Source organism: Xenopus tropicalis, chromosome 7, assembly GCF_000004195.4.
Source record: "Xenopus tropicalis strain Nigerian chromosome 7, UCB_Xtro_10.0, whole genome shotgun sequence".
NCBI lineage: Eukaryota > Metazoa > Chordata > Amphibia > Anura > Pipidae > Xenopus > Xenopus tropicalis.
Genome location: NC_030683.2, coordinates 97,014,584 through 97,086,672, shown reverse-complemented (window position 1 = coordinate 97,086,672; position 72,089 = coordinate 97,014,584).

The following is a 72,089-nucleotide window of genomic DNA, read 5'->3' as shown; positions in this document are numbered from 1 at the left end:
GACATTTCATGACAATTCTATAGCAGGTTTACTAATACATAAATTAATAAATAAAGGCCACCCAGAGGCAGTAACAGTAGAGTCTGCTCAGGAAGGACCATGCCACCCAAAATGCCTTTGTCCCCAAGAGTCACTTTCTTTTTCCATCTGCTTGTCCAACAGCATGCTTCTACTGCTGTAGGCAGAATTTGTACCATTTAGTATAACAACAATTTGCTATCCTATTTTCAAGGTGATCCCTTTAAGAGTACATAATGTTCCCTGCTCTGTGATGCTAGAATATGTTGTACTCGGCAGGCAAATCAGTTGCAGAGCGGGTGATTTTAATGCAAAAGCCGGCACAGCGAAGGTGTCTTGGCCTCTGTATTTCTCTTAAATACCTCTTAAAAAGTGACACAGGGCTCATTGCATCGCAGTTTAGAGGTCTTGGTTATGACTTTGTTCAAGTGCAGTGCAAAACTATTTGGTACATTAAAGGTGTAGTTCATTTTTCATCTTTAGTACAATGCAGATTCGGATATTCTGAAAGAATTTGCATTATTCATTTCATGTTTTTTTTTAATTGCTTTTGGTTTTCCAGGTTGGAATATTAGCAGCTACCTGGCTGCTAGGGAATAGTTTACCCTAGCAACCAGGCAGCAGTTTGAACAAGAGATTATGGAATATGAAAAGAAGAGGCGGGGCTGAATATAATAAAATAAAATTGTAGCCTCACAGAACCACAAAGTTTGGCTGACAGAACCAGTGACCCTATTTCTTTCCAATCCTACCTGTGAAACAGGATGATGTCGGATTCTAAATGCCCAAAAAATGGAAAAAATTACCTTTTGTTTTAAAAAACAAATGTATCAGAAACATATTTTATTATATAAAACTGATTTGAAAAGTCCCAAGTTTACCAAGAGCACAAGCACCAAATAGTTTTATAGAGATTCCGGACTGATCAAAAGCCCAAATTTTCAAAGCTCTGCTCCAGAAATGAACACACTTGAGATTGCAAGACAATAACTGATACTTACAGTTTGTTGACCCTTTGAAAACCATGCATTTTTTTAAATTATTTAACTACACATTCTGACAAATTAATTATAAGTAAATACCTTGAACTTTGGTATAGGATACAGCAACAGTGTTGACTCTGGACAATTAACACAGTGGCTAATCTAAATACATTATTTTGTTGTTTTTCTTTCTTTTCTTAAATGGAAGTTCTGTGCTTATATATAACAGAACAGAATTGATGACATGAAAGTTACAGATGTATGGCAGTACATGGATTGTGCATCTATATTTTTTTTAATATAGTTACAAAATGGATAAATACCAAACAGCAAAGCTTTGATGAAATTAGTGGTGGTTATGAGTATGTCTAAAAAAAAAATCTGCAAAATAAATCAATTATACTGCATCTAATGTCCTACTGTCCTTAGGTGCAAAGATAAAACATCCTAAATATTAGTGCCAGGGATCTTCTTAGGGTCCCCAACTTTTCCCGCCCCGAAACATGGTGGGGGCAGTGATGTTACTGGGTGCGGCAATGATGTAATAGGGGTGAATTAGGTGGCATGTGGAGACCCCAAAATAAAAACATATTATATTTCATGGTTGACACTTTGGATATAGCAGTACATGCACACTTTCTACATTGCCTACAGCAATACATGCACATTGACTCAAATTCACTTAAATCTAGTACAACTAATCAAAGCAATAAAAAAATATATTCTATGATGGGATCAGTGATCAAAAAGTCTGTTCCACTATGGAATGAATATCTTACTGGCGTAAACAAATAATCAACAGGAAAGCAATGTGGAAGAGAAAATGCAATGAAATATGAAAGCAATTATGCATTGTGATTCGCACTTATCATACTGGTAATAAAACACTTTTTAGGCCAAAAAAGTAAAAATTATTGCCTGTGCGTGGTCAGCCCCCCACCTCTACTCATTGCTATGAGAGAGAAATAAAAGAACAGCTTTAAAAGCCACACCTCTGCCCCCCAACCGAAAACCCAGTTTTAATGTAATGATTGTATATGGTGTAGAACCAATGATTTAACACTGTTTACTCATAAAACTTAAAATGCAATTTAATTGAAAAATAAGAAGTATACAGCAATATCCAGGGATGATTGCTGTGTATTTGCACCTACTGTAACCCATGTCCTATTGTGATCAGCTGGGAAAATGCAAGGAACAAACAGACGGTAATTCGGTAATTCAGAGAGTGTTTTTTATTAATTTCTACTACCACAATGCTGTCTCTTCCACTTTGTGTATTGCACCTTGGTATTTACTGACTATTTATAGGAAAGCAGCATGTTCTCCGATATTGTAGCCGGTGCAGACAGTCTGTTGGTACAAGTATGATTACATACACCTTGCCTGACTATATTTAGAATGACAACCATATTTTAACGGCAGACAGCATTTTGTGTACAGAGTGTGACTTTGGCACAGGCTTTAGAGAGCAAATAAATCCAAGCAAGGATAGAAAATAAAAGCTGGAGAAAACAAAAATCCAGTGTAATAAAGCATTCAATTCTACTTGCAGTGCAAGCCCTCAGCCAACCCAGAGGCAAATGAGCCACGGTGATTATGAGAGCACATTTTATTGCTAGTGCTGTGTGGGATTATTCTAAGCCATATTTTTTACTCCCTCTTCTTTGAAATTCTCCAACGAAAAGAATATGAACAATTTTCTTTTGCAGAATGTATTTAGTTTTAAGTGCTGTTACCTATGCCATAGAGATTTAGAACGGATGCAACTTAGCCCAGCGTTTGAAGGAGAAAGCATCCTTCTCAACACATATCCTATGCTTTCTATTCTTATCAGTCCATAATAGAAATGTGAAATATCCCAGCATGCATCACTGGGCGTATATCCCCTAGTTATTTGGATGCCTTTTGTCAAGTAAAGCACATATGCATATACACAGAGCACATCATTTTTTTCAGCGCAGCAATATGACATGAAATAGACTAGATAAAAACACAAAAGCATTTTTCTCTACAGAGACACTTTTGGATTTTTGAAGAACAAGTACTTTCACTATGCAAGGCTATATTAAATGTGCACGAAATGCTGCTGACACATCTGTAGGAAGAGTTTAACTTAAAAAAGCATCCATTGTCAGAGTATATTTGTGTTTCCATGTATATAAATGTGTGCCTTGTGGCACTCAGTCTCCATGCAAGGAACACCTATAATGAAATGTGTACAAGCTAATGTGGTTAACTTGTAGCACCAATTATTAACTTCTTCAGGCTTTTCCCACATGAGTATGATGTTCCTGACTCCAAATGAATTAACCAGTATATAGAAGAAGTGTGGGAAAAGAACCATAGCAGTAAACTTGATTGCAAGTGTTTTATTGAGGAGGTGAATAATGCCTCCTGTATTGTCCACCTCCTCAGTGAAACACTTACAGTCAAGTTTACTGCTATGGTTCTTTTCCCAAGCTTCTTCTGTATACTGTATATTGGAATGTTAAGCCTATAATCTTCACATGGATAGCTACCTTGTCATGGTTAAGGGGCTTGCATGTCTCTATGACCCAGAGATCTATTGTATGCTAGCTTGAGTCCATGCTCCTGGTAGGGCCACCCTTGACATACAGGCCAAAGGGTAGAGACCAGACTAAAGGTGATCCACCAGTCCTCCAGGTTTAGTGGTTAAGCTCAGGGCTAACAACCCTGACTTATAAAACATGCTTTTTGCTACCGAAACAAGGAATTATTACTATAATTATAACTATAGTGTGCCAGGCATTCCAAATTACCTTTAGAGATTTGCATGAATAACAGAAGTGAAATCTGTTACAACTGTTACGATTAAAGAAGCCCTAAACACTGATTAGACCAAGACCAGAACTGGGTTCTGGAATGTACGTACTATGTATGAATCAGGCATGCTGGCACAAGTTACAGATGAAGCCACTTTGGTTCATGTGTTTAACAATTTGCATCACAGAGTCCCATTTAATTAAGGAGTTGCCTTATGTAAACAATGGTGCTCTTTGAAAGGTTAAATGTGCTACACGAGTTTACATGACTTAAGATAACACAGTTTCTTCAGTTTATCATGAATCATGGCGCATTTAACCCTGAGATGCAGAGATACAGCCAGCAGATCTTAGGAGTCAGCAAGAGCAGATGGACTGGATCAGGCAGAATGAGGGCTACATCAGGGAAAACGGTTTTCTTTTCAAGAAAAGGCAATGACCAAAGGCTGGAATAAGTAAAATCTACTGTATTATGATAAAGCCATGGGGGAAACATGGATATGGTACCATGAATGCAAACAGAGAGAGGCCAGCTTCATTCTGCAAAATGAACAGTTTTGTCATAGGAGGTACCTTGTTTCCCTATGTTGATATCCACAAGTTGACATGGTGTTCCCTAATGGGAAAGACAGAAACCAGATTGATGAATAACAGTACCTGGAGAAACTGCTTGACATCAAAAAGAGAAGAGGAGCTGACATGGGCAGTCACCATTGCCTTGTAACTGCTTGTGAAGTTGAAACTAAGGAGAACTCAACAGAAAATGATAACACAGAGACTCAATGATTGGAAACTAAAGGACTTTAAAGTAAAGAATGCATTTATTCTTTAGGTTGAGAATAGGTTCAAGGCACTTCAGGACCCTGAGACAGAGCCAGGTCAAACTGATGATATCAATAGGAAATGGCACAGAGCAGTATCTGCAAGCACCAAAAGCAGTAAAGAATGTTTGGGATACAAACAGAAAAGAAGAATTAAGGAGTAAATTACAAGCTGAATTTCAAAATGAATAATGCAAAGACTGTCAGACTACAAAAAAAGCCAGAACATGGCAATGCCCAACGAGACGTCATGAAACTAGTGCAAAAGCAGAAGAGGTTACTAGTAAGGGAGAACAAGGCAATGGGCACACAATAATTATACTTCTTACAACTGAAAAAGAACCAGAAATCCATTTGATGGATCATTTCAAGGTTATCTTAAACAGATCTCCTCCAGAAAGCCGAAACAGACCTTGAGATCAGCACAGCACCACCAGAAAAGAAGATCATAGCAGCTGTGTATTGCTTGAAAAAAGCAAAGGTTCCTGAATGTGATAGTATTATTTCTGAGCTCCTCATAGGCAGCTTTATATCAAATTTGTTGACCTCAAGAAGGCATTTGATAGGAACAGTCTATTGTGCACACCGAAAGCTTAAGCCTTAAGCTCTCAGTGCCCCAACCAGTGGCTCGTGAGCAGCATGTTTCTCACCAACCCCTTGGATGTTGCTCCCAGTGGCCTCAAAACAGGTGCTTATATTTGAATTTCAGGTAATAAGAGGCAAGTTTTCGTTGCCTAAAAAAAATATGTACAGTTAATATGTATATATATATATATATATATATATAAATGTCTCTTAGGAACAGGCACTCACGTATAGTAAATGAAAAATTTGCCTGGGTGCAGTGCAAGATCAGAATGAACATCAAAAGAAAGCAAACCGCACTCACAGGTCTTAGGAAGCAAAAACGATTATTTATTCAGCAAACGACTGACGTTTCGGCTGTCTGTGCAGCCTTTCTCAGAGAAAGGCTGCACAGACAGCCGAAACGTCAGTCGTTTGCTGAATAAATAATCGTTTTTGCTTCCTAAGACCTGTGAGTGCGGTTTGCTTTCTTTTGATATATATATATATGATGCCAAACAGAGCCTTCCGTAGGCTGCCAGTCCACATAGGGGCTATTAAGTAGCCAATTAAAACTCTTATTTCTACCTCCAGGAATCTTTTTCATGCTTATGTTGCTCCCCAACAATTTTTCCATTAAAATGTGACTCACAGGTATAAAAGTTTGGGGATCCCTGGCTTAAGGAATATCACAAAATTTGGTACAGCTTATTAAAAGCTTCTACAAGAGCTTTACCTGCAGTGTGGGCTACAGAAACCTGCACTTTGAAGTGAAGGCTGCTGTCAATCAGGGATGTGTGATATCTGCAGTACTTTTTAATCTTGTAATTGAGTGTGTTATGTGGCAGATGTACCCAGAGTTATCAGGTAGACCTTATTTACAATATTAGAGGGCCTAGAGATGATCTAGCCTTAATGTACCACACTTGCTGTCATATGTAAGAGAATACAGAGGGCTTGTGCACCTTTGCTAAACAGGTAAGGTTGAAAGTTAACCAAAAGAAAACTGACATTATCGCCTTAAATTTTGAATCACCGGAACCAGTGAAGATATAGTAAAGAACTGCCATTCATATATAGTTTCCCTTATCTTGGCAGTGTTTATGAAAAGATGGTGGCATTGACAATGACCTCCAACGCAGGCTCAGCAAAGCTAGAAACTTTATAAGTGCTATGAGCAATATTTGGAAGTCCGCTATACAGAAATGACACAAAACTACGCCTGTTCTAGAGCTGCATTTTGTCAACACTCCTTGCTGGTGCATGACAGAAAGTGATTTTGATGTGTCAAAATAATTCTTCGCATTTTCTAGCCACAAAAGATTTTAAACCACAACCTTCTTACTCTGTGTCATATTAAGGACATGGTGACCATCATAATGCAAAGGCAATGGAAGTGGATTGGACAGGTGGTAAGGTGTAGTGCATACTCAACCACCAGCTTTGCCCTTTACTAGGCACCAGATGGGAAGTGGAGGAGAGGCTGGCCCAGGGTGATATAGTGATGTGCAGTTGTGGTAGAACTTAAGTACTTGCAACAAACATGGGGCCCAGTCACAAAAATGGCCAAAGACAGGCAGAAGTGGAAATCATTTGTTGTTGCCTTACAGGGGGTAGATTGGAAGAGAATGGCAACTGATAAGGTCAAGTCAAATCAAATTCAGTGCAAGTGGGCTGAGTCTAGGGCAACAAAGAAGATTGCAAGGACATTATCAGAGATGGCAACCAGGGTTCTAAAGCAAGTGATTATATTCTCTGGCACTGGGGGCCATTTGAGTTTGAATTTGAGCTGATTTGTTAGTCAGATGCTCTCTGCAGTCATGTGCAAGGTGGGGCGGCAAAGAGCACCCTTACTGTACACATTTAACTTTTACACATTTAAAAAAGAGCATTGACTCAAAGGATGAAAACATAATTTTACCTCTTTATAGGTCCCTGGTAAGGCCTCACCTTGAGTATGCGGTGCAGTTTTGGGCTCCAGTCCTCAACAAGGATATTAATGAGCTGGAGAGAGTGCAGAGACTGCAACTAAACTGGTAAAGGGGATGGAAGATTTAAGCTATGAAGTTAGACTGTCAAGGTTGGGGTTGGTTGCTCTGGAAAAAAGGCGCTTGCGAGGGGACATGATTACTCTTTATATTAGAGGGGATTATAGGTCAGTATAGGTGGGTGCTGGGTTTACTTGGAAGAGTTGAACTTGATGGACTCCTTTTTCAACCCTATGTAACTATATAACATAAAGAGAAAAGCCCATATTAATCAGGAAACTGCTTGTATTGCTTATGAGTAGTTTTTAGCAAATTAGTGAATCTTTCAAATGATTTGCGTAATGGCAAAAATGTTTTGCAACAATTTTTTTGATGCGGGCAACCATTTTTTTTTGTCGGGTGGCATATTTTGTCGAAATAAACTGCCAATGTCGAAACGCCAGGAATCCCTGCCTGGCAAATTATTTCGCCCATCACTACTTGAGTGAGTACTCTGGGTGCTTTCAACATAATGGAAATCATTAGCCCCACTTAAACCACCCAGCGGGTAGAAGAAAGCGTAGGTTCTACTTTAGACTTAGTATCAGTATGTAGGTGCAGCACGAGTAGACTGAGTCCTGAATAGATTGATAATCTGAAAATGACCATTTATAATTTTTTAAATAATCTGAATAATGTCTGTGTTAGTTCTGGTGCACTTCAGAGTTCTTTGTGCAAGAAAACACCCATCAGACAGTTACAAGCATTAGCAGGATTATTTCACAGTATGCATTATTTGATGCTTTCCTGAAAGAGTATAATGTACATTAATCAACCATTAACAGCAGCTATAGAGTAAATGTGTGAATGAAGATGCTAATAATATTGAGACTGGCCAGTATTATTAATTACAGTGATATTTTACACGCTTAATTTCCTTTCATAGGTTGATATAAGCAAAAATTGTACTCCAGTATTCCTGGTTTATATGGTTCATTGTAGGATACACAACCTTTTGAATTGGCTAGTTAGAACAAACCAATATAACAGTTATATAATAGAGCATCATACACTGAACAGGACCTGTCGCCCAGGCATAGAAAGTTCTTTTCAAATTCAACACAAAATCCAATTTTTTTTAAATAAAACAGCCGTGCCTGTTAAGGAAGAGTAACACCAAAAAATTAAAGTGTTTTAAAGTAATTAAAATATATTGCATGTTGCCCTGCGCTAGTACAACTGGTACCTTTAGTTCAAAAATGTTACTATAGTTTACCTAAACAAACTGCTGTGTAGCCATGGGGGCAGCCATTCAAAGATGAAAAAGGAGAAAAGGCACAGGTTACCCAGCAGATACACTCTATAGTATACAGTGGGATTCTGCACAGCTTATCTGTTATCTACTGTGTATCCTGTGCTAGTAGAGTTTCTGAAGCAAACACTGCAGTTTTACCACTCAGGGCATAAGTACATTATGTAGGGATCCATAGGGTTAACTAGTGTATACTAGTCCCTATGGCTTTAAACCCTGCAGCTTCCTTGTTTTGTGCTGTTACTGGGCAAAGACCCATGTATCAGTTTTGAGTTTTCATGTGTGTGTTTATTGGTTAACAGGGAGACCACTCCCTTGGCACTCTGATATAGTGCTTAGCAGGGGGGTGGGTCTGCCTCTTTGGCTGCCTTTGCTCTCAGGGGAAGGAGCACTGAGCCTGAAGGCAAGAGCTAGGCCCCAGTAAGCCATGTGCCCCAGAGTCTTGTCATCCACTCTGGTGAAGTCGGGGACAGGGACCCCGTGAATGAGGACCAGTTAGATAGCAAGTTTTGTGGAGCACTTTCTAGGAAAGTGAGATAGTGAGGGAAGAAAGCATGAGCAGTTTGGCTCAGAGAAAAGTAGTTGGAAGTACCCTTCCAGACAGGCACTGGGCACTTGGCATAGGGCCAAGGTTTAGACATAGGAGGCAGGTAGTGTGTGAACCCTGATCCAGAGTTGCCGTGGGGCCTGAGGGCTAGAGGTGTTCAACCTGAGGAGTGTGGTATCCAAGCTGACTGTTCCAGAGAGTGGGCAACTAAACCGGTGGCAGTGACCCTGCCCGGGCTCAAGAGAAGTTGGGAGGAACGGGTGTGCCCCCTCTCTGTGCTGTCCTCAGAGAAATGCTATGCTAAACTGATGTGTGTGAGTATATTGAAATAACCCTGTAAATTGATTGTCTCTGACAATAAACCAGTTCTACTGTTCAACTGCAAGAACCTTCTGGCGCCCATTTTCTTATTCTGCGCTGCACACAGCTACAGTGGGTTGTAGTTGCACTACACTATAGCTCCGTTTGGTTACTTCCACATAGCGAAGGCCCATTCTGAAGGACTGAGTCACGTGTACCGCGTGCTCTAGACCTATCTAGCCGTGCTGTTGGCTTGGTTACAGCCAAGAAAGGGTTACAATTATATTGCCATTCTTTAAAAACACTGCCTGCAGGGCAGCACAATCATTTCCTGCTGTGTTAAATATTGAACCTTTATTTGGCAAACATAGCTTGCATCTGCCTTACTTTTGGTCTTGCTCTTTGGCACATACTGTATATTGTTGGTAAAATGCCTCCTATCTGTCCTAGAAAATTCCTAATACGCAAACATTGCCAAGATTTAATATTTTGTTACAAGTAGTGCTCATACTTCATAAGAGAATCTCTCTCAGTGGCATAAGACCCTGAACCCAATCACCCAACTAGATATTATATTATATTGAACTACTTAGTCTTTGCCTCACAGAAATTATTTTCTAGGAAACAAGGAGGTATATTCATCAAAGATGCAATGCAACCTCGCTTGAGATAATATCACTTTGTGCTATGTTATTCTCTAGATTTGATATATAAAGCAGCAAGTTCTTTCAGACACACTGATGAATCAGCCCTATAAAATCCTGCAATGGACATAATCTGATATATCATCAGCTCCAAGAACGTGCTCCCAGCAAAAAGAATACACACAACAGAAAGGTATGCCAAGCACAACAGCTTTGAAAAATGCTATTAAGATTTTAAATAGAATGTGTTATCAAAGGGAAATAAAATGTTGCAATGTTCTGCACAGAAAGAAGAGCATGAATATATATATATAGTTTTAGCAGGCTAATAAACTTAATTTCCCAGAACTCTTTTTGTATGAAAGTAAACTAAACAAGATAATATTAATTGATGGGCTACTAAACAAAAGCTGCAATGACATTTTGGAAATGGGAGCACTTCCTGTGCATTAAAATAGCTTTACCTTCTGGTGGTGGAACGTATGGCCACATCAGTCACAGTAGTTCAAGAAGATAAAGGGGGCCCAGAACACACCCGTGTTCAAGGCTGTTTTAATAAATGGCCAAGGAGGACATTTGCCTAGGGCCCACCAGGATAGGGAGCCCACCACTACATATTTTATCTGGGATAGCTTTTGGAAGAAACAGCCTGAAGAAATGGCAAACCTTTCATTTTAAATTCATTTTAGTCAACTGGAAGAGCTTACAGCATGGTTATTCTTATTATTCTTGTTATTATTTGCCATTTTTCTTGCAGCACCGCCATTTTGTCATTTATTTGACCTCATGGCTTTTGGTCCAGGACAGCACACTTCAGTAACCGCAGACCATTTTTTTATTGCCTGCATTACTATATTGAACTTTCCATGCTTGAGGGTTATTTAAATTAGTGGGTGCCCACTAATTAAATTTTGCCATTGGTCATTTGGTACCTTAAAGCAGCTCTGCCAATATTCAATGTTGTGTTACACGCCTCCCTTTGCCAGGTTAAGGGTAGGTGTTCCTCCAGAAAACATTGCTTATATTTGGTATGGTACAATAAAGCTAACACAGCAGTGAACACTGGTGTGTGCTGGGCCCCCTTTACCTACTTGAACTACTAAATACAAGACCACCTAATATTTAAGCAGACTATGCTGTTGGAAATGTATTCATTGTCAAAATAAATGTTGGAATTAATGCCATACCTTTATTGAATATTAGATCATTTTATTGCAAACTTATTTCATTGAAACAAAACAAGCATATACTTATATACAGAGGTATGGTACTGTATGGCTGGCCCAGCTTTGTTAGCTTTAGCACAAGGAGATGGAACAGAGCAGATAGAGTGTAGCATTCATGTGTCTGGGTATGTGCCAAGGTCCAGTATGGGGTTACACCCAATAAACTTCATGCCTCAGACTACACTGTAGTACAAGGCTGCTGCCTATTACCTCCAGTATTAACCAATGACTAACAATAGATATTGGACGCTCAGTATGCTCCATAGGGAATATCCATAGCCATAGTATTTGATCTTGTGGCTAGCTGCTGCGCTAGATTTTTAGCAACTTTTTTGCTTAGTGCCAGATTGTCAGTAACTGAGAGCCTAAGGGCTATGTTACATGTGCAGAGAAAAATCACATACAGCCGGTGACCCCATATGGGCTGATAGAAGGATGTATTGGGGTTATCTTCACCATGAGTGACAGAGCCCTAAATGTGGGAAGCTTTGATAGTAGTTGTTCATGGTCTTTAATGCAACATGCTTTATATGTTATCAGATGTTATATAGGCTTTGAAACATATTATTGTAATGTCCTTACTCTGCTTTCTTGTTGCCAGGGTAACTAAAACTTAAAACTAGAAATATTTAAAAACCTGCAAAAAATACAAAGCTATTGCAGTCATGCTAGTAAGGAAGCACTAAGCAAATTAGGAATTGCCAAGACAAAAATATATGAAATTGGCTCTTTTCAATAGGTTATTATTGCAAGTACATAATAACTAAATCATTCAGTGAGTTATTTGAAATTATTTGAGAAAGATTAGTGAGCTTTACAGTCTTGTTACTAGTTCCATTTTCTTTCCCAGGAGACAATAGGCAGATATACGTGTAGCCCACCATGTCCAATGAATATAAAAAAAATTCCCCCTTTGCCCTTGCCACAATAATGTCTCTCATGGAATGTGTCACTGCTAGGGTTCCTGCCCGGTTTTGACTTTCTTAGATTGACAGTGGCAATAGGTCAACTGTTGATCGCCATGTTAAAACCCCGCCTCCATGTAATCCGCCTACATCCATGATATCACTTTCCTGTCCTCCACCCAGGTTTCCCCCAGTCGGAAGGTGGCAACCGTAGTCATTGCTGTTCTATGAATTTAATATTGGTGTGGTATATTTAAAAAATAATGAAGCCTTTAATATAAGGTTAATATATATTGAAGATCACACTGAAAGCAATTGTTGAAATGTTGCAGATGATAAATGTGTAAGAGTACCTTAACAACCTGTGCCTAATGAAATCTAGAAATAACCTTGAAAGCTTCCGTTTGTACCCAACTAATCCAATAAAAAGTATCCCTTCAAAGCAGAACACGTCAAGTGATTGTATGTAAATGAAATGAGACTCTTCTACTTCACCCCCACCCCATGGACTTCAACTTTGTTGGCAGTGTGCAAAGTGCTAAATATGGGTGCAATCCACTGTGTTTTTTTGCATTTTTTGCTCCCCTGAGGAATCACCTCCTTTCTCTCCATTTTGAAGTGCAGAGGCCTGTGGACAGGGTCGGACTGGGCAGCCGGGACACCGGGAAAAATCCCGGTGGGCCCCGGCGGCCCAGACCCGACCCTTGCTGGTGCTCCCTCTGCCTGTGCCCTCAAGGGAGGACGTTGGGTGGGGGGGGGGGTTAGGAGATGCAGCTGGCGGGGGCACCTGCAGGTCCCCTGGGGCAGGGGCCCCGGTGGGCCCTGCACCCCCAGTCCAAGCCTGCCTGTGGACACCCCCATGAATACTATGTTGTTTCTATAAAAGGTGGGGCAGGGGTCAGATTGGCATCCCCCCATTGAGTCCTCTAACTTTGCAGTGGTGGACACAATAAGGGCCTGTACTACAGCAGGCAGTAAGGTCAAGGTTGGCATGCACCCGCTGACCCTGCGCTCCTGCACCTCACACAGCTGATGCAGAGTAAATCCTTTTTCAGTGCACCGTGTTCCCAGTGGGGGTCCTGATGTTTTAACAATGAAAAAACATATAAAGTTGAAAGCAAGGTGCAAAGTGCAAAATGAACTGCTGCAGGTCTCCATTTAACAACACAGAGGCTTGTAGCTGCCCACACCCCCATGTATACAGTGCTGTAATATGCGCTGTATGCAGTAAGGACAGGGCTGCCCCCCCCCAATTCTGTACTCTGCCCCTCGCTTCAGATTTTTTATCCAGCACAGACAAACCCCAGGCAGAAGCGTTCTCTGCATTAGCACTAGTATTCTTGTACTTCTGCCTGAGGTCTTAGTAAATGACACCTATAATCTTTTCCATCTATGGACCTAATTTTGTGTTTAGCTACAAGATCCCTGCATAGGATATATGTTCCCCCAAAACAACAACCACACATCTAATTTCTTACATATTATTTTTCATCTAGTTGCAGTTTTATTGGTTTAATTTAATTAACTTTATTTACACACACATCTATACACAGATATACTAAATGTATCTCTGCAACTTAACCTGGTTGTATAGAATATGTGCATATTTTGCAAAGCACAAGGTTTCCCTCTAGTGTTGATGATTAGAAGACAAGATAGTGAAAGAGCAGTCAAACAGTCCTAAAGTGAATTATATCACAAACTAAACCACTGCAAAAAAGGGGCTTATAACTCCCCCCCTTCAAGTTAGCACTATATAGAAACCAGATTCTCTTAACCAACAATTCAGTAGAACAAAATGGGCTGTAAGTAATGTAGGGCTGTAGGTTAGCAAACCCAAGATTCCAGCTGGGCTTGTTTGCGCTACTAATTTATGGCAAAAAAAATAAATAAATGGTAATTTTGAACTGGTGACATCAATTCTTCTGACAGCATGTACCAAGTGAATCACTGAAGGTGATTTCTGAGTAATGTGCTGCACAATCTCACAAAGTCACACCTCCTAAGTTTGGAATTATTATAGCCCTTAATACTGCCACTTCTTAAATAGACTTATTAAAGAGATTTATTTTTGTACACAGATTATTTTTACTTGTGTTTCCGCTTTTTTCAAAGCTGCTACTCAGAACATATTAGACCCACAATATATTATATCACAGTGTCACCTAGTAAACATCATTTATTCTTAAGGGGAAGCATTTGCCGGAAGCCAGTATTTATGGTAGCAGGGAAAAGACTGCTGAGCTTTTGCAAAGCAGCTCACTCTCTGTCTTTGTTTTCTCACTTTTATTAAATTTGAATTATTATTTTAATGAAGCTTGAATGCTTGCCTTGGAGCTCCGCAAATAATTCATCCAATAAATGCAATGCAATAAAATGGAATAACAAACCCCAAACTCTTTCCTACACTTCTCTGCTTTTATTTCCCTTTCCATTTATCTATAAGTAAGATCTAAGCACCAAGGGTTTGATTTGAAACAATCATGTCACTGTCTGCCCTCAGCTCTATTTACTAGGCGAATGTCTCTAAGAGAAAATGTTCTTTAAATTACAGACTGCAGGTGCTGACACTGTGTGTTTATACATATTTATAGTATGTACGCTCTAGCTAACCTGTGACCCTAATCCCTAAAGCGATTGTTGTACTACAGCTCCCAGCATGCCACTAGATGCTGAAGATCATTGAAGAGATGCTGAGGATAGTAATTTAGTAACAACTGTGGGCTACAGTATATGATGAATGTCTAAAATCATGGGGGGGGGGGGGTGCTCAGACTCCCTGCTATTTTCTAAACCCTACTTTAATTCTAATTCTGCCTATGATCACTCTGGATTATTGACTATAATATTGATAGCCTTATACGTACACATACACTAGGTCAACCTTCCAAGAGTAGGTCAAGTTAAGAAGGGCATAAACTATACAAAACATCTCTCCCTTTGCACTCCCCGGCTCTCCATAGAAAGTTCTGTTTAGGCAGTGCTCTGTCCAAGACATGGACATTCAGATGTGCAAGTAAGGGAGCAGCACGAGGCATGGCCAAAGAAGGGACCCTGTCTTACTTACCCCATGGCCATTTTCTAGAACTTACGCTCTAAGGAAACATAAATCTGCCCCTGTTGAGTTCAAACACGCTACTTGCTCTTTTGCTTATTTGTGTTGAGTGAAACTTTTGTCCATCCTACCTCTTCTGCTGAATTGTGCACAAGTGCGCCTATTGGGTAACCATGGAACTACCTCCACCCTGAACACGGCTTAGCTCTAGAGTTCCCACAGGGGGCTGTGTCAAAAAATGCACCCACCAGACTTGCAGCAAAACAGGGTTTTAATGCTGCATACTGAAAATGATGTAATACCCTTTTTCTGAAATTGTTAGCCACAACTTCTGATTTGCAGAATAACACAAGTGAAATTGTATTCAGTTTGATATACTGGGAGCTATGGTGACTGATGAAACTTTGCAAAAAATCCTGGAATTCTGGAACAAAATGCTGCAGCATGGGTAAAGTGCATGGCAATTAGCATTGAAAAATTGAGCTTTGAACACTGCACATGATAAATAAATGTCCCATACTGCTTTAAAAATCACCCTCCTCACAGTCAGGTGTAAGGTAAAATAGGGGTCCTCAAACTATGGTCCGCAGGCTGGATAGAGCCCCCCAAGGTCAATCACACGGTCCCCACTGGGTCCTCACCCCTGGCTACTACCTGTCTGCCTCAGTGCTGTCCTCAGCCCTAGCACGTCACCCCATCCCACTGGCTGGTGCTAATGACACGTTCAGCGGTGACGTTATGTGCTGATGCTGAGGACAATGCTGAGGCAGAGGTGAGGATGCAGCGGCCAGGAGGGGGCGGATTTGAGGACTAACTATAGTCCAGCCCTCCAGCAGTCTTGGGGACCATGAACTGGCCGCCAAGTCTTGGTGGGTCCCATCTAATATAATTTCAGGTCTTTAGAACCATTAGAATGGCTTTGTATGTCTGTATTAGAACACTGCGTGATCATCCAACAGAGATATACTGCAGTCCCTGTCATGCTACAAGCTGCCTGCCCACCAGATGGTTATTTTCTAGCATTCTAAATGCACACAAAACCTAGATTAACAGCAGGCACCTATGGAGATATCACAGTGCTGTAACTGTAAGTGTCTCTGCTTTGCAGCATCGGGGTCCTAGGAATATTCTAGCTAGGGCATTATCAGCAAGGAGGCAAGATAAACCGACAGTAGTATGTGTAATGAGATCGACCTTAGACTGTAAGGTGCACTGGGGCAGAGAGTAATGTAAATTATATATAATCTCTCTAAAGCACTGCAGAAAATGTTGGTGCAAAAGTATATAAAGTTATAACACTTTTCCTACCTCATGGGCACACTATACTGTTAAAAACAGTAGTTTACCCCTATTCCTTACCCACAAAGGGCATTTACACAAAAGGCACAACCACAGCAAGAGTACAAACTTCATCCTGACACTTATACATTTACATTACATTTATAAGACATGGCAGTCATTGGACACAACTGCTATAGTCATGGGGGTCGTGGGACACAACTGCTATAGTCATGGGGGTCGTGGGACACAACTGCTATAGTCATGGGGGTCGTGGGACACAACTGCTATAGTCAGCTTTTATTTACACTACAATATTCTGTGAAGTATAATAATGGATCAATACCCAAAGAAATATTTAGGAGCAGCTAATAAAAGGAGAGTAAAAGCTGGGATTTATCTTTGCAGAACAACAAGAACGCACTGTAGACTTCCCATACATAAGGACCTCAGACTTGATTTATGAGATAGCTCTGCCAAACCCTGTAGACTGGCTCTGCTGTGACAGCTGGGATGGATTTATTGTTGTTGAGGCAGGATGGTATTTGATATAGTTTTATACATATATTCATTTATTCCATTTCTTTCTTCTATTTCTTTTTACTTGCTCCCATAAAACAATGGTAGATTAGGATCCACCAAAGTAGGTGACCAGCAGAACACAGGAGTAGCATTGCCCACAAAGAGCTCCATTAGGTCACACTTTTAGTTGCTTCTTATTATTTAGATTACAAAAAAAAACACTGGTGGAATTCTTTTCTTTTCTGAACTGAGGGCTTTATAGCTCTTTTAACTCTAACTGTGATGGTTGCTTTGCTTAAAAGTAAACCATATACTAATAAAGTTAGCATACCGTTGCTCTATACTGTAATGTGCAAGTTTCCAGATGCACAGATGTTGGAGTTTTCACTCCTAACCTACTGGGTTCCTGTTTGGAGAGTCCATAGGCAGAAATGTGGGGATAGCACAACTTGTATTATAAGTGAAATGCTGCTTACATAACCTCCTGTTTGGAGGTGAGCATATTTCATGATATCCAACTGACCTTTCAAACAATGGGGCCAGCAGATTCAAACAATGGGGCCACTGTATTATTTGCAAAACATTCTTTTCGTTGCAGGCATTGCATGCCTGAAAAAGCTAAGCCACACCTGGCCAATGTCATACAGCTTACCCTGTATTTTAGCTTCATGTTCTGAATGTAAATCTGTAATGTAAATAATTTAGCTAATTTCTGCCAGTCTTTCATCTGTCATAAAATACTGGAGTTGCAGTTACAAAACAATGGCTGAGAGAAAATGTTAGCAGTTTTTGGCCTAGTATACAGTACTGTATTATTATTTGGCCCAGTAATTTGAGTAAACAACTGCAGTTATTATTTTTATTATAATTATTAACATTTATTTATAAAGCGCCAACATATTACGCTGTACAATGAGTGGGTTTCATACATTGGACATACAGAGTAACAAATAAAGCAACCAATAACCGATACAAGAGGTGAAGAGGTAATAAGATGAATTTAGAAACATTGGTCTTTGTAATAAATTCAAAAAATAAAAGGGATAAATCTGTATAAAAGTGCACAGCTATTCTTGAAATAAATACCCAGTACTTTTATGTTTGAAGTTTGTCTTGGCCAAGCCATTTAATGCCTCAACCAGGCCCCATTGTGCCCCTGGCTGTGCTGCCTGTTTTCTAAAGGTTAATCTGAGGTGCATTTTAGGAAGGGATTCATTTTAATTCAGGTGCAAATTACACAGAGTGGGTGACTGTTTGACACTGTAGGTGACTAAGTGGGTGAAGGGCAAATCAAGGTGACTCCTGAAGAATCCATGTGAGTTCTGTAACTTTATAAGAGTGGCCCCTAACTTGATCCATTGGCCTGAGGGGTTAAGGATCAAATGAGTCCATTTTAGCGGGAGCTGAGTAAACTAAAATCCTGATCTGGAGACCAGCAGCATCTAAATGTACAGATGTTCCCATGAATGGCTAGCTCAGTTCATTTGCTAAATTATTAGAACCCGTACAGCCGAAATCTATTCAAATAAAATGCACAGAAATACATTTCCCTTCCCTTCCTTTGTATACCATATTTACTTTTCACAATAGCCCATTTAGTTATAAAAAAAAAAGGCATCGCTGGCTATTCCGCCATATAACCTTGGCTATAGAATAAATGACGCTGAAAGCGCCATGACCCTGCTGGCATCACAGAGGGGAGAATAGATGCCGTCTTTAAAAGGTTCTTAGGAGAAAGCTGGGAAGACAGGGCAGGCAGAGCTGGAAAGAAAGAGGAGTAAGTGAGAGAGTGGGAGGAACGCTGACAATAATGAAAAGCGGTGTGCTGAAATTTCCAGCACATTTGTGTGTGTGTGTGTGTGGAGCATCACCATGGAAACCAACTATTGAAAATCTGCTAGGATTCCTAAGTAATACACTGCCTGTTTCTTTTTTTTTTGGCCCAGAGTAGAACTGAGTAAAATTCAACTCCATATATTCTTCTCTTGATATTACTGTTCAATTGATTGGCTTTTTTTTTTTATTATTCATTTTATCACATCCAGGCACAATGTCTGATTATTGCAATGCAAAGAATAATAACGGGCTTTTAAATATAAATCCTCAGGTATTATTCTGGCTTAATCACAGGCTGCCACAGACCGGAAGGAACTCACGAAAGCCTCTGTCTGTAATTAGTTGATTATAATAACTTAGTTGCCATTTGAATCAATAGGATTCACAGTGCTAATAGCACAGTTATTAAGGTCTATCAGTGTGTGTCTCTCTCATGTAAGGTGGCGAATATAGAAAAGCTGATACAGTGAATCATTTGAAATAAAATTGCATAATAAAAATGAGTCATCTTACGGGTTCAACAATTCAAGGGACAGGGAAAAACAAATGAAGACTACGGTGCAACACTAAGGAACATCAAGGAATGCCACATGCTGGTCAGATGACTTTTAATAAAGCCGTAGGGACAGTACCATCAATATATAAAAGGGCATTTGAGAAAGTGAGAGAGAAGTATAGAGAGAGAGAGAGATAGCTAAATATGAAATAGGACAGAAATGACAGAAATAGGTAGACATGCCACCCAGAAATTAAAAGCCGTATAGTACAAGTCCTTTTTATTAAAACATCCATACCCATTATAAATGTATTTAGAAATCTCAGCTGTCAATCATAAAATACCTTTCCCACCTCTATGCCTCAGGTACAACAATCACTTTCACTTTCCATTCTGCACTTCCTGGATGTTGCTGCAGTCCTGTTATTTCCACTATCGATTCAAGGTCTATAATTGTGTAGCCTGTGCATGGGCATCAGATACCTCATTCTTACTTCATACCTCAATTTTGGAGTGATGCCTTATAACCAGTGCCCATAAAATGACACCTGCCTGCTTGTTGTGATTGTGCATTTCAAGACTAAAGGAAAGAAAATGTAAATAATTAAAGGGTTGTTCACCTTTGAATTAACTTTTAGTATGATGTAGAGAGTAATATTGTAAGACAATTTTCGACTGGTCTTCATTTTTTATTATTTGTAGTTTTTGTTATTTAATTTTCAGTTTAGCAGCTTCAGTTTGGAGTTTCAGCAGCTATTTGGTTGCAAAGGTTCAGATTACCTTAGCAACAAGGGAGTGGTTTGAATAAGAGAATGGTATCCGAATAGGAGAGGGCCTGAATGGAAAAGAAAGTTACAAAAAGTAACAATAACAATAAAACTGTAGCCTCACAGAGCAATAGTTTTTTGGCTGCCGGGGTCAGTGACCCTCATTTAAAAACTACAAAGAGTTGGAAGTTGGAAGTTTCTTAAAATTGCCTATTTTATATCATACTAAAAGTTAACTTCAAGGTGAACCACTCTTTTAATATGGTGTGAAGTTTATTTTCCATCTAACATTACAAAATGATTCAGAATAATTACTGGCAGGTCCCCTCTGAGAATGTTAGACAGCTCAATGTCCTATAGACAGCAAAAGCTGACCAGGCACATGTTTGATTGGCCCACCCCAAGGGATGGCCGTATTGCACTGATCCATCAATGAATGAAATGGATAGATCTCAAGGGAAGAATCCCTATCACTTCTGGGTGAGATGATAACCTCCCTTGTGCATCAGTGCAAGTCATAAACAGAACAGATTCTCTGGTCAGACAGACTGCAATCTAACTGGCTGAAAAATGGTCTATTGATTGATTGGAAAAATCCTTCTGCACTAGGTAACATCTTCTGTGCTCTTATTAACTCCTCAGTCTTCTGACATTGCTGCACCAGGAAACAAATATTTATAACCTTTTCTTCTCACATTTAGTTAAAATATAAAAAGCATGCTACATGTATTTTCTTATAGCAACATTATTATAATTACTATATTATAAGTTTCTTCAGTATTTTGTCTGAAAACAGTGAAATGTTTAGTGGAGTGGTATTCTATATAAGACACTGATTTACTAAACTAAACTAGAGTCACTTTGGTGATTATACGATATGGGACCTGTTATCCAGAATGCTCGGGACCTGGTGTTTTCCTGATAAGGGATCTTTCTGTAATTTGGATCTCCATAACTTAAGTCTGCTAAAAATTGTTTATATATTGAATTAACCCAATAGGATTGTTTTGCCTCCAATAAGGATTAATTATATCTTAGTTGGCATCAAGTACAAGTTACTGTTTTATTATTACAGAGAAAAAGGGAATCATTTTTAAAAATTGGAATAATTTGCTTTTAATGGAGTCTATGGGAAATGGCCTTTCCGCAATTTGGAGCTTTCTGGATAATGGGTTTCCAGATAAGGGATCCCATACCTGTACAATGAAAGTGTTGAGCAGTTCTCAGTGAAATTTTAGTTATCCCTGCAACAAAGCATTCAGACTAATGGGGCTTGTCAGAAACCTAGTGTTTACATTGCAGTATTATTTGGTAGAGCAATGGAGATGAGTAGGCTTAGCAAGGCAAAGAAAATAATTGTGCAACACTTTTAAAAAGTATGTCATTTTACAGCAATTTTATATACAGGTATGGGACCTGTTGTCCAGAATGTGCTGGGCCTGGGGTTTTCCCCATACCTTAAGTTTTCTAAAAAAAAATAATTCAAATATTAAATAAACCAAGTAGAATGTTTTGCCTCTAATAAGGATTAATTATATTTTTGTTAGGATCAAATACTGTTTTATTATTACAGAGAAAAAGGAAAATCACTTTTTTTTTTTTTTTGCTTTCTGCATAATAGGTTTCGGGATAACGGATCCCATGCCTGTACAGTATTTCATAATTATAAAAAACTATTATGATGTGTAAAAAGAAAGACAGACACCAAATGAATAGATATTTTAATGTGATACAGGTATGGGACCGGTTATCCAGAATGCTCAGGAGCTGGGGTTTTCCGGATAAGGAATCTTTCTCTAATTTGGATCTCCATAACCTAAGTCTGCTAAAAATCATTTAAATATTGAATAAACCCAATAGGGCTGTTCTGCCTCCAATAAGGGGTAATTATATCTTAGTTGGGATCAAGTACAGGTACTGTTTTATTATTACAGAGAAAAGGGAATCATTTAACCATTAAATAAACCCAATAGGGCTGTTCTGCCCCCAATAAGGGGTAATTATATCTTAGTTGGGATCAAGTACAGGTACTGTTTTATTATTACAGAGAAAAGGGAATCATTTAACCATTAAATTAACCCAATAGGGCTGTTCTGCCCCCAATAAGGGGTAATTATACCTTAGTTTTTAAAAATTAGATTTATTTGCTTATAATGGAGTCTATGGGAGATGGTCTTCCCGTAATTCGGAACGTTTTGGATAACGGGTTTACGGATAAGGGAACCCATACCTGTAATAGGTTTGCATCCCCTTTTAATTAATCATATCATACCACAGATAAATTGTAATAATATATGTGATAGACATATGCAAGGGATTACTATGTTACACACACATACTGTACATATATTGTCATAGCCAATTGGTTTTCTGATTTCTCACAGTGGCTGTCAAAGTTTTTTTTCATTTGGAAAATCATAGACATAATTTATTAGTCCAAACTTAATTTATGTCATGCTTTCCAATCTCCCTTCCTTCATAAAGTAGCCCTGATGCTATAATTTAAAGTAGTCCCTGGGCAATTCCTTCTTTAAAGTTCAGACGTTAGCTTTTAAAGAAAATGAATTGTCAGTCAGAAAAATGTAGTGCTTGGAATTAACCCATTTACTAAAAAATGGAACCTTGCAGTTTAGTTCTACCTCTTGATTCATCATCATTTCAGTCTGGATATGATCTGACCCAGGGTGACACTGAAGTCCTGTGCATACTGCATTGATTTATGTCTGAGGGACATTTTGTGCCTTTCTAGGTGCCCAAATAGTATCATAATGTAAAGTGCTTTAAAGAAAGGATCAAAAAGTAAAGGGCAGTAAAAACACAAAAAGGGACCTATTAGGAAGCTGTGAAGCCTAGTTTGAGTACAAATCAAATATATTTGACTTTGCATGGTTTTCTTACATAGAAAGAGCAGTCTTTTGTGTGTTTAGCATAATTTACTCCATGTGAAATACATTTCAAATCAATTTCCATTGCAAAAGTTCCACTGCTTTGCAAATTTATACAACAGAATGAATGGGTAGACCCTGGCATTGCTACTGCATGAACCCATACAATAAATATATTTAAGGACTGAGATGTCCCTAGAACGTGTAATTTCGGACTATTTGATATCAAACATTGTTTTGTAATGTGAGACCTCATATTCCACAATAAAGGTAAAAGTGGCCCCTTTTGACCACAATTCAGGAACTACTCTAGGGAATAACTGCCACAGACATCAATTTCCCAACCTACAGCACAGTTCTGAAAATAATACCTCTAGAAAGTTCTGAAATGCCTAATGAAAGTGTGGAGGGACTGTGGAGCCAAGTAACTGCCTAATTCCCTCCGTGCATAATAGGGTTAACTCACCCAGCTCGTTTCCCGCGAAAAGCAGCTGCCTTGCTCACCCCTCCTCTTCCCAGCATCCCCCACGCTGCGCTCCCCCTCCTTCTGCCTGGCGTGTCCGGAGCCTCCCTCCCTCCCTGTTTCAGGCACATTTGTCTTATGACATTTAGGGGAACATTTACTAATCCACCAACGTCCGAAAAGCGTCCGAATGCGTTTTTTTAGTAATGATCGGTATTTTGTGATTTTTTCATAAATTGTCGCAACTTTTACGTAGCCATTACGACTTGCGCGAATTGACGGGACTTTTTCGTAGCCGTCGTGCCAAGTACGAAAGTTTCATATTCATTCAAGCTTCAGTATCGTGACTTTCCTTGGGCCAGGTTGGAGCTGCAGAGTGCCATTGAGCCCTGTGGGAGACTTTCCTTGGGCCAGGTTGGAGCTGCAGAGTACCATTGAGCCCTATGGGAGACTTTCCTTGGGCCGGGTTGGAGCTGCAGAGTACCATTGAGCCCTATGGGAGACTTTCCTTGGGCCGGGTTGAAGCTGCAGAGTGCCATTGAGCCCTATGGGAGACTTTCCTTGGGCCAGGTTGGAGCTGCAGAGTGCCATTGAGCCCTATGGGAGACTTTCCTTGGGCCAGGTTGGAGCTGCAGAGTGCCATTGAGCCCTATGGGAGACTTTCCTTGGGCCGGGTTGGAGCTGCAGAGTGCCATTGAGCCCTATGGGAGGCTTTCCTTGGGCCAGGTTGGAGCTGCAGAGTGCCATTGAGTCCTATGGGAGGATTCCAAAATCATGCAAAGTCTGAAAGGTTTGCCCGCCGTTTACAAGCGCTCAATACGAAAAAGTTGCGACAATATACGAGCAAGTCGTAACGGCTACGAAAAAGTCGCGACAATTCACGCAAGTCGTAACGGCTACAAAAAAGTCACAACAATTTACGAAAAAGTTGTGACGGCGACGAAAAAATTGCAAAATGTTCGTTTCCAATCCGATTTTTTCCCATTTGGGAATCGGATTCGTGGATTAGTAAATCAGCCCCCTAGGGTCAGTTAGCTACATATATAAAGTTCAGTAAAGCACAGTTTTTTCTTATTGTTAAAAAAAATGTGGAAATATTTGTCACAGCGAATGGAGGGTGATAGTCCTTGGCCATTTAATCAGTGGTGTTATGTGATGTCTTCCACATGCCCACTGCATTTGCAGTGGCTGGCATTCGGGTATAAACTATACAGTTTGTTAAATGTTTGGTAAAGGTGAAATACATGGCAAGGACTATCAATGATGTATAATGATGTCCATGTGTTATCTTTGTTAGTCGAGTGTATCAGGGTAGGGTAGGAAGGGAGGGAATAAGTCTCCGCAGTCATACCTGAATCCATTCACCCTTAGATTTAGCTTTTCATTTCATTATCTGAAACACTCCAAAATATATGTCACTGGGGAGAAGGGCACAAATTGCTTTCAAACCTGGGATTTTGCCTGATTTAGGAGTATCCTCAAGAGGGAGAGAATAAGTTTTAGCTCTTAAACTCACAACTCTCCAGCCTTATTGCTACAATAAAATTCCTTTGAGCATAGTATTCTAAAGGAAAACACCTTATCCAGCAGGTCTCAGGTGTCAAGGCCCCAAAATAAGGGAAACTATACCTGTGTCTGTAGGCACAGGGCTGCACTAAGATATGGCCCCCAGCATGTAACAGTTCTGTAATGTTTCTACTAGTTTACATTGCAGTTGGTATATTGTTAATTTGCTGTGGTTTACTATTTTAAACTGCCATTTCCCTTTCTGAGAGTGAAAGTTTATTTGTAAATGTATAGACTGGTCCAAAGAGCTCTTGCAGTAGCCACTTATACTCTACAAAATGTTCTGAAATGTTTACGCGCATTTATGTTATATAAAAATAGCTTAAATTGTATTATATTAGTGAAGTGTGTCAGATTCTGTTTCTTTAAGAATTAAGTTCATTTAAATATGTACACTATATATATATATATATTGGTGTGGGGGGTGGTGTACTTAGCAGTGGAAAACTTTAAAAGTTTGACTTTGATAACGCCTACATCAATTCCACTTTCACCAAAATATATTTTAGCAGTTGTATAGAATTCACAGCATGTCATTGCTGTCTTAAATGTTGCAGTTAGAAATGTAGGAGTGGGCAGCACCGATTACAGTTTCTTTCCCTTCAAATGTATCAACAATTATCTGTTATATAAGAGGGTTTTCTCAAGTAAATGCTGATATGATGCAAAATGTAAAAATGTCCTCAAAGAGCTGAGAATTGTTGGTAAATGCCATACTAAATATAAGCAAAGGTCTGTGGGCTAAATGAGTCTGGAGTGGATGCAATGAAATCTACAGCAGAAAAAATGAGCACATTCTGAAGTCATGATTTATTTTTTTATTTTGGAAACTCTTATACAGAGGTCAAGAGAAATCACAGTAAGGGGGGCATTAACTAACATTTGATTTTTTTTTCATGATTTGTATTTTTTGTAGCAAAATATGATTTTGTTACAAAAAACATTATTTTTTCCACAATATATTATGCAACAAAACTTTAAATAGTCTGAAAGAAAAAATCCTCCATCTAAGATCTGTCGAGATCATGTAGAAGTCAATGGCAGGTGTCCTTTTTGTAACTGGAAGATCTTTCTTTGCTGTGTGGTTTTAGAAGTTTTCGGGGTGTTTTCATGCTAGCATTTGTACAACTATACAAAAAAGTTACGTTTTTGTGTTTTTTTCACAGCTTTTTCATTTGTGCTTTATCAGTTTGGATCTTTTAATAAATAACTAGATAAACGTGGTTTTTGTTGAAATTAGTTTAGTCATGGGTTCAAGAAAATCTGTGAAACTATTCAGTAAGTAAAAGAAAACAAAGCTGAACCCAACCTCAACCTACCAGTTTAGCTCTCATCCAGACAAACATGTAGTGTGCAGCCATTTTTCTGAACATAACCTGATTGGAATCCTCCAATAAAGTAAAAATGGTGGATTGTGCAGAAAGGTTAAGAGAAAGGGTGGTCCATACACTGTCTCAGTCTAGTCTGGACCTGCCACCTACCCTTTTCACATAGATTTACTTTTTGCACTCTAATACCTCCAATAACTGAAAGAACAATGCAAGGTGTTGATAAGGCAGTTGAAAAATAGGTTTGCACTGGAAACAACCTAGGCAAATGTACAGGTATAGGACCCATTATCCAGAATGCTCAGGACCAGGGGTATTCCGGATAAGAGGTCTTTCCGTAATTTGGATCTCCATACCTTAAGTCTGCTAAAAAATCAATAAAACATTAATTAACCCCACTAGGATTGTTTTGCATCCAATAAGGATTATTTACAGTGGCTTGCAAAAGTATTCGGCCCCCTTGAACTTTTCCACATTTTGTCACATTACAGCCACAAACATGAATCAATTTTATTGGAATTCCACGTGAAAGACCAATACAAAGTGGTGTACACGTGAGAAGTGGAACGAAAATCATACATGATTCCAAACATTTTTTACAAATAAATAACTGCAAAGTGGGGTGTGCGTAATTATTCAGCCCCCTTTGGTCTGAGTGCAGTCAGTTGCCCATAGACATTGCCTTATGAGTGCTAATGACTAAATAGAGTGCACCTGTGTGTAATTTAATGTCTGTACAAATACAGCTGCTCTGTGACGGCCTCAGAGGTTGTCTAAGAGAATATTGGGAGCAACAACACCATGAAGTGCAAAGAACACACCAGACAGGTCAGGGATAAAGTTATTGAGAAATTTAAAGCAGGCTTAGGCTACAAAAAGATTTCCAAAGCCTTGAACATCCCACGGAGCACTGTTCAAGCTATCATTCAGAAATGGAAGGAGTATGGCACAACTGTAACCCTACCAAGACAAGGCCGTCCCCCTAAACTCACAGGCCGAACAAGGAGAGCACTGATCAGAAATGCAGCCAAGAGGCTCATGGTGACTCTGGACGAGCTGCAGAGATCTACAGATCAGGTGGGGGAATCTGTCCATAGGACAACTATTAGTCGTGCACTGCACAAAGTTGGCCTTTATGGAAGAGTGGCAAGAAGAAAGCGATTGTTAACAGAAAACCATAAGAAGTCCCATTTGCAGTTTGCCACAAGCCATGTGGGGGACACAGCAAACATGTGGAAGAAGGTGCTCTGGTCAGATGAGACCACAATGGAACTTTTTGGCCAAAATGCAAAACGCTATGTGTGGCGGAAAACTAACACTGCACATCACTCTGAACACACCATCCCCACTGTCAAATATGGTGGTGGCAGCATCATGCTCAGGGGTTGCTTCTCTTCAGCAGGGACAGGGAAGCTGGTCAGAGTTGATGGGAAGATGGATGGAGCCAAATACAGGGCAATCTTGGAAGAAAACCTCTTGGAGTCTGCAAAAGACTTGAAACTGGGGCGGAGGTTCACCTTCCAGCAGGACAACGACCCTAAACATAAAGCCAGGGCAACAATGGAATGGTTTAAAACAAAACATATCCATGTGTTAGAATGGCCCAGTCAAAGTCCAGATCTAAATCCAATCGAGAATCTGTGGCAAGATCTGAAAACTGCTGTTCACAAACGCTGTCCATCTAATCTGACTGAGCTGGAGCTGTTTTGCAAAGAAGAATGGGCAAGGATTTCAGTCTCTAGATGTGCAAAGCTGGTAGAGACATACCCTAAAAGACTGGCAGCTGTAATTGCAGCAAAAGGGGGTTCTACAAAGTATTGACTCAGGGGGCTGAATAATTACGCACACCCCACTTTGCAGTTATTTATTTGTAAAAAATGTTTGGAATCATGTATGATTTTCGTTCCACTTCTCACGTGTACACCACTTTGTATTGGTCTTTCACGTGGAATTCCAATAAAATTGATTCATGTTTGTGGCTGTAATGTGACAAAATGTGGAAAAGTTCAATACTTTTGCAAGCCACTGTATATCTTAGTTGGGATCAAATACAAGGTACTGTTTTATTATTACAGAGAAAAAGGAAATCAGTTTTAAAATTCTGAATTATTTGATTAAAATAGAGTCTATGGGAGACGGGCTTTCTGTAATTCGGAGCTTTCTGGATAATGGGTTTCCATATAAGGGGTCCGATACCTGTATTACCTTTTATGAAATTACCCTGGTTAGTGGAGAGGGACTTGTTAATGGAGGACATCAATGCCTTCATTTTATTTAGCTTTCCACAGAAGGATTCTAACTAATAATTCACAAATTTTAACCAGTAACCAAACCAATTCTGAAAATGACTATTGCAAGACTGTAAGGGACCTACAGCCCCCATGGCTGCTACTCACGATACATACAACCAGAGTGTGCAAGTTAACAATCTATTTTCTGTTCCAGAGGATTCGTTTCAGTGCAGATAATAATTTTTAAATTGCTAAACCTTGGATCACCAATTTGGATAAGTGATAGGTAGTGATAAGCAAATTTTTTTGGCAGGCATGGATTCACAGAAAATTTCCACATTTCGCTATTGGTCAATAGTTTCGTGAAACTTCAGAAACGTCAAAAATAATCATGGTCGCGTCAAAAAAGTTGTGTGACAAATGCATTTTGAGGATTTGTCACTGTTTCGTGAATTTTCCTGTCATTTCGTGAATTTTCCCGCAAAGCGAAATGCGACAGATTCACTCATAACTAGTGATAGGTGAAGTAACGCTGAGTACTAACACCCCACTGACCATAAATGTGTCCAAAAAAGTTAAACACATTTGAATATATGTTGACATATCTTGATAAATGTGCCTATATCTTACAGCTTTCCTATTAGAAATTTTTCCCTAAAACTATGTATTTATAGGATTAATAATAAAAAATAACTGCTTATAAAACCCAAGTATAAATGGATCCTACATATTTGCAAAGCTTTCTTAGCAGTGATTTATCATAGAGCAAAACTCAGCCTGTTCTATAAACCTCGTTCTGCCATTGTGATCAGTCAGGGACAGTAATTCCCAAAAATCTCTATATCCTGTTTGAGGCTAGCAACTAATTTTAATGTTCCCTTGAAACAAGACAAGGCCCTTTACAAAAGGAAAGTGAGGTTGGTGTGACTTGAGCAATCACCCAATAAGCCTGGTTCCATTTCTCAGTTTGCAGATCTTGTCATTCACTTTCTTATTTATTAATTTTTTCCTTCTTCCATACTATGACAGTGACCTGGTTTAATTTTTAAAATTCTGCCTTATAACTTTAAATATCATGATGCCTTTCCCTCATGGTAATTAATGCATATTTAATCAGTGCTTTAGTAAGACATATATTTGCATAATAGATGATACATATAGGCATCACCTCGAGAGTGCGACAGTTGCTCTTTTTTTTTTTTTTTTTAATCATCCCTTAAAACAGCCAGTGGTTTAAAGCAATGAAGATTCATATAATGATATGAGGCATGGCTTGATCTTTATTTGAAAGAAGATTAGAAAGCCATTTAGCCTGGATAAGATTAAAGTTATGATGCAAGAAGGATTTGCTAAGATAGAAAAACCATCAACCCTCCTTTCCCTTGATGTGGCTGACACCACAGGTTTTTTTTCCCCAGCGTAATCTCCTTTTATAAAGCTAAGTGTCAGAATAAATTTAGGGCCAGTGGGAGCATATGCTCCCCCATAAGCTATAGGATGGCAGAATTTGGCAAATAATAAACACACAAAACCTGGAAGAAGAAAATAATTTCGTTTTCTGTTCATGCAATTTTTTTTCTATCATTTTTATTTCATTTTAAAGCATATTGTACATAACCAAGAAAAAAACCATATCAGATATGATATTAATATAAAGCTTAAATGAATCAAAAGAAAAGAAATAGAAAACCAAACGAACATACCAGAGTAGTTCTTTGTAAAATTAAAAAGGAAATAATCCATCTTATCTGTTATTGTAATTTAAGAAAGTCTCCTGGAATTTTTTAATTTGCAACCTTACAACCTTAAAACATTCAGTTCTGCAGTACTTTCACTCCAACATCTTTATATGGCCAACCATTTTGCTTCTTAATGTAAGTAGCACTGACTGTCCAACTAGAGCTGCCCAACCAATGTAGCAGGCATGACAAGGGGACGCCTCAATTTCCCTTCGCCTAGAGGCACCCCTGAACCCCCTTAATGAAACACCAGGAGACAGAGGTGGAGAAAATGGCCACAGCATTTATTCACATTTTATCAAATAAATAGGACCTTGCCAGCCTAACCCAAGGCAATATTCCAAAGCCATAATTCCATAAGAAGTTTTTGTGAAAACAAAAAAAAGAAAACTCCTAACATTTTGCAAAATATGCAAAAAGGGGTAGGGTGGGTGGGATGTTTTCTACCTGCTCAGAAGATAAGGAAGTGAGTGCTTCTTTTTCTGACATCACAACCCTGTCTTTCTCCACCCCCCAGGCCAGCTTTCGCCTGCCTTAACTCTTTCCTTCTCCCTAATCACAGTTCAACCTAGTTCTGCCAATATCTAAACATAAACCAGTGTAATCTGGCTGCTGGTTATTTAGATCCCTTGTCATGCAGCCCCTGCACTTATAGCTCCAGAGCTTCCTTTCCTTGTGGGACATGGTCAGTTGTCCAAGGGCTATTCATTAGCTTGCATGGAACAAGCAAACAGCTGGAAACAGTAAGGAAGTCAATTATTTTATATTAAATTAAATAAATATTCACCATTGCCAAGTAACTTTTCAATTAACCTTAGTTATTTATGAAGTTGCTGGTAGTAGACAAGTAATTGTAATGAAGTACATAACAGGATTATATGTGACAGTGAAATAGCAATGTCAATGTCAAAACCATGGGTTGGGCAACTTTGAAATTTATAGGGAATATCACCAGCGAAGGGTGGGGCTACTTAATGTGCCCCCTAGTGATGAGCAAACTGACCCAATTCAACTTGACTGAAAAATTTGCAAAACCACAAAAAAAATTGAGAAATGGTGAAATTTCCCCAGATATATTGTAGTTAATGGGCGTTTTTTATCATAGCAGTTTTTTGCTTGCACCAAATGCTTTGGAGTCTATAGATGTTTTTATTTGTGATTTTTTTTCTGCCAAAACAAAACGCATTGTGAAATTTTAGGGCACTGCAACTTTCTCGGGACCTGGGGTTTTCTGGGGGTCTTTCTGTAACTCGGATCCCCTACCTTAAGTCTGCTAATAAAATTATTTAAACAGTAATTAAACCCAATAGGATTGTTTGGGCTCCAATAAGGATTAATTATATCTTAGTTGGGATCAAGTACAAGGCACTGTTTTATTATTAGAGAGAAAAAGGAACCATTTTTAAAAATGTGAATTATTTGATTAAAATGGAGCCTATGACAGATGGCCTTTCCGTAATTTGGAACTTTCTGGATAATTGGTTTACCAGCCTTCCTATATTTTCATATATCTTTCTATTATTAAAATTGGCATTAAGCAACATTTTTACCGGCAGGGCCAGTAAAATACTGGGAAGATGGTAACCCTAGTCATGGGTCTGGTCTGTCTGCGAAAGAGTACCACATATACCATATATACTTTTTTTATGTTTTTCCTCGTTTTACGTTTTTCAGGGGCAAGAGAAAATGGTGGAAAATCTGGGAAAATCTAAATGTAAGCTGATTTATTTAGCAACAATGCTTGGCATTTAATAAATGTATGCAATAGTTATAATTATAGTTGTGCAGTCCATTAGACACTACAGAAGATCTCCTGCCCCCCAAGTTTTCATATTGTTCATGATTTGGCAGCTCGGCCCAGCTCAGAGCAGTCCAACATAGAGGGAAATGCAGGCAGACATTTTTTGCTCACGTAATACAAACTAAAAGCAAACAGACAGCTCCTCGTGATCTGCATGATAGCGCAGAGCTGTTATAAACTGTCAAAAGCATTTTAAATTCTGTCAAAGATTTGGGACTTTTAAGTGCACTTCTGTGAATTTCACAAACATGAAAATTCATGTTCAGTCAACTTTAATATTATAGTTATAGTTTTTAGTGACCTGGTAAATTTACAGACTTATAGATATACAGGTATAGGATCTTTTATCTGGAAATCTGTTATCCAGATCAGAATTATGGGAAGGCCATCTCCTATAATTTCCAATTTAATCAAATAAAGCATTTTTTTAAAAAACAATTTCCTTTTCCTCTGTAATAACAAAATAGTACCTTGTATCTGATTGTAAATATGATATAATTAATCTATATTGGAGACAAAACAATCCTACTGACTTCATTTAACATATAAAGGATTTTTAATATAATTTAAGTATGGTGATAAAAATTACAGAAAGGCCCTTTATCCGGAAACCCAAGTGCTCTGGATAACAGGTCCAATACCTGTACTATAGAAACCTACAATTTAAAAGGGGTAAGTAAAAAATCAATAGATAAATATGAAATGATACAATGAAATACATTGTCCTTCATTGCATGAAACATAGGGGCCGATTCATTAAAGTGCGAATTACGAGTATGTTTTGCGACAATTCGCGTTAAATACGAAAATTTCTGATGTGCGAAAAGTAGCGTTGTGCTTGTGCTTTTCTTATCCGAACGAGTGAAAACCTTTCTGACTTTGAACCTTCAGTGCATGATTTTGGAAGCCTCCCATAGGACTCAATGGCACTCTGCAGCTCCAACCTGGCCCAAGGAAAGTCTCCCATAGGGCTCAATGGCACTCTGCAGCTCCAACCCGGCCCAAGGAAAGTCTCCCATAGGGCTCAATGGCACTCTGCAGCTCCAACCTGGGCCAAGGAAAGTCTCCCATAGGGCTCAATGGCACTCTGCAGCTCCAACCTGGCCCAAGGAAAGTCTCCCATAGGGCTCAATGGCACTCTGCAGCTCCAACCTGGCCCAAGAAAAGTCTCCCATAGGGCTCAATGGCACTCTGCAGCTCCAACCTGGCCCAAGGAAAGCCTCCCATAGGGCTCAATGGCACCCTGCAGCTCCAACCTGGCCCAAGGAAAGTCTCCCATAGGGCTCAATGGCACTCTTGAGCTCCAACCCGGCCCAAGGAAAGTCTCCCATAGGACTCAATGGCACTCTGCAGCTTCAACCTGGCCCAAGGAAAGTCACAATACCAAAGCTTAAATGAATCAGAAACGTTCGTACTCGTTTTGACAAATACGATTTTGTCGCTTAAATTGTCGCAAAGTACTAAAAAGTCGTGCACATTAATAAAAAAGTCACATAAAATACGCAGAGTACTAAATTACGAATTTTTAGCAATTGGACACAACGTACATTGACAACGTACAAATGTGCCCCATAGATTAAATATATAGATTAATATCAATAATAAACAAAGAATATTCTGCTCTGTTCTATAAAAATGTGTCCTTTTTACGCTGAAGCCTTTTCTTTTTTTTTTTTTTTTTTAAATGAAGGTTCTTTAATTTCTGTAAATAATATTAAAGAGAGAAACAGCATAAAGGTTGTAGGCCTTTGTACAGCCAGTTAGTGAACCCTGATAAATGGGACTATGTAACTGCCCCATTGATAAAAACCTGATTTTTCATAATATGGAGAATCTTTACCCTGCCAGTTTCAATAAAACATTCTAACAATATAGCTCCTAAAAAGATCAATAACCAATTATTAACAATAAAAGTATTCAAAATTGATCGCATGCTCCATATGTTACACTCCATGTTACTCTATAAGTGACTGCATAGGTACAGTAAATATATAAAAATATGTAATGGTGCACTCCACTAACAAAGTCAAAACCTGGGTGCAAGAAGCAGTTATTATAAAATATTGCAAAAGAAATGTCAGCACTCACAGGCTTTAGATAGTCAAGGTAAAAAGTCAATGTTTATTAAGACATATGCATAGGGACATGACAATCCTCAACGTTTCAGTCCCCCACAGTGACCTTCGTCAGGAGCCAAAAGAAAAGCAGTGCTTTTCTTTTGCTATATGAGACATTCTCTTATTGCTTGCATGCAGTGTATGAAACCTCTGAGCAATATACAGTAGGGCTCAATATGCCAAAGCGAGCAATGAAAAAGATGTCGTATAGCCCTCCCAACAGATTGTAGGGTCAGCAATTTCTGTGGCACACTGCATTCAATTGTCCTTCCTCTACAAACATAAATGTTGACATTTACAGAACCGGTGATATTGTTTTATGGTTGCCTATGGGTAACAAAATGGCTGTTCAGTCAAACGGGTGAGAAATTGTACCGCAAATGATAAAACCATCACGGCTTTGTTTGAACTGCTATAACTTTTGCATGAAGCATCTGCCATTGATGGCAATTTCTTCCTCTTAACCAGCTGAAAATACAAGATATTTGGAAATAAAAAAATATGCTTTCTTGCAAAACAACATATCTCCTTTAAAACTAAAGTAAGACTCATTCCAAGCCAGTACAGTTATGGGATCTGTTATCCACAATGCTCAGGACCTGGAGTTTTCAAATGCAGAGCGCCATTTTAAAAGGTCACTAAAATATTTAAAGGCAATCTAACTCCAAACTAATAACTGTTGTAAACTTAACTGAATATCTGCAGTTTTTAAGTGTTAATATCAGACTTTTGGAGTTAACAACCCTAGGGTTAACTCAGTACAGAAAGTGCACAGACAGTGAGAGTTCTTGGATTTATGCAGCTTACAAGAAAGTACAGCAGGGTCGGAACTAGGCGTAGGCAGAAGAGGCACATACCTAAGGCACAATGGTGGGGGGGGGGGCAATAGGACCTTAGGTCCATGCCTCTTCTGCAAGGAAGGAAACGTGGTAAGAGGCGGCAGCAGAGGAAAGTCCCCTCTCTCTTCATGAAGGAGAGGTGGTGTTGAGCAGCGACCACGGGTGGGGGTTAAGAGGTACCCTGGGTGCAGAGGTACCCTGGGTGGAAAGGATAAGGGAAAGTTGGTGCGCTCTTATGCACACATGGGGGAAAGGGGACGGTTGCTGCCAGGTAGTGCTGGGCGGTATACCGGTAAAAACCGAACACCGGTTTTTTTTGAAAAAACGATATCAATTTTTTACATACCCCCATACCGGTGTGCGCGCTACCTGGCAATTTTTCCGAATACTTCCGGGTGCGCGCGTGACGTCAGCGCGCACGCGACGTCAGCGCGCACAGTAAGGTATTTGGGTTCATACTTTGTGCCAGTGTGCCACTTCAGCTTACTGTGGTCAAGTACATTTACTGATGCAAGGGAACCCTGCGACTATTAACAGCCTGAACCTGAGAAAATTTCAGCCCATAGCGAATTGCATCATTAACCACAAGTGACTTGCACCAAGTGAGTTGAATTCTAATGTCATTATTAATGCCACACATTAGAAGTTATGCCATCCAAACACAAATGCAGAGGGGAGAACCCATGTACTGCAGCCTTAGCACAATGTACTGAAACAGATAGCAATTTGTGTCCATGTTGGTGCATAGTCTGTTTCAGTAACTTAGCATCTGCCCGCAATTAAGCTAAAACTCTGCTCTGTGGGAAAAAACTCTGGCAATTTTTGTCCAAATTTGCACATTGTGTTTGGAAATAAGCCTTTTAAGTTTTTGTTTAAAAGCTTAATCCCTCACAATTATAATATAGGTAATATGCGGATGGGGGGGTGTTTGGGATGGCGGGGTGAGGGGGGTGTGGATGGGGGGGTGTTTGGGGTGGTGGGGGGGGTGCGGATGGGGGGGTGTTTGGGGTGGCGGGGGGGGGTTTGGGGTGGTCACCTAATCATGCATGGGGAAAAAAAAATACCGTCAAATACCGTGATACCGATATAATTTTGAAAAATACCGTGATATAAATTTTTGGTCATACCGCCCAGCACTACTGCCAGGGGCTTGTCTTGGGCTCCCTTAGGTACTGGCCCTGCTCAGAAGTATAAGGTACTGTTTTATTATTGCAGTGAAAAAGACAATCAGTTAAAAAAATAGAAATGCTTGCTTTAAAGGATTCTATGTGAAAAGGCTTTGCTGTATTTCTGGGCCCCATCCTGTATAGTTATGTCTTCCTCATTTAAGATCAGTAATACATTGTAGTATAAATGAATTGGACTAATTAGTCATTAGTAAATGTATCCAATTGGCTGTTCTCCCAAGAGCAAATCTTTTCATGATCCAGGTGATTTTCTGTAGCATATTTGCACAGGTGTATCAGGTCATTTTAGTGCCATAGAATAGGAAATTGGCACAATAAATTATGTTAGCATGGTATCCACTCACCAAATATACAAAATGACCAATATAAAACGTAAGTGGGTGTTATTAAATATATTGCATTTTACCTATCTAGCAAACTGACAGCAGCTAGAGGCAAGAACAAATTGCTACAATCCCTAGGCCTAAGTTAAAATTAGGAAAATGATATCAATCAGCTGGCGCCTAAGATTGGAAGGTGTTTCATATAGTCTTTAGAAAACATAAATGGCCATAAAGTGTGATCCAAAGCAAACATTGCTATGCTAGATTTATAGCAGACACTCTCAGATTTGCATATATTGTGTTTTATAGTCTCCAGCAAAGCAAATGCAGTGGGGAACCCCCAGGGTACTGTCTGTATTTATTGACTATAGTTAAATACCAGATATTAAAAATGCAGACCATGATCACTCACATTACCGGCTACTTCCCTCATGAAGGTGAACATAATGGCCAGTTAATGCCAGCAAGAGAGACTCATAACTCAGCAACACAGAATGCTTGGGGAAATTTACTATAGGATTTTATGCCAGTGAAAGAACACAATCAACCTTCACAGAAGATTAAATTGATCTGAGACTATCAAATCTATGGGCATTTTATCAACTTGTCTTCTGGAAACATGCTACTATATGTCAAGCAAAAAGGGCAGTATATCTTTACAACCTGCCTTAAAATGTTATGGTTCCATTTAGAAGCATAATGGAATATTGAGTGTATGTGGGTGTGTTGCTGACTAATTAGTTCTTTAAAATTAGACAGAGAAGAGACATGACACAGATTGTAAGTAGGGGGACAGTGGGAAGTACCCATTCAAGGTAGGCAAGAAGTGTCCCAGGGGTGTTATGTGGTATTACCTAGTATATAATAGTAAGGGAATATCAGGTGCAAGCCTCTTTGGATTACACTGAGCTGATGAGGGTGGAATGTGTGAACCTGAAAAAGGAAGCCTTGGTGTGAAGAGGAGGCTCTTTTGGTAAGGAATCACTTAAGTAAAGTCATATAGCAGTGACCCAGAGAAGTATGGGGACAGTATGGGTTATAGACCCTGCTATGGATTGTTATAGTGATGAGAGTTCAGTGTAAATTAGCAGGCCTGTGCTGAAATGAGGTGAGTAGTATGGTAAGTAACCTAGGCAACGACCTACTGGAGTAGGGACTACAGTGAGTAATTCCTTTTAAGAACTACTATGACGGCTGGTATGCTGGTCATGAATATCTAGTGAGAGTGCTTTCCTGTGATGTTTCTATTGATATAAAGAAATATGTATCTAAGGAGCCATATACTATAAACCAGGGATCCCCAATCTTTTATACCCGTGAGCCACAGAGAACGGAAAAAGTTTTGGAGAGCAACACAAGCATGAAGAAAGTTCCTCAAGGTACCAATAAGAGGTATAACTGGTTATTTGATAGCCTCGATGTTGATTAAAAGCCTATAGAAGATCCTGTTTGGCAATTACATTGGATTTTTATGCAACCAAATCTTGCCTCCTAACCAGAAATTCAAAACTAAGCACCTGTTTTGAGGTCACTGGGAGCAACATCCAACGGGAAATGCTTAAGAGCCTGCCCTATGCTGCCTGTGTGTGCCATACTCTGCCTGTCTTACCCTGCCTGTGTGTGCCATACTATGCCTGCCCTATGCAGCCTGTGTGTGCCATACTTACTATCCATTTCTTTTTTGCCACTGTAATAGTGAGTATGATCAATCTGGTACAGATTATTAGCTTTCTCTCAGATTTTAGTTCACTTCAATGAACCTTGTAACTACCACTTGCCCTAGAGCCAACATAGATTACAGTGCTTTTTTTCATTCATACACGCAGTGGGCTTTGGTTTCTGTGCCAAAGAAGTGGCAATATATAACCATGGATCATGGACTGCAGAAGAGTATGCCCGCTACATGCACGTTTGCAGTCTATTTAATAAGTGACCAATACTACAAGGCTCTATAGATTGAAAATAGCTAGTGTTAAAGCGAGCACATTGCATCAATGACCTCCTAGGTTACAAGTCACTGAAGTTAGTTAAAAAGGTCAAAAAAGGAAAGGTCCCTAATAGGTTCAATCTATTTGTATGCATTTTAGCGGTCTTTAACGAGCACCATAAATCACAAATAAGTTTTCCCTGAGATCAGTGAATTCTGCTACCAATTCTGCATATTTTATTATTGTTGTCTGTTTTCTGAAGGTAATTAAAGGTAGTATGTTACTGTGGTGTTAGGCTAATAAAACAAATGTACCACCATTCATCATAAAAATTAAAATAGAATAATAATAAGAACAGGCAGAAACAGAAGAGCTTCTCCCTATTCTACAATATGTTATTGTTAAGCAAAGTGAGCCCTGATGTATGCCATAAATAGCAGAGGAAACATTTGAAATCAGGACTTGGAGTGGAGGAAACTGTGCTTTAGAGGACAGCAAGATTCTTAAGATTAACCTATTTTCCCTCACTACTTATATTGGAAGAGCTTTATTTTAAGAACAAAGCAAGAATTTAAGTCCTTTTGATGTAAGGTTTCCTTCCAAGCATGAAATTGAGCCCGCACTAAAAGCTGGCTTAGGTGATTACAAGAAACAATCCACGTGTAGTAACTTCCCATGCAGTAAAGACTGACAAATTGAGCAATTGCATGCTTTACTGAGAACAATAAAAGCAAGTTTTCCTTTATACTTCTTGTCCCCTAATGTACATTGCTGGAAGTCACTGTACTGATAGAAAAACATCTATGGTATTGCTTCTTCTGACCTCTGACATCAGCAAAGTTTTAAATCCTTGGCGCACCCTGAGTACCGATGCCCCTTGTGGGTGCTCTATTCCAAAACTAGAAACAATACTCCCTTCTCTTTTCTATGGTCAATTTAATGTAAAATGTAAAAATGCATTTATTTATGCTTATATTTAATTTTCATATTCACATTAGTTACTGCATTAGTTACTGGTCCTGCATAGACCACTACAAAAATATATGTAACCCCTATTTGGCTGTAAAACAGTCAAACCCAGGCTAGTATAGGGTTAGATCATGGGGTACATAAATAAATGGAAGTGATCAATGGAGCTAGGGTGTAGTGCAATAGTACAAAAAAGTAGTAGCAAAAATGGACGCCAGAAGGTTCTTGCAGTTGCACAATAGAACTGGTTTATTGTCAGAGACAATCAAAACGCAGGGTAATTGCGATATACTCACATACAGATGTTACATGATAGTACATTTTGAGGACAGCAAAGAGAGCATGCACACCAGTTTATACCACCTCCTTTAGAGTCTGGGCAGGGTAAATGCACCTGGTCAGCTTGGCACCCCTATGGAAGCAGTCTGGATAGATACCTCAGTCCTCAGGTTGAATACCTCTAGCTTTAAGAGTCCTACAGCCGACTGTGGATCAGGGTTAAGGTACTGCCTGTCTTCTATGTCTTAACCGTGGCCCTATGCTGAGGCAACAGTGCCTGTATGGAAGGGTATGGAAGGGTATGGAAGGGTACTTCCAGCTACTTCCAAGCTGCTCTTGCTTCCTTCCCTCTCTATCTCACTTTCCTAGAAAGTGCTCTACAAGAGTAACTATCTAACTGGTCCTCGTTCACGGCGTCCCTGTCCCCGACTTCACTAGAGTATCTGGTAATAAATCTAGGGTAAAGTATGGCTTTACTGGAGCCTTGTTGATCCCAGGCTCAGTGGACCTTAACCAGAGACACAGAGGCAGTCAAAGAGGAAGACACACCCTCCTGCTAAACACTATATTGTAGTGCAAAGGGGGGAGTCAACCTGTAAACCAATAAGTACATATCCCTACATATGTATATCCAAAATCTTAATAAATGGGCAAAGCACTATTTTCCCAGTGCTCAGCAGATAAGGGTGCTTGTATAGCAAGCTTATATATATAGGGGCAGAGTTAGAGCTCACCACAGAAAATTGCAACCACTTTCTATTTATTCCAATGGAATTTTTTAAAGAGTATTTGTTGAAAGGCGAACTCTAGCTTTTACCCATTGCTAAATATACTTCTAAAATTCCCACAGAAATGAATAGAAAGTGGTTGATTTTACTGTGGTGAGCTCTAATCTCACATTTTGATAAATCTGACCCTTAATGTATTTGTTTACTGTACAGTGATGTGTATACAAGTAGCCCTATATGAATGTATGTATGTATGTATGTATATCTTTATTTATAAAGCACTACTTATGTATGCAGCGCTGTACAGTAGAATACAGGGGTATTAAAATAGATAAATACAAAGTATTACAATAAGCACAAACAAATAAAAGATACAATTGTAATAAATAAAGAGTCAAAGACACAAGAGGATGGAGGTCCCTGCCCCGTAGAGCTTACAATCTATATGGGAGGGTAACTTACAGACACAAATAGGCAAATATAAGTGTTGTAGGTCACAGTGAGTGTCATTACAATATAAGTGCTAGTTCCCTGGTTAGGTGCTGGGTGAGTGCTCCAAAAAAAAATAGGCATACATATACATCTAAAAAACATAGCATATCAATACACAATTGTTTGTTTTAAATTTGTTATTTTAAAGGAGAACTAAACCCTAAAAATGAATATGGCTAAAAATGCTATATTTTATATACTATTCTTACTGCACCAGCCTAAAGTTTCAAGATATCAACAGCAACAATGATACAATAATCAAACCCATCTTGGAAAGTGTCAGTGACACTCACATGCTCAGTGGGCTCTGGGCAGCCATTGAGAAGCTAAACTTAGACAATGAGACTCATTAAGAGACTCATTAAGCAGACAATGAGACTGGCCTGTCATATAAGCTGATGCCACAGGGCTGATTATTAAATTATAATGCTAGTTGCACTGGTTCTGAGCTGCCATGTAGTAACTAGCTGTATTTATTACTAGTCAGCCATATATTGTGACATTTATATTCTATATATACAGTATATTGTGAGCCAGTACCTAAGCTTAGTAACTGACAGCAGCACAGAGCATGTGCAGTGAATGAGCAAAATAGAAGATGGGGCCATTTTTGGGGACAAAGATCTTTTCATGCTAACACGCTGTGGTTGCCTTGGGCTAGTGCATAAGCTACTTCTTTAGTTAGACTATAGTTCTCCTTTTAACAGAACATATTCATTGTCTGTGCATTGATCTCACTCCCTATCATGATGGCAATTACCATACTTACTTCATCTCACTGAAGCAGCCAGTCAGAGGCATCTCTAATAGTCAGAGGTTCCTTCATAGTTTCTGCAAAGCATGCAGTTGGCAGACTAGCTGTCTTGATGGTCTGAAGAATAAAACAACACATTTTCAGACTTTCTCCTGGGGAAGGGCTATGAGCAGATTCTAGACCAGACAATGCTCAGAATGGAGTGGCTTCCTTACAGTGTGTATATAGAAACAATGTAACCCCGCTGTTAAGAGGTCCTAGAATTTCTCTTGTGGTTTCACCTGTACCAGAAATGGCAAAATATTTGGAGAAAATGCAATACTTGCTTGGTCTTAAAAAGATGTGGATTCCATTTTCTAAAGCCCTGTAAGTCTCCTAGGCATACAAGAAAGAATCACAATAGTGCCATGCATTAAAAAGCTTAGGTTACTGTACTTGTAGTCAAGTAAGGTAATTATTTGTAACATCCATGAATGGAAGAGCCTCTTGAGATTATTGCGGAATTTTCTGTTGTGACAGATCTAGCCTGCAGAGATGCCTTAGGTTCTACCTTTAGTCAGTGGGGATGAAGTGAAGTCGTGAAAATTGCTACAAATTATAAGGTTCCGTTTGATTCCCCAGCAGTGCTTGGACATCACAGGAAAGATTTAAATAATAGGAACTGTCAAACAGGAAAAGAGTTTGCTTGACAGGATTTCCAAAGCAATGGATGAATGAAACTATTGAGTGATGTACTGTAGACTTGATTCTAGCAGAAAATTGAAGAACGGCGGAAATGATCTGTACCAGATACACCCGCATCCCTGTCAATTCAGTGTAGCAGAGCTACCGTGCTCTTTGGGTATACTTGAGAAAAGGTACACACTGAAACAGATATGTTTAATCATGAATATAGTTATTATGTGCTGCCAAAACATCATAACCATAAATATGTTGATGTATTCATTGTCTAATAAGGTATATTTATGAAACAAGCTTAATGGCACTATCAATATTGGATTTACATTATAGGGACAATGGTTATTTTAAAGATACAATTGCAATAAAGGAAATGGTTATATGCCATTTAGTTTGAAAAATCCCATTTCTCAAATAACTTCTTATTTGAATTTTAGAATTTGTACAAAATAAATATACTGTATGTGCTACAGATATGAGCCATGAGAATGCTTGGGACATGGGGTTTTACAGTTAAGGGGTCTTTCAGACTTTTGAAATTAATTATATCTTAGTTGGGCTCAAGTACAAGGCACTGTTTTATAATTACAGAGAAAAAGGAAATAACTTTTAAAATTTGAATTATTTAATTAAAATGCAGTCTATAGGAGATGGCTAGTGATCGACGAAAAAATTCGGCAGGCATGGATTTGCGGCAAATTTCCGTGTTTCGCCATTGGCGGATTTTTTAGCAAAACAGGAAAAATTTGCGGAAAAATTTGCCACGCATCCAAAAATTGTCATCTGCATCAAAAGAATTGTCACACATCAAAAAAGAACTGTGTGAATTTTTCGGTGAAGTGAAACTGGACAGATTTGTTCATCACTAGAGATCTAATTTAGAGCTTTCTGTATAGCTGTTTTTTGGATAATGGGTCCTATACCTGTAACTTTAATATTATAGCAATATTATATTGGAATTTGGCAGAAATAATTTTTCCCAGCAATTCTATTTATCCACAACTGTTTGTGTGCACTGGTATCATAACAATTGTGCGTTCACAAATGCACATCTTAGAATGGAGCATTAATACAGATCTTATGTCCCCTAGCTATGATTTTTATTGTAACATTATTCAGTAATAGACAAAAAATCCTATTAAAAATTGTTATGACTCTAATATGCTCAGGGATTTGGGGACAGTTTCATAGAATATAGAGACAGTATCCCCAGGTTCAATTGTATATTTCCCTACAGATTACAACTAAATGTTTTTATCATCAAATTGAATTTAGCTCTTTATTATCTAAACTGCTAGACTTAGAATAGCATCTAACACATTAACCATACTGCTTAACCTACATGACCTGCAACTTACAGTACAATATATAGTTATTCTGCAAGCAGCTAAGCAAGCAAAAGAATTTACATATTGTACTCAGAGCGGGATGGTGGTAGTTAATCCTTTTTATTTAAGCACTCTTCTCTGTACCAACAGATTGCTACTCATCTGCATGATAAGCCTCTGAAAGCAGTCTAACTTGTTTAGCTCAACCTTTGGCTAAAGGTGCCCATACATGTGAAGATCCGCTTGCTTGGCAAGGTCGGCAAGCGATCGGATCTTCTCCCGATATCCCCACCTACGGGTGGGTGATATAGGGGAAAATGTAGGTTAATTCGATCTTTGGCCCTGGGGCCAAACGATCAAATTATAATGGCGGCAATGGGGCAATCGATTCGGGGCCCGCAGCAATGAGCCAATGCCGTCCCCGATCCGACTAAATCTTTTAACCTGCCCGATCGATATCTGGCCAATTTAAGGCCAGATATCAGTCGGGCATGCCCCTCGTTCCTGCCCCTACACGGCCTGATAAGCTGTCGAATCAGTCCAAGGGACCGATATTGGCAGCTACAAGCGGCCCGTGTATGGCCACCTTTAGGGGCTGATTTACTAATCCACGAATCCGAATGAGAAAAATTCAGATTGGAAAACGAACATTTTGCGACTTTTTCGTATTTTTTGCGATTTTTTTCATCACCGTTACGACTTTTTCGTAAATTGTTGCGACTTTTTCGTAACTGTTATGACTTGCGCGAATTGTCACGACTTTTTCATAGCCATTACAAATTTCGGGAATTGTCGCGACTTTTTCATAGCCATTATGACTTTCGGGAATTGTCGCGACTTTTTCATAGCCATTATGACTTTCGGGAATTGTCGCAACTTTTTCGTATTGAGCGCTCGAAAAATTTGCGACAATTTGCGGAAAAGTCACAAAATACCGATCATTTCGAAAACAACGCATTTGGACGCTTTTCGGACGTTCGTGGATTAGTAAATGTGCCCCTTAGACTCTTCTTGAAGGATCCATCGTTAGTCAGGGCCCTCTTTAGCTTATGGAGTGAAAACATATATAAAAAAAATCCTCCCAAAACCTCTAGATCCACAAATAAAATAAAACATTTTACAATTTGCCTAGTACAGCCCCCATTGACTTTTACATGACAGAGCTTTTAGATGGCATAGTTGTCTTTTTTTTTTTTTTTTTTAGCTTAATAAATCACATTTATCAAGTTGAAATCCATTATCTTTAGCGCTAAAAACTGTGATTCCAGAAAATAAAAAAAAATAATGACTGTTAGTAAATGGGCCCCTTAGTGTGACCTATTGCCTCTGTGATCATTTTTGGTGTTAAGGAGACCTGCTTCCCTATTCTAAAAAGAATATTGAGTATAATTCTTTTCTACAGTTACTGTCAGGTTAATGAGTGTGTTCTCGAACGGCTGTAAAAGTTCCTATACCTGGCTGTGCACCCTATTGTGTTTTTAATGAAAGCTACCTGTCCCATATTTGAGCAGTTTTGGTGAAAAAAAACTATTGTCTAATTAGTATAAGTTGCATCACATTAATTATAGAACATCTTGGAAAAATCAAGAAATATAAGAACTAAGTGAGGTAATGGGAGCAATGCTAAACCACAATTTAGACAAGAGGCTCCCAGTTCTTTGGGAAATGGAAATTTGTTGAATATACAAGATATTTATTAATCATTTTAATGGGTTCTGACATCATCATAAAAAACTGTGCAAGATTATGCAATATAAAGTACATAATATTTTTGTGGTTTAGAAATCTCAAAAATGTAAATAAAAAGGATTCAACAACTAAAATCTGGCAAATAGTCAAAAATGAATGGACTAATGCGCTTTTCATTGCAATCAGGTTTTTTCATTGAGAGTCAAGTCTCTGTAGTTTTATAATGGTGCTATTATTTTTATTTTTATTATTAAGTGTTTAGAAGCTACAGCATGAAGAGCTGGTACTGTCTAGTACTAGAAGCCAGTAAGTTCCATGGCCATGCTACTGTATAGCAAAATATCCACTAGGAAAAGAAGCCTCTTCCTTTTTAAAGATTTTCACTAACTCTTTAGTTTAAGGTTCCCATCTGTCCCCGTTTCATGGGGATTAGCCCCATTTCAGGAGCTTGCTCCCCTGGGAAAAGTGTTCTAGGAAACATATGCTAGCTTTAACTTTTAAAGTCCAACAAAGCTATTTTGTTCTTGATTCTTGTTCTCTATTTTACTCAAAAGTATTAGCTGCCATTACACTGAACAAAATACACATTGTTTCTTGTGACTAAAGGTCATATATTATATATTAGATTTGGCATCATTAGCATTGTTTACCTTTACTGTATGAAGCCTGTATAAACACCTCTATCAAAACAGATATATGAGTATATTATTAATGCCCTGAATTTTAATTTGACCTTTAGCTAAATAACAGAAGTTCCTTCAGAGTCTATGATGCCCTAGTTATAAAGCAAATAGTATTTTCTTGTGCACTGCTTAGAAGGCCAACCAACTTTCTTATTCACCATTATTTAATTTAAGGCACAATGAAGTTCTTATGCTAATGGAAACACCACTCAGTAAAACTAAGCCTAATCTGGCTTGATCCATTTATCATCAATACAGGAGGTTTAATCTGTTATAAAAACTGAAACACCAGTTTAGCATTTTCATTTCAATTAATCCTCAATTCACAGCTGAGAAGAATATAAAAACCATAGGTATGTTCCAACATATTACAACACCCTGTACATATAATTTCCAATAAATGATATAGAAATTAACTAATGAGTCATTACACAGCAAGGGATAGTGATGCCAAACATCTATTGAATAGCTATTTATCATAAAATATAGAAACATATAAATATACAGTATATATATATATATATATACCTATAAAGGACCAGCACACTGAATCACATCAATATCTTCTTTTTTAAAAGCAAAAAAAAAGATAAAGACAAGAAACAGGATATCGCCCAACAGGCTGTTGCCAAACACTGGGCTGATGCTAAGCATGACCCGGTAGCATTTAGATCTATGCCTATTGAGCAAATACCCAGACTGCCAAAAGGTGGTGATTTTAATAAATTGTTATTGTTATCTTTCTGATAGTGATCCATTTCTTGATATAATTCAGGATATCTCAGTGGTTTTCTGGGTTAAGGGCAGAAAGAATGTTTGCACCGTGATATACAATTGGAACAATGTGTAAGCATGCAATTAAGACAGTTCATGTGGAACAGGCACTGACTAGTGATGGGCGAAATGTTTCGCCAGGCATGGATTCGCAGTGAATTTCCACGTTTCGCCATTGGCGGATTGTTTCGCGAAACAGATGAAAAAATTTGCTGCGGAAAAATTTGCTGCACATCCAAAAATAGTCACGGGCGACAAAAGAATAGAAGTGCGACAAAAGAATAGCCGCGGGCGACAAAACAATAGCTGCATGACAAAACAATAGCCGCGCGACAAAAGAATAGCCAGGCGACAAAACAATAGCTAACGACAAAACAATTGCTGCGGGCGACAAAAGAATAGCCATGACATATTTGTGCCCCAGAATCACTCCAGCATAAGAACTTCAAAAAGCCAATACGGATACATGTTGTACATCGCAGCACCAATCTGGGAATGGAAATAGAATATTTAAAGGCCTCAGAAACACCAGTGAGTAGTCTGATTGTAGATCTACCATTTTCAAAGTTCCTGACCTATATTCTGCTTCTTCCTTCGTAATCATTCATGACCTGTCCCTTAACTAGATCTACAATTCTATTTTACACTTATGTACCACCTTCCCTCTTGGCCTCTGCTCTGTGGTACTGGTACAGACTTAATTGGGGAAAACTCCACAACAGGGAGATTTTTGCCAGTGCTGCTTGTAGGTATGGACACTTATGAGAGACAGCAAAAAGGTATGGAGGTACTTATAGCCCCCCTGTCACCTCCCGCTCCTGTACCTGAGCCTTTGGCTACTGCATAAGAACCCATGCCAACTTTACACTTAAGTCGTGACTCTCTGGCCTGCAGGTAGTTATTGTAACCATTGACATTGCCAATGATAACTTTTCTGAGTGTGCCAAAGTCGGCTACATAATTTCTTGCACTCAGATGAGGCAGAGTGTCAGGGCACTCATTCTGCCAGCCAGCATGCTTTTGAATTCAGGATTTCAAAACTAGCTAGGAATGATGAGGCTTTGCAAAGGACTACTGTTTCTGAAAAACACATGAATATCCTTTAGCACAAAGAATAGAGAACCCTTTCAGTATAACTCCACTGCTGTTTTACAAAACCACACATCCAAGTAGACTGGTGTAAAGACAGCCATAGCCTTTGCATTAGAAACAAATATGTTATTAAGGTTTATAATGAAAATGACCTTTTTGAAATGAACAAGCTGGCTCGGATATGGTGTAATCAGAGAGGAATTCATCATCTTGTTTGCGAAGGAAACCCAAACTAGTTTTATTTGAAATAGGAAACCATTATTTCAAATGATACAGGGAGGACTGTATATCTTCATTTATCTAGGTTCATACAGGTAACATCGAAATGTTGTGTTGGAAGCTAATTGATGAAATAGAAGTGTTACCTTATACAATATCATCCTTTTGCCAAATATGTCTCCCGTTCAGGAAATGTTTTTTTCATTCTTCCAAATGACTATTTAATCCCCAGGTAATCATTCTAACAGATATAGGCAAATGAACAGAGCACTTACCAAAATTATTTATTATGTGCTATTATTTGGGAATAAGAAGTGAACTAAGAATAGTCGCATTAGCATTTATACCATACTGAAACCATTTACACTTGAATAAATTTTGATTGCTCATAACAAAGTGTGATTAGTGGGAGAACATCTGTCTTCCTGTATTGTGTACAGAAGAAGTTGTTGTTTTGCTCTCCGTTAACGGTATACATCCAAGCAGAAAACACGTTTTTATCGCAGCTTATCTCTCAAAAAGGTCATGTAATAAGGTTTCCATTATAGCAGAAAAATGACACCAAACACACACAAGGGGTGGTTCAACTTTGTTACCTTTTAGTATGTTATAGCAGTGTTTTTCAACCTTTTTTGGGCAAAGGCACACTTGTTTCATGAAAAAAATCACGAGGCACACCACCATTAGAAAATGTTAAAAAATTTAACTCTGTGCCCAGCAGCAGTGCCCCCCTAGTACATTGGTGCCCAGCAGCAGTGCCCCCCTAGTACATTGGTGCCAAGAGCAGTGCCCCCCTAGTACATTGGTGCCCAGCAGCAATGCCCCCCTAGTACATTGGTGCCAAGAGCAGTGCCCCCCTAGTACATTGGTGCCCTGCCTACGGCACACCAGGCAACATCTCACGGCACACTAGTGTGCCGCGGAACAGTGGTTGAAAAACGCTGTGTTATAGGATGCCCTATTCCCAGCAACTTTGTAACTTGTCTTTATAATTTATTTGCTATAGTTTTGGAACTATTTGCCTTCCTCTTCTACATCTTTTCAGCTTTGGAATAGGGGTCACTGACCCCAGCAGCCAAAAACTATTGCTACCGAATTACGGAATGGCCGTCTCCCATAGACTCCATTATAAGCAAATAATTCCAATTTTTAAAAATGATTTCCCTTTTATCTGTAATAATAAAACAAAATACCCAGGTAGGATATAATTCATCCTTACTGAGGTAAAACAATCCTATTGGGTTTATTCAATATTTAAATTATTTTTAGCAGACTTAATTGATGGAGATCCAAATTACGGAAAGATCCCTTATCCGGAAAACCCCAGGTTCCAAGTATTCTGGATAACAGGTCCCATACCTGTAAATAAACAATGGAGACCAATTGCAAATTCTTTTAGAATATCATTGGCCTTTGGCAGTATTAATACAATTTAGAAAGAAAAAATCCCATATAAACAATAAGATCCCAACAACATACAAAAACATTTGTCTATCACAATAAATGCCTCATACCCTACTCAGAATTGAGCCATGATAGTAACTTGTATTTAAGTATATGATTCACAAGTATTTTTATGGTCAATGGTGTGAGAAAATCTCTGACTACCTATGGGCAAGCATTGCAATCTACTGGGGAAAATTGCTGCATCTTTATTGCACTTCTTGGTATAAATGTACATTGTTAGATACCATTATAAGAAAGCTACAAATGTCTTTGAATTTTTAGCAAACATAATGTTTCCTGTAAAAGCCAGTGAAATTCTGTATTGGAATGCAATGTTTTGTCTGTTTTTTGTGAATCCAAAGTTATGCTGCAGAACAATAAGCAACTCCGCTACTTCTTAGCAAATGATTCATACAGCAATTTTGAAAATAAACCTAGTGCATTAGTCTAATTGTCATGTTAATTTATGCATCCGCTAATATAACTATTGCTTGCATCCAGTTATAACAACAACAAGAAAAACTTAAGGTTTACAAACAAAAAGACAGCCCAGAGCAGGAGTGAAATTCCCATCAGCCATTATATGTAAACCCCATAGTAATTAGAAGGGAGATTAGATGTTCTTGCTTTTAAAGGTTCCACACATAGAAGCCTGGGGTATTTTCGTTAGCAACATTTAATGTGGATTTCACATGACTATTTAATCTAGGATTCAAAATAGAATATTCACAGTAGAAAATAGTTGCCATAGCAACTGGTGCATCATATGGTATTTCTTTTACTCATTTGTACTCCAGAGATTTAAAATGCCTTTATAATGGAAGGCACTTATGTGTGCTGTATAAGTAATATGCCTGTTTATGCTCTTCATCATTTTTTTAAATAATGGAAGAATTCTCTCTGGTAATTTTCGCATGACTTGAGCAGCACCGCTATGAAAAACAAGTTTTATATCTCTTATAAAGGAATAAATTGAATTTAGTCTGGTGGTCCTGATCTTGTTACCTTTGCTGAAAATGATGTATAAAATAAGAAATAGTTATTCTATTTCAGTCTGAGTTTCTTTGCACTACTTTTTAAGCAGCACTGCCAGGGGGTTTCTAGTACCTGGTGATCATGAAATCTGCTTAGGCATTTCTTCAGATATGAATAAAATCATTGCTTGTATTCATAACATATTAGTGTATACTGTCAGAATATTACATGCAGATGAGCATGCAAGCAAGGGTATTTCTTGTTGTTCTGCCAGCAGAAAAAATATAATTGGAACTGTCCAACAAATAAGGGCCTTCCTCTTGTCCTTCCATGTACCTTTAATTCATCATGGAGGACATGGTCATTGGTGACAGCATGGTAAGACCTAGATATGGCATAAAGGAATCAGGTACAAGCAAGTCTGACTGAGGCAGCAGGGGTTCTTGACATAACAGACCCTGAATGATAATATTGGCTGTTTCTGTTGTTAATTTGCTTTACATTATAGTTTCCAGAGTCCAGTTGCTCTAGTTTCCATTTTCTCCATGCCATTTCTCATTTTATTTCCCACTTGCTTGTCTTCCACTTCTCTTAACCCAGTTTTCTTCTTTTTCTTCATTATTTTCCATGTTACTCTTGCCCCTTTTCATCTTCCTTTCAGCTAGTCATTGTGTCAAGAAGGTCCCTTCATACCCATCATTATTATCACCATTCTACTTCCCCTACATTCACTCTTTTTATGCTGTAGCTCCTGCTTTTCCTTAATCTTATTCTCTTCCATTTTCCTTCCCAATATAGATGCATTCTTCTTTCTTACAATAACCTTTTGCATCATTCTCTTCTGCTTCCCCATTTTATTGCACTCTCTCTTTTATTTCTTCACTTCCATTTGTCCTATCACAAGCTCTTGCCAACGTCCCTGTATTCTGTCTTCTTATTTTAGTTGTTTAGTTTTAGTTGTTTACTTGTTTCTCCTATTTATGCTCTCTATTTTTTCTTACTCTCTATATTTCTTCTTTTTTTTTAACTCTTAGATTTTCTGCCTCCCTCTTCTCATATGTTCTCATATCTTACATTCTATAATTTCTTGTGTTTAATTGTCGTACTGAAGCCACTATAATAGCGCTTGAAGAAATACAGAATGCTAATGTAACTAGTGATGAGCGAATCTATTCTGTTTTGCTTCGCTGAAAAATTTGCGAATCTTTCAAAAGATCTGTGAAATGGCGAAAAATTCGCGAAACAGCGAAAATGTCGTGCGGCAAAAAAAAATTGTTCCCCGTGGCTATTATTTTGTCACACGGCTATTATTTGGACACCCGAGACTATTCTTTTTTGATGCCGGCAACAATTTTTGGACGTGCAACAAATTTTTCCGAGGCAAATTTTTTCATCCGTTTCGCGAAACAATCCGCCAATGGCGAAATGCGGAAATTCACCACAAATCCATGCCTGCCTAAACATTTCTCCCATCACTAAATGTAACCCCTTTTTGGCTAAAATTCCAGCTATGGGTAGAGCATGGGGTACATTGCACTCCTCTTCCACAGGATGGGCCTTTGCTAAGGGGAAGTTATTATACAGAGGGTGTTGTTTAACTACACCTCTCACTGCAACATGTAAGTGTAAAATGCAGTAAATAAGAAATGGAGGTCAGAAGCTCTTGATGAACTAATTAACAACTGGTTTATTTATGCAGACACAGATGGTATAGCAGGGTGCAGCAACTATACTCACAGCACATAAGGTGTTAAAGCAAGGTAGACTCAATAGATGTTACAAGAGATATGAAACAGTTCTGCAACACTGTGGATAGTATTGGGAGTCTTTTGTCCTTAGAATGTCCACCTTATTGGACCAGATCCCAAACAACTGGCGGTGGTTGAGGGATAAGCACTAACCTGTGTCTAAACCGTGGTCCCTAAAATAAGGCTGCAGAGCCTATAAAGGAGACTAATCCTCTAACTTCCTAGTTGGAGCAAGAAACTGCCCTTACTGAATAAGTCTGACTGTCTCACATTTCTAAACGTGTTATAACAGGTGATATCCTGCGCTTGCTATTCCCTTGTTCACGGGGTCCCTGCTCCCCGAATTACCTAAGGGTATTTGTCCCCTTAGGACCTAAACTTCTGGGCTGAAGTGGATCCCAGGCTTCCTGGAGACACCCACTCTGGTCAGATGCTGCAGGCCAAGAAGAAGGAACCACCGGTATTTGTTAATACCAAATGGTTACATGAATCCTTGCCCAGTAACAAGGAGAAAAGGAAAGGTAGGAATTAAAGCCATAGGGGCACATTAACCCTATGGGTTCCTACACTAATATGGTGACATGCTGGGATGGGAGTTACAATTTGGTGGTAATGCCCACTGGATCCAGGGTCAACTAGTAATATCTGCATAATCCTAATAAAGAAAGGCAGTAAAAGAAATAGGGAAAGGTCAGAAAGAAAGATTCTGTCAGAAAACAAACTAATCTTCCTAGAGGTAGATGTGTACTGATATAGAATCACTGCAAACACATTATTTTCAGGCACAGTTTTATACACTTCCAGCCTCCAGTGGTTATACAGTTAGACATGTCACAGGTATTGATTCCCCCCACAGCCATGACATGCAGTAAACATGCCGTACTAAATAGAAAAAAGGCAATGTATTGACTCCCTTTTGCTTGAAAATATAAAAAAAATCAAAATATAATAAATCTATACTGAATTAAAGTGAGCAGAAGTACTTGCTTTTGTTTTTGGTGAACATCTATTAGGTTAACTATGGTACAATACATAAAGGTAAGAATTCCTGTGTGATGCCATTATATGGTTCCTTCATTCTTCATTTAACTGACTTATTTTCTTCAGGGCTTCTCCATCTTTTTTCCAACAGCTCACCAAAAAGGATTTATATACAGTACATACATACTTTGGAAACACACTGAAATCACTAAGTTTGACTTATTAAACCTTTCCATTCGCCCTTCAGTCTAAGCTAAAGAAAGCAGTAAGTATTTTTGTTACAAGTGTCAGCCTTTTCTTTCCTAACTGGGTGACAGTTTCTTTATTTGAAATGTGCAGGTTTTTCTACTATAGAACATTACAAACCTCTTTGTATTATAGATTCTTTTTCTGTATCATTTAAAAAAATAAAACACTTGAAGGTTGAACAAGAAGTCGTTCTAAAATTTAGCTAAGCTGAAGCCAAAGGGAAGTGTGTTTCTCACGCTGTAAAATGCTATAGTGTCAAAACTGAGAGAATGATTGACAGACAAAATGATATCTATGTAACCTATGTATAGCCTTATTTACATACCTCCCAACATTTGAAAAATGAAAAGAGGGACAATTTTTTTGATCACGCCCCCTTTTGTGGCCACGCCCCAATTACCACACCCCATTTAAAAAAAAATAATACCCCTTTTATATAGATGAAATGGCGGGTGCAGACGAAAATGTGCTATACCCTCATACTGTACTACCTAAGGAAAACAATATAGCAACTCCTACATATAAATACAAATATAGAGAGAAGGCAGTGAGTTATAACTAAGTACCAGTTTTGCCCCCCCATACACAGTAGCCCCCCATACACAGTAGCCCCCCCATACACAGTACCCCCATACACAGTAGCCCCCCATACACAGTACCCCCATACACAGTAGCCCCCCCATACACAGTAGCCCCCCAATACACAGTACCCCCATACACAGTAGCCCCGTATACACAGTAGCCCCCCCAATACACAGTAGCCCCCAATACACAGTACCCCCATACACAGTAGCCCCCTATACACAGTAGCCCCCAATACACAGTAGCCCCATACACAGTACCCCCCTATACACAGTACCCCCCTATACAGTAGCCCCCTATACACAGTAGCCCCCCAATACACAGTAGCCCCCATACACAGTAGCCCCCATACACAGTAGTCCCCATACACAGTAGCCCCCAATACACAGTAGCCCCCAATACACAGTAGCCCCCCAATACACAGGTGCCCCCCAATACACAGTAGCCCCCCATACACAGTAGCCCCCCATACACAGTAGCCCCCCATACACAGTAGCCCCAATACACAGTAGCCCCCAATACACAGTAGCCCCCAATACACAGTAGCCCCCAATACACAGTAGCACCTATAGGCGCTTCGTCTGCGGCTTCGTTATGCCTCTCCTTGCGCTGCGCGACAGGTCCTTTTATAAGGTTGCGCCCCGTGCGTAATGACGTCACACCCACAGGCGCAACCTTATAAAAGGACCTGTCGTGCAGCGCAAGCAGAGGCATAAAGAAGCCGGAGACGAAGCGTGAACATCCGGCTACAGCCAGCGCATCCCGCTGTGCCGGATAGTTCCATGAATGTCCCGCAATGCGGGACATTCATGGAACTATCCGGGACAGCGGGACGCGCCATAAAAAGCGGGACTGTCCCGCGAAAAGCGCGACAGTTGGGGGGTATGTTATTTATATAGTGCTACTAGGTAGTGATGAGAAAATCTGCCCCATTTCGCTTTGCTGGAAACATAGGCGGATTTTCAATAAGGCTAGGGGAGGCTAAGCCTCCCCAAACCTGCTCTGGCACCCTAAAAATAAAAAAATAAAATAAAAAAACCTGGCTGCGCTGTCCTGCAAATCTTCTCCTGTCCCTGCAAGCTCCGGGTTCTGCTCTAATCAGCTGTGCTCTGATTGGATCTTTCTTCTTGTATATTCTCCAATCAGAGCACAGCTTTCTTGACAGACAGTAAAATTGACCAATCAAGACACAGATGCAGACAGGGATCGGGAAATTTTGCAAACTGGAGACAAAATGAAGACTTAAAAAAGAAGAATCTGCAGACTGTAAGTTTACCCATGAACCAGCTTTGAACTTTGCTGCAGTTTTCATCCCACAGGTACTATACTGTATATGTTCTAAAGGCTGACCCACTAGCTGGAATTAAATTGTTTTTTGTCATCTGACATTTATAATATCCCCTACCCTAACAGATGGAGGGTAAGTTAATTTTTCCCCCTGACAAAGCTCATTGTGCTTTTATATATTTGTTATGGTTTTTTGCACATTCTATTTTTTTTTTACTTTTGTCATTGTTTTTTTCATTTATAGTAAGTTACAGTGGGGCCAATGCTGTGTATCAGTGCCAGCGTTATAGTGCCAGGGCCTGAATATCTACGTGCAAGCAACGAATCCAAACCCGCACTCCCTCAGCCCTCCAACGAAAACTCACCGCTCGGTGCACAATGCTAGAGAGGGATCGGCACCCTCCCCACAGATTCCAAACAAGCAAATAGCAACGGCACTCAAGAGCTACATACGGGCCTTGCCCTTAAAAAATCCTTTATTGCCTGAATATCTGAAGACTGTCTTGCTGTATATAACGTGCCTGGGATGTCAGTACCTGCTGCCTCACTTTCTATAAAGCTAACTTAAACACATCTAATGGGGAGGTTCACTTTTAAGTTAACTTGTAGTATATTATAGAATGGCCTATTCCTAGCAACTTTGCAATTGGTCTTCCTAGTTAATTTTATATAGTTTTTGAATAATTTGCCTTTCGCTTCTGCCTCTTTCCAGCTTTCAAATGAGGGTCACTGACCAAAAAGTATTGCTCTGTGAGGCTACAGTTTTATTTTTCCATGCAGGCCCCTTAACTATTCATATTCCCATCTCTTGTTTAAACCACTACCTGGTATATAAGACCCTAGCAACCAGATAGCTGCTGAAATACCAAATGGAGAGCTGCTGAACAAAAAGCTAAATAACCGAAAAACCATTAAAATTAAAAGAGGACCAATTGCAAATTGTCTCAGAATATCAGTGTCTACATCATATTAAAAGTTAATTTAAAGGTGAACTACCCCTTTAACCTAACTGAACACAAATGTATAGAGAACCCCTAACAGAAGTGCACGTATGAATGCTTTTACATCCTAAGCATTTTAGGGTTAAAAAAATCCCCCCCACCCGCACTTTTGCACAGTATCCCTGGGAGTCAGTGGGAACGGTAAGAGGTAGTTGAGAAGTTAATTTTTTACACCAGCAGTGAATCCACTATGGGGCTGATTTACTTACCCACGAACGGGTCGAATGGAGTCCGATTGCGTTTTTTTCGTAATGATCGGTACTTTGCGATTTTTTCGTATGTTTTGCGATTTTTTCGGATTCTTTACGAATTTTTCGGATCCAATACAATTTTTGCGTAAAAACGCGAGTTTTCCTATCCATTACGAAAGTTGCGTAAAAAGTTGCGCATTTTGCGTAGCGTTAAAACTTACGCGAAAAGTTGCGCATTTTTCGTAGCGTTAAGTTTTAACGCTACGAAAAATGCGCAACTTTTCGCGTAAGTTTTAACGCTACGCAAAATGCGCAACTTTTTACGCAACTTTCGTAATGGATACGAAAAACTCGCGTTTTTACGCAAAAATCGTATTGGATCCGAAAAATTCGTACAGAATCCGAAAAAATCGCAAAACATACGAAAAAGTCGCAAAATATTCGTTTTCAAGTCGGAACTTTTCCAATTCGGGTCGGATTCGTGGGTTAGTAAATCAGCCCCTAAGTGTCACATTAGCTGTAGGTCAGTCTGTGTATGGGCCATCTTTAGCCTCCCCAAACTAAAAAGTCATCCTCCGCCTATGGCTGGAAATGTGCAAAATGGCAAAAAATTAACAAAATGTGACTACTGCGCGACTTTACTGAAGCCCACAACTTTTTTGACGTGACCATGACTTTTGCCATGACAAGATTTTTTTTGTACTCAACCACAACTTGACTCAAATGTGTCGTTTTATTACATGACCATGATTTATTTAGCGTGACTGCAACTCAGCAGCATGCACCCTAATAAATGAGACCTATACTGGAAAGTGTGTAATGAAAAAGGGCATATGTTCATTCTACAATACTGGATGAATGCATCAAGTCACCATCACATTAATATTAGATTAGACTTTTAAACTTAGCTCTCTTGAACATTGGCTTCAAATAGGACCTAAGCTGGAAAGTGTAATAAGAAAGGGCATATGTTCATTCTGCAATACTGGAAGAAAATAAATACATCATGTCACCATCATTAATAATACATCACACTTAAACGTAACGCTTTGAGGGGTTGTACCCACCCTTCTCACATTCGTACATCTCACATTTTGGCTTAATACTGCAAAAGTCACCTATTACCAGCAAGTAATAGAAAACTAAAAGTATACAAAGATGTAGTTTATCAGCAATATCAGATGTGAAATCCTCAAACTATTGCAAAACACTGGATAGCAAAATTTAAAATAGTAACATAAGAAACTGGCTGACAGAACATCAATTTGTTGTCTAGGTTAATTAAATATCTAGTTATGGTAAATTACCCTAAAGCTGGTTAAGTGGCTTCACTGGTATGTATAGGATGCAATACTGCCCTGGGGGGGGGGGGGGGTAGGTAAACACCACATGTAACAAAGTTTGCTTGTCAAATTTCTTTGTTTCCCATTTCTCTGATTTTTTTTTACTTACTTCATGCAGAAAATGTTAATATCTGCAATAAAATGTCTGGAATGATAGATTCTTTGCAGCTTGGCAAATAGAAGTCAGTGTAGAAGCTGTAAGAGATACTTACAGGGATTAACATTTGTATTATTAGTAAAACTGTCAACTTTTGACCAAATTATACCTCATACATATAAGTGGCCATATATGAACTTGAAAGGAGGGTGCTAATTGCAACTAATTGGTGCAATCCACTATCTTTTTACACTTTTCTTTCTAGTATTTCATAGATGATGCAGGTGCTGTGCACCTTGTGACAGATTTATCTTTTATCTGCAGAGTGCAGTCCAACCGTCATAAGAGGTGCCCTCAACATTAGTCCTAAACACCCTGATAATGCCTTTCCATAGGTCTGACAAATATAACAATGATCTTAAACAGGGTGGGTTTTTGGGGAGCCGCTGGTTATGTTGCATGCCACTATTCTTGAAATAAGGCTAGCTATGTATAACCTGTCTATAATAGTGGTTTAAAACAAATGTACTGTATATACTCGAGTATAAGCCGATCCGAGTATAAGCCAAGATACCTAATTTACCTAAGAAAATTGGAAAAACTTATTGACTGTATAAGCCTGGGGTGGGAAATGCAGCAGCTACTGCTAAGTTTCAATAATCAAAATAAATACCAATAATATTACATTAAATGAGGCATCAGTGGGGTATATGGTTTTAAATATTTATTTCAAAGAAAAAGAGTAAACTAGCTCTGTAAGTGGAGAAGAGGGTCAACAATATGGTATCAACAATGATACCTTAAGAATACTACCCCCTTAGCTCAATCAGCAGCCAAACACAAAGAGTTAAAATCCTTCAAACTATATATAGTTTATATAGAACATAAAGTGCAATATCCAGTCCAGAATGGGACAGGTGAGGATGGTAGATAAAGATGAATTTGGGAGCGGCCCAGGGCACTGGAGGGTCTGGTTGCGGATGGCCTAAATTGCACACAAAGGACAGAGGGTGCTAGTCTGGCACCCGACTCGAGTATAAGCCAAGGGTGACTTTTTCAGCACATAAAAGCTGAAGCCATCTCTAATGGAAAGAAATGTCTTTTCTGTCTCAAAAAAAATTAGTACTTGGACTAGTACCTTTGTGTGCTGTACTAAATATATTAAAGAGAATCTAAAAACTGTTGCTCAACCACAACTTACTCACCACCACTCCTTAGCCATTAAAATGCTAAATATTATTCCAGTAAGAATTCCCCTGATCTGTGTGACCCTGGCTCCATGGCGTTTGTACCTGCAATTGATTTTAAAAGCTTTTCTGCCACCGAACAAATCAGTTCTTTATCCCCCATGTCAGATTCCAGTGTAATATAATGAAGCCACAATAATCTTTGTATGTAAGATAACAGCAAGGTGCCCAACACACTGCTGGGAATCAGCATTAGCAGGTATGTGGATTTAATGGAGGGCCTGAGGCTGCTGCCAATCTTACAGCTTTGAGGCTACACTCCCCAAACTTGAATCACACAGTCATGGGGTCAGCCAAAATGAAAATATGATAATGGTTGGATACCCAAAAGTGGGCGGAGCTGTGAACAGCAAATCAGATTTTACCTATTGACTTGGCGGAAATCCAACCTGCTGCCATTCTCACAGTATTAACCCCAGGGTCCCCAAACTTTGCAGAGTAAGGCACCAGGTAACTGCGGTTCAAAGTTAGAAAAAGTGGGCAGAGCCACCAACAGCCAATTAGGGTTTACCTATTGACTTTCAATGGGGAAATTCAACCTATTGCCATTCTCACAGTATTAACCCTAGGGTCCCCAAACTTTTCACAGTTCATCCCTAAGGGACTGCAGTTTTAGTTTTGAAAAGGTGCCACCTACAGCCAATCAGATTTCACCTATTGAATTGTATTGGTTTGATGCCAGGGTCCCAAACTTTGCACAGTCAGTCACTGGGTGACTATGTTACAAGTTTAGAAAACTGGGTGGGGCCAACAACAGCCAATGAGATTTCACCTAAAGATTTCATATGTTTAAATTTAAGCTGCTGCCATTCATTAAATATTAATACTAAGGTCCCCAAACTTTGAAGAGCTAGTCACCAGCTAACTGCGGTTCAGATTTAGAAAAAGTGGGTGGAGCCACCAACAGCCAATCAGATTTTATCTATTGATTTTCAGTGGGGAAATCCAACCTGCTGCCATTCTTACAGCATTAACACCAGGGTCACTAGTGGACTGCATTTTTAGGTTTTATAAAGTGGGTGGAGCCACCAACAGCCAATCAGACTTCACCTATTTTTTTTGGTTTAAATTTAAAATTCTGCCTTTCTCACACTATTTATGTCAGGGTTCCCAAACGTTAAACAATCAGTCACTGGCTGACTACATATTAAGGGTTAGAACAAGTGGGTGGAGCCAATCCATTTCCACCCATTAAATTTCATTGGTTTATATTTTATCTGATGCCATTATTTAAGTATTAATTCCAGGGTTGTTAAACTTTTCAGAGTTAGTCACTGGGTAGTTGCCATTCAAAGTTAGAAAACAGCAGGCGGAGCCACCAACAGCCAATCACATTTCACCTTTCAAAGGTGAAGTGTAAAATGCTGTCAGTCTCAAAATTTTTATGCCAGGGTGCCCACTGTTTGTCACTGGGTGACAAACAGTTTACTTTTAAATCCAGCCAACTCCACTGAAGCATGGTTCTACTCAGCACTTTCCCAAGCAATACTCCTGCCTATGCATTAGTCATCATTTTCACTCATTTAAAATATGAAACTTACTCGTGGTTCTGTGATGTAATCTGAATTTTATGCCCAGCCCATTCTAATGAGGCTGAACTTAGATATATATAATAGCAAGTTGTAATGTAACATTCCTTGCTACAAAAAGCTATAGAGATGTGCTCAGAATAATATCTTGTTTATCCTATTTTGTGTGTGTGTCTGTGAAGGCGCGAGAAGAAGGGTCATTTACAACCGCAAGTGCAGTTGTGCTTTCCCAGCAGTAAGTTGCACGTTACCCCATTATTTAAAGGTACTTGCATCAAAATGCTCTCTTTGCAGCTCAGTGCTGCTTAGTCCTTCCCGCCTCCTCTCCTGCATGAAGTACTGCTGCCCCTATAGATGCAGGAGAAATGTGGCGCTACCACCATCTGAACCAGGAGGTAGTTCCAGGGTTCCCTTTGTGCCTTGTGTCTATAGGGGCAGCGCAGTTACATCTAAAGAATAGGGTGCATCTGCCAATTGCACGCTCAACCCTGGAAATGACGTCAAGTGATTGTGTTCAATTTGCGACACAATGGGCATGCAGTTGCTTTAATTTAAAGGAATTATAATTGCACCAGATGCAACACAGTTGCTTCAGACACAACACCACCTTGCAACTGCAACTGTGCTAGAATTCTGGAAAAAAAAACCTGCATTTTAGGGAAATTGCACGTTTTTACCTTATGAGTACATGCACATTTGTGCAACCAAAGGACCTAGAGAAACATGTTAATAACTAGAAAGGGAAGTTTGAGAACAAACTTCATGTTGGGTTGAAAAACGTGAAGTCACTGAATGAAATCTGATCTGTTGTTGGCTCCACCCACTTTTTCTAACCTTGGACCACAGTTATATAGTAAAACCACTGTGCAAAGTTTTAATAGTGTCTGTATGGCAGCAATTTAAATTTCCCCACTGAAAGTCAACGAGTGACATCTGACTGGCGGTTGGTGGCTCCGCCCCCTTTTTCTAACCTGGAACTGCAGTTACCCAGTGACTAACTCTGCAAGGTTTAGGGACCCTAGGATTAATAGTTACAGAACGGCAACAGTTTAAATTTAAACCAATAAAAGTCAATAGATGAATTGTGATTGGTGGTTGGTGACCCCACCCCCTTTTTCTAACCTTGAGTGGAAGTCACCCAGTGACAAACAGTGGGCACCCCGGCATAAATAGTGTGAGAATAGCAGCATTTTAAATTTAAATCAATAAAATTCAATGGATGGAATCTGATTGGCTGTTAGTGGCACAACCCAGTTTTCCTATTTTTGAACTGCAGTCCCCCAGTGACCAACTCTGCAAAGTTTGGGAAGGTAGGCATAAAAATTGTGAGACTAACAGCATTTTCTACATCACCATTGAAAGTAAATAGGTGAAATGTGATTGGCTGTTGGTGTCTCCACCCACTTTTTTCTAACTTTGAACAGCAAATACCCAGTGAGTAACTCTGGAAAGTTTAACAACACTGGAATTAATACTTAAATAATGGCATCGGTTAAATATAAACCAATGAAATTTAATAGGTGGAAATGGATTGGCTGTTGTTGGCTCTGACCACTTGTTCTAACCCTGAATATGTAGTCAGCCAGTGACTGACTGTGCAAAGTTTGGAACCCCTGACATAAATAGTGTGAGAAAGGCAGAATTTTAAATTTAAACCAAAAAAATGCAATAAGTGAAGTCTGATTGGCTGTCGGTGGCTCCACCCACTTTTTAAACCTAAAAATGCAGTCCCCTAGTGACCCTGGTGTTAATACTGTGAGAATGGCACCAGGTTGAATTTCCCCATTGAAAACCAATAGTTAAAATCTGATTGGCTGCTGGTGGCTCCACCCACTTTTCCCAACTCTGAACTGCAGTTACTTGGTGACTAGCTCTGCAAAGTTTGGGGACCTTAGTATTAATATTTAAAGAATGGCAGCAGTTTTAAATTTAAACATATGAAGTCTATAGGTGAAATCTTATTGGCTGTTGTTGGCCCCGCCCACTTTTCTAAACTTGGAACATAGTCACCCAGTGACAAACTGTGCAAAGTTTGGGGACCCTGACATTAAACATGTGAAAATGGCAACAGTTAAAATTTCCCCACTGAAAACAATGAAAGAAATGTGATTGGCTTTTGGCGGCCCCACCCACTTTTCCTAACCTTGAGTACATAGTCACCCAGTGACTGAATGTGCAAAGTTTGGGAACCCTGGCATCAAACCAATAAAATTCAATAGGTTAAATCTGATTGGATGTTGGTGGCTCCGCCCACTTTTTAAAAATTAAAACTGCAGTCCCCTAGTGACCAACTGTGAAAAGTTTGGGGACCCTGGTGTTAATACTGTGAGAATGGCAGCAGGTTTAATTTCCCCATTAAAAGTCAATAGGAAAAATCTGATTGGCTGTTGGTGGCTCCACCCACTTTTTCTTATCTGGTTCCTAACTCTGCAAAGTTTGGGGCCCCGGTGTTATTACTGTGAGAATGGCAGCAGGTTGGATTTCCACCAAGTCAATAGGTAAAATATGATTGGCTGTTCACAGCTCCGCCCACTTTTGGGCATCCAACAATCATCATATATTCATTAAGGCTGACCCCATGACTATGTGATTCAAGTTTAGGGAGCGTAGCCTCAAAGCTGTAAGATTGGCAGCAGTTTCAATTTCCCCATAAAAGTCAATGGGTAAAATTTGATTGGCTTTTGTTGGCCCCTCCCACTTTGCCATTTAAAAAAAAAAAAAAACTTGAATGCGTAGTCACCCAGTGACTGACTATGAAAAGTTTGGGAACAAAGTTTGGGCATCACACCAATAAAAATCAATAGGTGAAATTTGATTGGCTGCAGGTGGCTCCGCCCACTTTTAAAAACTAAAACTGCAGTCCCCTAGTGACCAAGTGTAAAAAGTTTGGGGACTCTGGTGTTAATACTGTGAGAATGGCAGCCGGTTGAATTTCTGCCAAATCAATAGGTAAAATCTGATTGGCTGTTGGTGACTCCGCCACTTTTGGGCATCCAGCAATCATCATATTTTCATTCAGGCTGGGCCCATGACTATGTGATTCAAGTTTGGGGAGTGTAGCCTCAAAGCTGTAAGATTGGCAGCAGTTTCAATTTCCCCATAAAAGTCAATGGTTGAAATTTGATTGGCTGTTGTTGGCCCCTCCCACTTTGGGGTCATCCAATAAATGTCGCTGTATCATTCGGGATGACCCCATTATTATGTTATTCAAGTTTGGGGGGTGTAGCTTCAAAGCTGTAAGTGTGGCAGCAGTTTGAAAATCTTCCCTGTCAAAGTCAATGGGAAAATTGGGGGGTTCGGAGTGGGGGGGGCGCAATCACTTAGAAAAGCACAAGCAACCTGCTCCGCTATAGGGCAAAGAAGTGTGGGGAGTTTGGGTGTTGTACCCCTAAAACTGTAGGAGAAGTAGCGTTTAGAAAATGGGGGGCACTAAGAAGAAGAAGAAGCGGAAAAATAAGCCAAAGTCGAAGAACAGTCTGTTGGGGTTTTCAACCCAACATAATTAAAATATAATATTTGCAAGAGAGGTGGAAAAAAGGTGGTAACAGAAGTATCAAAACATTGGGATTATTACTTCCGGGGCAGCTTTTGGAAAAACAATATTGTGGCTCAGATTTGTAGGCTGCTGTTTTTTTTCAAACCATAGACATTTTACATTTTTCAAACTTTAAAACACTCCATAAACACCCATTGATTTGGGAAAACATATTCAATGTATCTTGATTAATCAGACAGTGATGTATCATAATTAGCAATCTGTTTCTATTTTCCTTTTGTTTCAAATGTACCTAGATTGTACCTACATTTTTCCTACATCAATTACATTTTATTATGTGACACTGTAACATTTATAGGACTCCTTATTATCTTTAGCTCTGTTACTACAAAGCTTGGTCATGTGACTTTAAACAGACTCTTTACAATGTTTATCTCCAGTACAACAATGCTTGGTCATGTGACATGATACAGACATTGTGACATCACAATACCCAAGAAGGGTTACACACATCACAGGCACAGTGGGATCAGTCTATACTCAGACTTGGTGACTGGCAGAGGTGAGTACAAGTTGTGGTCAAATATGTTTATGTTTAATTTATTAGAAAGTTGCTATATAAATGAGCAAGAATATGTAAACTAACCTAAATTGTATTAAGAAAGATCATTCTAAATAATGTGTATAAGCAGTATAAAAATATATATAAACCTCAATTAATAAATAATACTAAGCACTTTCAATGTGAATGAAAGTCTGTATTAACACATATCAGAATTAGTTGCTGCAGCTAAAATTACTTGATGTTTCCCAAACATGACTTTTTATTGCAGTGTCTTGTTTTAATATACTTCCATACAGCAATCCATATACATTTTGTATGTGTATCCATGGCAGTTGTCTGATACATTTCACTAATTTCACTGGTTACACTAGAGGTATTTCTATTTGTGTGCCTAATATATTTGCATTTGTATGTATTGCAGTTAAATATCATAAAGAGTCTTATAATTATTACGATTACAAAACTGACATTCCAGTTTTAGATTTCAATACTGTAACATTTATATGACTCGTTATGATGTTTATCTTCAATACAACAATGCTTGGTCATGTGACATGATACAGGCATTGTGACATCACAATACCCAAGAAGGGTTACACACATCACAGGCACAGTGTGATCAGTCTGCATTCAGACTTGGTGACTGGCAGAGGTGAGTACAAGTTGGGGTCAATATGTTTACTTTATATGAACAGTTTGCAAATCTGTATACACCAGCAGAGATTAATAAAAGTGTTAGAAAAGTCATTTTTAAGATCTTATTGTTGAACTGATTTTAATTTGAATTGAAAGCTGTATTAAAGCATATCAGAATTAGACACTGCTGCAATAAATACATAGTGGTTCCCAAATGCCACATTTTTGTTGTTGAGAAGTCTCGTTAACTATGGTAAAGCAAAGATTGTAGTGTAACAGTCCTTTCACATTATATATTTGTAGTTGTATGAAATAGAGTTAATGATCATAAAGTCTTATAATTATTACAATGATAAAATCTGCTTGAAAAGCTGAACTTTATATTCAGATTGTATTACTCTTATAATTATTAACTCCAGTTCCTAAATACTTTGTCTTGTGACATCATCGTGCTTATTGTTTTTAACATAAACATATTTTAATAATCCATCCTTTTCCCCTTTAGACTTTGGTTATACCATGGCCTCTGCTAGGCGCTTTTTCTGTTTCAGAAAACTCTTTAAACCTTTTATTATACTATGTAACATCCAAAATAGAAGCAAAACTTCATCTAATGATAACAATGAAAGATCAGCTGTGAAAAACGCTGAAGTTAAGACAAGAAAGGTTTCTGGATTTTTTTCAAAACTTTGTTTTTGTAAAAAAACAAATACATTAGAAGAAGAACCACAAACCTGCGCTGATAATGTAGAACTAAACACTGCTGTAAGCAGCTGTATAACAGAGGAAGTGAGAAACGAGCTCCCCGTCCCCTGCAAAGCAGAGCAAGAAAGAAGCACAGACTTCAGTGCCTGCGCAGATGAGGAACAGGTATGTGAGCTCTCCACCCTCTGCTTAATAGAGGAAAGCCCCAAAGAGGCGGCAATTGTGGAACTAGAAGAAACCACAGAATCCGAATGCAAAGATGAAAAAGAACAGAATCTCTCAACCAACAGCCTAGAGGAAGAGAGATCTGAGACCTGCAATGAAAATCAAGATGATTCCACCACTTGCAAAAAGGAGGAACAGAAAACTGAACCTGATTCCCCTCTTTGCAAAATAGAGGAACATCAAAGCAAAAAGAAGAAAAAGACCAGAAAGGTGGCAAAGAAAGGAAAGAAGAATAACAAACAGACCATCAAGGTTGAATTAGAAGAAGAACCCTCCACTATCTGCCTAAAGGAGGAAAATAGCAAAAAGATGGCCAGAAAAGAGAGAAAAGCTAAGAAACGCCTTATCAAGGCAGAAATAGAGAAACAACCAGAATGCGACTCTGTGGGCTTATACAAACCCCTATATGCCTGCAGAAATGAGCCATCCACTTACAAAACTGAGGAATGGAAACCAGAACCGGATTTCACTCCTTGGATGAATAAGGAGCATGAAATCACACCCTTCTCACATGAGAGAAGGGACAAAAAGGAGGCAAGGAAAGGAAGAAAGTACAACAGACAGACTATCAAGGCCGAGGAAAAGAATAAGAGAGAAAAGATAACAGATGAATACAAATCACGCACAAGATTCTATGCGGATGAAGAGAATGAATTCTCTGATGATTCTTGCAAGTACATTGGAGTTCCAGGCCAGCCCTTCCCTGAGGGGACTGATGCCTGGATCCCTGAACTGAACTTGACACAAGAGCATAAAATGGCCCTGCGAGGCAGGGAATGTCTGGACGACAGAATCATTGATGCAGCTCAGTCCTTGCTGAAAATCCAGTTTGAGGCAGAGGGGCTTCAAAGCTGCCTTCTTTCCCAAATTGGATTTCATGCAGTTAAAGGACCATCAGTACAGATTCATTATGACAGTGTAGAGAGACATTGGTTGACAAGCTGCTTTAAAATGGATCATGTGGAGATTGCAGACAGTGCTGTGACTAAACACCATTGCACCTTACTGAGGAAGCAAATAAATGACTGCTATAGTGAACTAGTGAATGATCCTGAAGGAACTATGGAAATACTTGATGTTGATGAACAAGAAAACAATCATGACTGTGGGGTTTATGCTATTGCTAATGCATTTGAGTTCCTGTCTGGCGGAACCCCCATCTGCAAGTACGAGAGCAAGAAAATGAGAAGACATCTCATTGGTTGCTTTGAGAGAAGGAAGTTTACTGAATTTCCTAAAAAAGTAGATGCCTGTGTGGTTGAATTGGAACCCACACTAAACATTACATGGCTGGATAGAAAATAAGCTGAAACCTAATGAATCAGCTTCTGAATCTAATCTGCCAAAAGATAAGTTACTTCTACTAATTCAAAAAAGGAAGGCAATATCATAGGAAAGGCCAGCCAAACGATATATTCTCCCAGTTACCCTCTAATATTCCAGTTGAAGGAAGAAGAGAAAGAAGTCTGGGAGATAAACTGTTGGGAGGGAGAGGAGGCCGACATATAAAGGCTGGTGAACAGACTGACTTTACATTTAGCAAATGCTACAATAAAAATGATAATATATGTATTACTAGTAAATGTAAAAATAAACTTTTGTCTTTACTAAGGAAGTGTAATGTGCCTCCTTTTTCTCACATAGTAGTAGTCCCATTTTTCTTTATGGCTGAGATTAACTATTTTCTACCATTTTGAAGTTCTGCTTGTGTTTTTAATAATTCCCAGCAGTAAGAAAGATAGGAAAGGGTTATTTTAGCACTCTACTCTAAGGGGCTGATTTACTAACCCACGAATCCGACCCGAATTGGAAAAGTTCCGACTTGAAAACGAACATTTTGCGACTTTTTCGTATGTTTTGCGATTTTTTCGGATTCTGTACGAATTTTTCGTTACCAATACGATTTTTGCGTAAAAACGCGAGTTTTTCGTATCCATTACGAAAGTTGCGTAAAAAGTTGCACATTTTTCGTAGCGTTAAAACTTACGCGAAAAGTTGCGCATTTTTCGCGTAAGTTTTAACGCTACGAAAAATGCGCAACTTTTTATGCAACTTTCGTAATGGATACGAAAAACTCGCGTTTTTACGCAAAAATCGTATTGGTAACGAAAAATTCGTAAAGAATCCGAAAAAATCGCAAAACATACGAAAAAATCGCAAAATACCGATCATTACGAAAAAAACGCAATCGGACTCCATTCGACCCGTTCGTGGGTAAGTAAATCAGCCCCTAAGAATGCTAGCAATAATGCAACAAACAGAAAGCACAGATGCCTACACAGAGTTAGTCCTGAATGTGTGTTTGTAGAAGTTGCCACACTGGTTGCTGTGATGTAGAAAATGATTCCCATAGACCTGACTAAATTGGAATCTAGCGGGCAATTTTGAAAAACAGTGCAGATATTAGTCAGTTACATTTGAACATCGAATCTCTCATGTGGGTAACCAATGTTTAATCGTCTAAAAGAAAAGTTCAAGGCATAGGCGGATTTTCAATAAGGCTAGGGGAGGCTAAGCCTCCCCAAACCTGCTCTGGCACCCTAAAAATAAAAAAATAAAATAAAAAAACCTGGCTGCGCTGTCCTGCAAATCTTCTCCTGTCCCTGCAAGCTCCGGGTTCTGCTCTAATCAGCTGTGCTCTGATTGGATCTTTCTTCTTGTATATTCTCCAATCAGAGCACAGCTTTCTTGACAGACAGTAAAATTGACCAATCAAGACACAGATGCAGACAGGGATCGGGAAATTTTGCAAACTGGAGACAAAATGAAGACTTAAAAAAGAAGAATCTGCAGACTGTAAGTTTACCCATGAACCAGCTTTGAACTTTGCTGCAGTTTTTATCCCACAGGTACTATACTGTATATGTTCTAAAGGCTGACCCACTAGCTGGAATTAAATTGTTTTTTGTCATCTGACATTTATAATATCCCCTACCCTAACAGATGGAGGGTAAGTTAATTTTTCCCCCTGACAAAGCTCATTGTGCTTTTATATATTTGTTATGGTTTTTTGCACATTCTATTTTTTTTTTTACTTTTGTCATTGTTTTTTTCATTTATAGTAAGTTACAGTGGGGCCAATGCTGTGTATCAGTGCCAGCGTTATAGTGCCAGGGCCTGAATATCTACGTGCAAGCAACAAATCCAAACCCGCACTCCCTCAGCCCTCCAACGAAAACTCACCGCTCGGTGCACAATGCTAGAGAGGGATCGGCACCCTCCCCACAGATTTCAAACAAGCAAATAGCAACGGCACTCAAGAGCTACATACGGGCCTTGCCCTTAAAAAATCCTTTATTGCCTGAATATCTGCCATCAGTACGCACTGCTCCTCATGGCATATAATGTGCTGGTTTTGTATATAAAGACTGTCTTGCTGTATATAACGTGCCTGAGATGTCAGTACCTGCTGCCTCACTTTCTATAAAGCTAACTTAAACACATCTAATGGGGAGGTTCACTTTTAAGTTAACTTGTAGTATATTATAGAATGGCCTATTCCTAGCAACTGTGCAATTGGTCTTCCTAGTTAATTTTATATAGTTTTTGAATAATTTGCCTTTCGCTTCTGCCTCTTTCCAGCTTTCAAATGAGGGTCACTGACCAAAAAGTATTGCTCTGTGAGGCTACAGTTTTATTTTTCCATGCAGGCCCCTTAACTATTCATATTCCCATCTCTTGTTTAAACCACTACCTGGTATATAAGACCCTAGCAACCAGATAGCTGCTGAAATACCAAATGGAGAGCTGCTGAACAAAAAGCTAAATAACTGAAAAACCATTAAAATTAAAAGAGGACCAATTGCAAATTGTCTCAGAATATCAGTGTCTACATCATATTAAAAGTTAATTTAAAGGTGAACTACCCCTTTAACCTAACTGAACACAAATGTATAGAGAACCCCTAACAGAAGTGCACGTATGAATGCTTTTACATCCTAAGCATTTTAGGGTTAAAAAAATCCCCCCCACCCGCACTTTTGCACAGTATCCCTGGGAGTCAGTGGGAACGGTAAGAGGTAGTTGAGAAGTTAATTTTTTACACCAGCAGTGAATCCACTAAGTGTCACATTAGCTGTAGGTCAGTCTGTGTATGGGCCATCTTTAGCCTCCCCAAACTAAAAAGTCATCCTCCGCCTATGGCTGGAAATTTGCAAAATGGCAAAAAATTAACAAAATGTGACTACTGCGCGACTTTACTGAAGCCCACAACTTTTTTGACGTGACCATGACTTTTGCCATGACAAGATTTTTTTTGTACTCAACCACAACTTGACTCAAATGTGGTGTTTTATTACATGACCATGATTTATTTAGCGTAACTGCAACTGCAACACACTTTGCTTTCTAGTATTTCATAGATGATGCAGGTGCTGTGCACCTTGTGACAGATTTATCTTTTATCTGCAGAGTGCAGTCCAACCGTCATAAGAGGTGCCCTCAACATTAGTCCTAAACACCCTGAACATGCCTTTCCATAGGTCTGACAAATATAACAATGATCTTAAACAGGGTGGGTTTTTGGGGAGCCGCTGGTTCTGTTGCATGCCACTTGCAAACAGAGACCCTGTCAAAAGTAATCAGTCCCATTTGTTTTATTCTAACCTTAAGAGGATACTACCCAAAAAAGTTTAGGATGAGGGATGATAAGGGACTGGTCCCGCTGGGCCCCCTTAGAAGATTTTTCTGCAGGGGGACCCAGAGCGACCAATTGACACTGCTGGCTATTAAACTGGTGCCCATATTCAGAATAAGGTAGTACAGTGGCATGTCTGCTTTTCATACTGCCCCCTTAATAAATTAACCCCATTTTTTTTTTTAATTTAGAGTGTCTGTATTGATGTCTCTGGATGTTTGTTCAGCATTGATACCCCACTGGATCAAGGCTGTGAGTGACCACATGGCAATTGTCTCAAACTTACATAAATGTTCCTTAAGCACAGTCATGATGCTTTTGTGCTTATTGATATTGTTAGTGTGTGTAGCTTTGTACTTCTACTGGAATTAGCAGACTGTATATCAGCACACATTTCCTAGAATGTTCTAATAAAAATTGTACTGAGAAATGTCATATGGTTTTTCAATTTTACACAGATATGCTGCCTTCTAAATGCAAAGAAAATTGTTTTGCTATTTAATGAACTGAACTTTTTTCCTTTTCAGAATGTAATTCTATAAATATAGAAAATTATAGTAAATTCCTTCTTTCATTGCCTCAAAAAATATGTACGTTATGCTGTGTTGTGCACATAATATATTACAGGTATGGGATTCTATTGACCTTGAGTTCTTCAGATAATGGGTCTTTCTGTAATCTGGATCACAATACCTTTAATATTCTATATATCTAGAAAGAAAAAGAGAAAGAAATGAAACAAGGAGAGATAGAAGAATAAGATTGTGTAATAAGTTTGGCAGTTATTAGCACTATACCTCAAGAGGTCTCAAGGTTAAATTGTTTCTTAGCGCTCCATTCCATATACAAGTATGGGATCCATTATCTGGAAACCCATTATCCAGAAAATTCTGAATTACGGGAAGGCCATCTCCCATAGACTCCACTAAAAGCAAATAATTCTAATTTTTAAAAATGATTTCCTTTTTCTGTGTAATAATAAACAGTACCTTGTAAGACATAATCAATCCTCATTGGAGGCAAAACAATTT